The sequence below is a fragment of the Haemorhous mexicanus genome, chromosome 11 (assembly GCF_027477595.1).
Source record: "Haemorhous mexicanus isolate bHaeMex1 chromosome 11, bHaeMex1.pri, whole genome shotgun sequence".
Classification (NCBI taxonomy): Eukaryota; Metazoa; Chordata; class Aves; order Passeriformes; family Fringillidae; genus Haemorhous; species Haemorhous mexicanus.
The window spans coordinates 20542684-20614294 of NC_082351.1; the positions used below are offsets into that span (position 1 = coordinate 20542684).

The window sequence follows — 71611 nt, forward strand, 5'->3', positions numbered from 1 at the left end:
TCTCTGGGAATTACCTGTTCCCCACGACTGCTTTGATGGGTCTGGCTATGCCCAAATCAATAGACACACAGTGTTTCCAGCCCCCCAGCAAGGCAGTGGAGGAAGGAGCTCTGCGTTTCAGTGTCCAGGGTACACTGAAATACAGAGTTGTCCCTGCTTGGCTGGGGGCTGGACACCTGGCAGAGCCAAGCAGCACTGAAGATGAAGGCTTTGCCATGTGGATACAGGGGCAGTCTCTGCTTCTTTTGACTCTCAGTGCTTGACTCTTCCACAGGCACTGCAGTCCCTGCAGGTGGGAATAGCTCCTTGAGCACCCCAGCAAAGGGGTTACAAAATACTCTCTTTCTATTTTTTAATCAAATGCTGTAAGTCTGGCACTAATGTCCAAGCTGAGACTGAGTCTGGATGAGGAACTTGTTTGAAGTTGATGGGTCTGATGCAACAAGACATGAAGCAGCCTGAATTGGTGTTGGCTTGCCTGTATGAAGTCACCCAGGTGGGGCAGGGAGGGCTCTTCTCCTGGCAGGGTGTAACTAAGAGGCAGAGTTATCCTGGTGTGTCTAATGCCAGGTCAGCCCCTTTGGAAGGTGAGGAGTCTGCTCATATAAAGATTATTAACCCCCTGCCTACCCTTTATTTTCTTCATTCCTTCTGGCTGTCCCTTTAGTGTCACATCTCTCAGTCAGCCAAATTCTAGGCTCACACCTCCTGTAGCACTATATAACAGCCTCATCAGGGAAGCAGCCCTGGGAAAATGGATGAAACACCATTCCCTGCCGGCTCTCTTCTCGCTACAGGTGGAAGAAAGATGAGCTAGCAATTTGCTGCTGGCCTGGCAAGATAGCAGTGAATTACGGCAGCTCCTGAGCCAGCTCAGCTGCGCTGGCGAGCGTTCAGGGAGAGGAGAAACCCTTCCCGCAGGAGCGGAGGAGGGAAGCAGGTGTGTTATTCCCTTTTGTTCACTTGATGGCAGAGATCACAGAGCTAACACGGGCCATAAGGGATCCTCGGCTCCTCTGAAAAGCCACATGCCCCCGAGGACAATCGATCCTCGTACTCGTGTTTGGCAAAGAACATTGGTTCCTGGCAGCCTGCCGTGGCAGAGCCTGTTCCTGGGCTGCGCCGGGGCCAGCGACACACGCGGTGTCCCTGCTCTTCCACAAAGACACCGCTCCTGGCAGAGGTGCCAAGGCTGCCGAGGGGACACCGCGAACCCGGCGCTCGAGTCACTGCATGAGTGTGAGAAATGCCTGGAAAATTGCACAAAGCACTGAACAACCCGTGGGCAATTCTCTGTCACAGTAAAACTTCGGTGCAAATGAGAAACCTAACAACTGAAAACAGCTCAGATGCACTGGTAGAAAGCAAAAAGCAGCCTCAATTATCTACCACCTATGTTTTTTTTTCCCCTTTCAGGATTTCTTTGGTCTCCTAACACTGCAATAAATAACGGACATAAACCAGATCCTGGAGCAAATAAGGTCCTGTGTGATACAGATTGCCCTCGACACATCTTCGGGCCAAAGTCTGGCTTTGGTTCACCACTGTTAAAATGCCAGGAGCTCAGCAGAGCTGCTCTGGACATCTGGTGGCATGATCAGGGTCAGAGCCTGGTCCCTGCTACATGCAGGAAGACTTTCTGAAACCAGCCAGAAAGATCTGCTCGAAAGATGCTCCACCAACCTTCGCTTTTGGGGCTGATGCAGATGATTGAATTGCTACAGTTTCTGGAATAACGCTGAATTTACTGATGGCTTTTAATAGAAGGCTCAAAAAGGATTTCAGACGTGTCCTTCACAAGAGGCCATGAAGGAAACTCAGTAATAGTACGATAATTGCATTAGCATCTCCAGTGAGCCCAGGGCCATGCGTTGGTGCGTGCCTTACAAGGCACGCAGAGAGGCCTTGCCCTACATACACAAGGATGGCAAAGTGGGAGAGAGAGGACAGAGATCTGCGTCTCACTGGCCTACATTAAACTGCCCATTATAAACCTGCACCACAACAGCACAGGTGCATCAGCAGATGCTCTGTGCTAGTCGGGTCAAATGTGGTTTATCCAGCTCACAAAACCTGCCCAGCCCTCTGTGGGTCCTGTGTAACGAAGCCTGGGAGTTGGTAAGCCCCTGAACAACACAGAAACATGGAGAGCATCCTTTTTGATCTTCTCAAGAACCCTAGTCAGACCCCAAATGACAGGTTCCACTAGGAACCCAAATGTCAGGCTCCTGAATTGCAGAGGCACCTTTTCCTTGATGTTCACACTGAAACATTTGCCCTGTAAGCTTGCTGCAAGCCTCCTTCCCCTCCAAACCCTCCTGCCAAGCAAGGGATAGCACATCTGGATGCTGCTCTGCAACAGGTGCTGCTGGACTCACCTTGCTTGCAAGCAGGAAGTTCAATGGCCATTTAATATGGCCAAATCCAGCAGAAGCACACTGGTGACTGTGACACGGGTGTACCACTAATGTGTGGCTATACTGAACCAATACACGTGCCATAGGTACCGTATGCATGTATATGGGATTATACACACATACACACCTGTCTTTTGCCCAGATACACTGTCTCCATCAGCTGTGAACCGCATCACGCTCCCCCGAATGGGATGCAGGGTATCCCCGCCACGGCCGCTGGAGCCAGACACCTCACCACACCTCGAGCTACCCCCTCACCTCACCTCGGCTACCCCCGAGCCCCATCCCGGCACTCGCCCCAGGCGGGAGAAGGGCGGGGGCCCGGGGTCCGGCTAGGGGCGGCTCCGCTCCGCCCAGCCGAGCCCAGCCCCGCTCCCATCCCCGCTGCGGCAGCGGGACCTCCGCGGGACCTCCGCGCCGCTCCGCGCCGCTGCGCGCCTGGCTCAGCCCAGCGCTCCGCAGGGGCCGGGCTGCGCGGGGGGCGGAGGCGTGGGCGGAGGGACGGAGGAGCAGCAGCAGCAGGAGGAGGGAAGGGAAAAAGGAGGGAGAGAGGGAGGGGGATTTACCCCATTGTCCTCGGCGGGAGCTGGGCAGAGCCGCCGCCGCCGCTGTGCGCAGGCTCGTCCGGCCCCTCGCTCGGCGCGGAGGAGCATCTGCCGGCGGTAAGGGGAGGCTCCGCTGCGCTCCGCGCCCCCCCCTCCCCCCCAGCGCATCCCCGATGCCCCCGGGGCGGCGGCGGCGGCGGGCGCGGAGCTAGCGCGGGCGCGGGAGCCGCATGGCCCGCGGGGAGCGCGGCGGCAGCGCCCCGCCTCGCCGGGGCGGCCGGGGCGGCGGCGGCAGCGCGGCGGCGGCTGCTGCGGGCATGGGGGCGCCGGGCGGCGCGGCCCTCGGCCCCGGCGCGCTGCCGCGGCGCTGAGCCCCGGGCCCTGAGCCCCCGGCCCTGCCCGCGCGGAGGAGGAGAGGAGGAGGAGGAGGAGGAGGAGGAGGAGGAAGGACCCGATGGCGAACAGCAGCGAGCTGGGGAGCAGCAGCAGCCCGCACCTGCCCAGCGCCGGCGGCCTGCTGAGCGCCTCCGGGCTGAAGCTCGCTACGCTGGGGCTGATCCTCTGCGTCAGCCTGGCCGGTAACGTGCTCTTCGCCTGGCTCATCCTCAAGGACCGGCACCTGCACCGCGCGCCCTACTACCTGCTGCTGGACCTCTGCCTGGCCGACGGGCTCCGCTCGCTCGCCTGCTTCCCCTTCGTCATGCTGTCGGTGCGCAGCGGGGCCGCCTGGCCCCACGGGCCCCTCAGCTGCAAGGTGCTGGCCTTCCTGGCCGTGCTCTTCTGCTTCCACGCCGCCTTCCTGCTCTTCTGCGTGGGGGTCACGCGCTACATGGCCATCGCCCACCACCGCTTCTACGCCAAGCGCATGACGGGCTGGACCTGCCTGGCTGTGGTGTGCATGGTGTGGACCCTCTCCATGGCCATGGCCTTTCCCCCCGTCTTTGACGTGGGCACCTACAAGTTCATCCGGGAGGAGGAACAGTGCATCTTCGAGCACCGCTACGTCAAGGCCAATGACACGCTGGGCTTCATGCTCATGCTGGCGGCCGTCATCGCCGCCACCCACCTGGTCTACATCAAGCTGCTCTTCTTCATCCACGGCCACCGCAAGATGAAGCCGGCCCAGCTGGTGCCGGCCATTAGCCAGAACTGGACTTTCCACGGGCCGGGAGCCACCGGCCAAGCGGCTGCGAACTGGACGGCTGGCTTTGGCAGGGGGCCCACGCCGCCCACCCTCGTGGGCATAAGGCAGGCCACCCACAGCCAGATCAAGAGGCTGCTGGTGCTGGAGGAGTTTAAGATGGAGAAAAGGCTCTGCAAGATGTTCTACATGATCACCTTGCTCTTCCTGCTGCTGTGGTCCCCCTACATTGTGGCCTGCTACCTGCGGGTCTTCATTAAGGCCAGCTCCATCCCCCAGGTGTACCTGACCACCTCCGTCTGGATGACGTTTGCCCAGGCAGGGGTCAACCCAATCCTCTGCTTCATCTTCAACAAGGAGCTCAGGGTCTGTCTCCGAGCCCACTTCCCATGCTGCCAAAGCATCCAGAGCACCCAGGGCACCATCCTTTGCGATCTCAAGAGCTTTGGGATGTAGGGGGACTTTTCTCTTTCTAAAAAAAAGAAAGATGGATATAAATTTCCATGTTTCTGCATATGAGCTCAAGAGAGTGTGACCTGTGGGGGACATACTAAACCACCACCCAGCACCCAAACCTTAGGCTGTAAGAAGCTATTTTATTTATTTTTCTATATTTTGCGTATGCTCTCTTCAGAACATAACAGGTTGCTGTCTATGGGAACAGGTACTTGAGCAGAACACCCCCAAACCTTAGGCAGTAAGAAGCTGTTTTTTTCTTTGTGATTGTGTGGTTTTTAAAAACTAAACAGGGCTCCGAGTTTCTGGTCTTGCTTCTAACGTTTCTAAACATGATTCCAACAGATACGGATTAAGGCCATGACATTTTTTTTTTTTGTTTCCCTATTCCTGTCTGTTTTGATAAAGGCTTAACAATTTTACTCATGTAATATTTGATAAGGGCCAAGACAATTTTATACTAAAGTTATTTTTGATGACCTCAAGAGGTGTTGTTTTATTATTATTTGATTTTAAGTGAAGAACATGAAGAGGACGTTCCTAATGTGGTCAGAAGTCAGTTTTGGTGGGAGCTGTTGGGTTCATTCATTCTCAAATGGTTTGAGTATTTGAAGCTGTTAGTTATAACTTTTGCTTGACATGCAAACAATGTAGAACTAATTTCAAATTTTCTTGTTGCACTATTAATTTGGTAATATTTCAGAACTATTTGTGAAACGTGATTTTAAAATACCAACTTTAAAAATAAGCAACTATAGCAGTTTTTAAAACCTAGATTGAAATTCATATTTTACTGCCTTTATAGGAAGTTATCTACAAACCTGGGTAATACTTGTACATTTTGACTGTTTTCTTTAATAAAATATTGAAAACCTTTACTGTATGTAATTGTTTCAGAATGGCAGCATTCTGCTTTGCTGACAAATAACTTGTGTATGTGGAAGGTTGTATGTCTTGTGTCTGAGTAGATTTCACAGCTAAGGTTATTATGGACAAGCACAATCCTTATTTGCTGTTAGATCTCAATTTAGGTGTTTATACCAATAAAAGTGACTAAAGCTATTTTTAAGAAGACTTAAATTCATGATGGGCAACAGGTTTAAATAGCACAGTTCTTTGTCTCTGCTGAAACCAAATTTCTGTTGTAGCTAATTGCTCCTCTGTTAATGACAGAAAAGAGTGTGTAATTGTGGATGGCTAATTTTAGTTGGCAAAGCAGTTTTTTAACGCTGTGGCTTGGTCAATACCCTACTCATTTATAAACTATATTCTTAATGGGAAGCTTACATTTATTAAGCATGGCATTTTAACCTGCTCTGTTCTACAAAAATGTCTCTGAAAGTATTTCAACCAGTAACCTGATGGCAGGATCCTGGCCCAACTTCTTAGCTCTCTCAGAGGAAGTCCCTGAGGTGCTTCCCCTCTCTGATTGATCATGTAACATTTAACAAACATGTGCTGGAGCTCAAGTCTCACACAAAATAGCAAGGATACAATCTGCATCTGCTGAGTATTTCTGTAGAGAGTAGTTCAAAACTGGTAGACATCAACTGAGAAATAGTTGTCCTTAGTGACTTTGAAGGAAGCACAAAAGAGACGTGGCAGATCAGAAGAGGGCAAAGGTGGCAGCTTCAGATTGAGGCAGGGAATGAAATTAGGTGGGGCTCCTGGTTTGGTTTAAGTCTCGTTTTCCACCCCTAGCTGGGATTTGAACACCAGGAAGGCAGCATTTCCTGCAGTGCATAAGGAGAAGGTTGCAATTTCAGTTTTTTAGTACAGTTGCAGTACCAGTGCTGCCAGAACTGGGCTCAGAAATATGACCGTGGATGGGGTATCTTTAAAACAAAGTGAGACTTAATGATCATTTCTAAAGCATCTTGAAAATGCACCTGGGTACAGAAGGAAAGCTGTCACATACTTCAGATCACAGCAACAGCTGGTTATCTCTGCTAATTATATTTTCAGGCTGGAAAATAAGATGATAGCTTAGTGAGTCTTGAAGAGAAATGGAGTAGAGTTGTTTTACAGAGACTGGGGCAAGGCATGGATGCTGTTGCTGGGAGATGTGTTCCAAGTATACTTTATACCCCTGATTTACTTTTAGGTCTTTTCTGCAGGGTTCCAACTTTTGGACCTTTTCTCATATCTCATATTTCTCTCAGAAGCTGCCTACATAGTAGGGGCCTAGAGCTGTGGTCTGTAACTCGGATCTTGCCATCTTTTTCCTAATCCTGCTCGTAACCAAGCCAATATTTTCTTTCTCTTTACTCTATTAAAAATGTCTGATATTTTGGCATCCTCTCTCTCTTCCAGGCTATAAGTAGTATGGTTATGATTCTATTTAAACCACAGAGATGGGAAAATAGTTATTTTAAAATCTCCTTAAAAGCTGCAAGGACCAGATTTTTCACTTCTAGAAAAAAAATGAACACAAGTTGTAGAGTCAGTAGTATATGTGGGGGATGAACACTCACCTTTGGGTGACCTGATGGTTTTATTTAGGCTTGGCTTATCAAGCAGTGCTGCTGTATTGAATCCCAGCCTCTGTGCAGAGGCATCCCCTGGCTCACTGATGCCCCCACAAGATGGGTGATTGGTTCTTACTGGTGAAGATAAGTGAAGATAACGGGTGCTATGCTATCACCCATCAGTGGCATCCAGACCCAGCCTTGCTACAGCACAAGCATACAGAAAAAAAACATTTATCTGTATACCATGCCTTTTGCTTGCACACAGGGCTGTCTCAGGACTCCTGATATACTCTGAGGGCAAAATTACTGCTGTTTGAAGTTAATGTTTGAAGTTAATTTTATATTTTAGGTACTTGTGATGTCAGTCAGATTATGATCCAGGCTGTGGTAGTACAAAAGAGAAGGAGCTCCAGTTGCTTTAATTCAGGGTTTAGATGAGTGTTCTACAATAGGGCTTAATTCCAAAAGATGTGAAACTAAATATCAAAGACATGGCAGAAAATTAAGGAGTATTCAGTGCCCGCACACCAAAAAACAGTACTTTGCTGGCTGAGAGTGCACCAAGAAAGTGTGGAAAACCAGAAGATGCTGGAGAAGCACCTGAAGACAAATATTCCTTCTGAAATCTGAGAAAATATAAGAAAGTTGCAAAAGGAAAAAAAAAAAAAAAAGCACTTCCAAAGCACAGCATTCAAATAGCAGCCTTTAGTCTGCATATGGGGAAAGTGGGTCACAGAGATTAAATGGTTTGACCAAGATCAGAGAAGGGGTGTCGGGGAGGATAAAAACCTGTTCTGGATTAAAAAAACAAAAAGAGAGAAATAATGTTGGGGAGAGTGGAATGAGCACAGAGAGGGGTTGTTGCTGCTGTATGGACTGTGAGGTGTGGCTGTAAATTCTCCATCCTGCAAAAACCAGAGCACTTTCAGTCTCACTCAGAAGTGCCAAGGACTGAGACTCAGTGAGAGCTGGGCGTTAATAATTACTCCCACATGAGAAGCTATTGCTGCTTGTACAAGTCCTGGGCTCTCTTGCAAAAACTCAGATGGTTTGAACCCCTCTCCCCATCCCCACTGACCAAAACACAAAGTACTTGGGAGGTTTGGTAGCTGCACAGCAGCGGGGCTCTCCCAGCTCTCCCATCAACCTATGCTTCACCAGAATGTACATTCAGTCTTCTCTCCACCCCTCCAGGCAGCTGCATGATAGTTTCCCATATTCTGGCACCACAAGTGCTGAGCACTACAGGAAATACCAATATCATCTCCCCCAGAGGTTCTTCACAGTCTGGCTCAGAGGTCACAGCATGCTGCTTCTGCATATCTGTGGTGAGGGATTGCAGCTGAGAGCTGCTCCAGAAAAATCTTGATTGCTGCTGGCACCTTCACTCACTCCCCAGGTATTTAACACATTCCTTACAAGTGTTTCCAGCCAAAATCTTGAAGTCAGTGGAGGTTTTTAGTATAGACTTAAATGTCAGGCCAGTTTGAAAAATGACACTGGTCTGAAATTCCAGTTAGCAGCTAAGATGATCTCTGATTTACAGCACTCAGTGCCTGCAGTACTCTGGGGTGCTTGTAGCTCTGCTGATAGATTTGGAAAGAAGCTGAAACATTTGGCTTCAGCCAAATTATGTTGCTGGGTAAAGGTCTCGTTCAGTGGTTGTGCTAGAGGTGAAAGATGAGCAGGGGATGTGTAGCCCACAAGCTGTCATCATTTGCTTTTCCAATACCAGCTCTGCACAGAGGAGGCAAAGCTGCCTCCCAAAATGATGTGAAGCCAGTAGCCTCGAGGAAAAGGGCAGGAATTTGGCTCAGTCTGATAGCAACAGTTCTTTCCTGAGGCTCTACCTGGATGTGGTGCAGCTACATCTTCAGAAGGCTGCTCTGCCATATGCTGTGGGACTGCCCTGGGACACACTGTGCAGAGCTCAGAGGAGAGCAAAGCTGGCATTTTCCCTCTTTTCCCAGAAAAGGACGTGGCTGGATCTCTGCCACTTGCCCCACATGGTTAAGCACAGTCACCTTGCTCCTTGGAGGCACCTGTGCTTGCTCAGCATTGCCAACAAACCACCCTGAGGGAAGTGGCTCCAGAGTAACAGACACATATTGGCAGAAAGCAATGCTAAGTGTCACTCCATTAGCTCAGGCTGCAGATTGGATCATTCCATACAGTATCAGAATGCCCCAGAAACCTCATTAGACAGTTATGCTGCTAATCAAAAAATTATTAGAAACATGGCAGGGGGGCTGTTTTCTAATAGAGGTTTCCTAAAGTCATCATTTTTTTCACAGCTTCCTTTGTAGTTGCTCAAAACAGTGCACAGGCTATAATTAACTCTATTGTGATAGGAACCAGGAAGCATTTCACATGCAATGATGTTCTTAGGCTTCAGAATATTAAAAAATATATGACATATTGAAGAAATGCAGCCAGCCGAGAAAGACCATCTGTGAAGATGGTCTCCTAAAAGCTGGTGCCAAGTTGTGCTGGGTTGGGGCTGTGCCTATGGATATCTTACCCCAAACCTTTTTTCATGCTGGTGACCTCTGATGCCATGTCATTCCTGAAGGATTTGTGAGAGGTAAATCCTTATCCATCTGTTGTAGAACTCGTGACTGGGAGCTGATTTTCTAGCTTGACACCTGTGGCACTCTGACTTTCCCTAGAGCTGCTGATGCTGAGCATCTCCAAGCCTATTTGGTACAAGTCATTACCTGCCCCACACCTCAATGCTTTATCCCAAGAATAATTAGTTATTCACCTTTCTAATGCAGAGAACCTCTGATGGCAAGAGCATTATCACGGGTGAACAATCGCTGACTACACAAGCTTTCATCACTTTAAAGTCAAGCTCAGCCTTTCATGCAAGCTGTTGCATTTCTGTATTTCTATTCATATTTAATGACCTCAGCACTTGCACTCTGTCTTTGATCTCGAGTCATGCATGGCTATACTGTGGATCTATTTATTGGAAGGCCACTGCATTCAGTGCCATATTTTTCTCATCTGCTTTGACCAGGTTGATAGCACAAAGCACTTTGTGTAGGAGGCTTTCAAGTTCAAAGCTAGTCTTGCAAGGACACAGGGAAGCTGTGAAGTCACAGCTAATTTTAGTCAGTCATCATGGCATTCATAGAGTAGGCAGAAATCAAGAGATTGCCCGGTGGAGAGAAAGCCCATCCTAAAGTTTCTGAATGTTATCTACTGGTATGTCATTAAAAAAAAATAATCCTGTGTTTGTGTGAGGATGATTAACCATTGGAACAAATCATCCAGAGAAAAAAAAAGGATCTTCCATCTGTGAGACGTGCAGTGTGAGCCTGCGCGCCTGCCCACGGCACACCTGCCCAGAGCCTGCTGCCTGCCCAACCAGGGCTCCTGCACCAGGGTCTGGGGCTCAGCCCCAGCACACAGGCAAGAAAAAGAAATCAGAAACACCAGGAAACAGCACCAGAACCCTCTCTGTCTCAGGGTGATTCACTCCTTCCTTTTGCTAACTGTTTTACAACACCCATTTTATCATAGCATATAAACAGCAGTGCTTGCTTCTCTCAGAAATTTTAGCAGAGGTAGAGCTAAAATGGCTTTGTCATTAAGGAGGGAAACACAGGAAGATTCAGAGGAAGGGCTGAAGTCTGGGTGCCTTCTGACAGTGAGAGAAAGAGGAATGATTTAGTGGAATATTACCTCACTGCATCGAACCACTCAATCTGTCCCCATCTGTCACTGAGCACTTGCAGGAGGGTGCTGGAAAGGAAATGTTGAGTGGCTTGATAGTCGAGTAAATCAACTGGGCTTTTTCCTTTCCTTTTCCTTTCCCTCCCTCATTAGGCTTTGCAGGCTCACAGTACACAGCAGGTCCCTCAGTGTGCTGTGCCAAGGGTGAGGGGACAGCCCCTGGGTGCCTCAGGGCTGCGGTGGCTCTGGGGCACTGACACCAGCTTGGGGTGCCCACAGGGCTGAGCTGCCCCTGGGAGCCAGGTCCAGCAGAGCCCCAGGAGACATCTGGGTGTGGAGGAAGGTGGATGAAGAGGGAATATGTTCAGCCAAGCTGCAGTGACTACAGGGGGAGAACGTGGGCACCTGAGCCAAGGAGCCAGCAGCATCACAGGCAGAAGTAAAGCTGGAGCTGTGATGTGAAAGCAAGGAGGGACATGTTTGGGCTGAGCATCACCAAAGGGTGACCCGGCAGGCTGATGAGGGAGGCTGCAGGAACTGGGCTCTACAGGACCTGCCATGGAGCTGCCAGTGGGGATAGAGAGCTTGGCAATGATTTTCCTCCCCAATAGGTCCTAAATACTCAGCAGGACAGACTTTTTCTAACTGTTTGTGCAATATCTGTCTGAGCCTAAGTGCTGATGTAAACCAAATCCAAATAGTTGAAGGCTCTGTTGCAATGTGTGAAAGGTTTGTTAGCGACTTTGGAGAGTTTAATGAAAGGGTGGGGAAGGGAGCTGGAATTAGGACACCGCCACAGTCAGGAAATTTTGCTGTTGGATTTGAAGGGGTGGGGGACATTTCTGTCAAGGTTTCATCCATGTGAGAAAAGAAATTGGATAGGAAAAAACTAGGAACCCACTAATTCTACAGGATGTGGTGAAATTTTTGGAAAGAGTGAGAATGTTGGCAGCTGCCTCACTGATGCCTTTCCCTCAGCTGACCCTTCTGGTCCCATGAAAGAGGTCAGAGGTGTCCTCTGCAGCCTGGGCTCCCATGTAGCCTGGAAGAGTAAATAAAGGGTGAATCCTGCACCCCCTGGAATTAATATCAGCTTTGCTGGTTTGCAAACTCCTTGCAGCAAGAGCCACATCTGCCCCTTTGCGGTGAAAGAATCCACAAATCTCTGCATGAAATGACATGAGTGCACTCACATGTGCAAGAGAAAAAGTTAATAAAGAAGACCCAGCCCTGCTTGCTGGGCTGGAACCAGGCCATATTTTTAGTCTGCTTCTGCATTGCATTATTGCCTTGGGATTTACAAAGCCACATTATGCTTTAAAAGCAGATTTAATCCTTTCCGTGTGTTACATTGCTGTGGCAGAGGCACAGCACCAGAGTTTGGGAGACCTGGTGGAAATCCCAGCCTAGGAAGAGAGACACTGCCCAAGCAGTGCAGTGCAGAGCTCTGCAGGGTCCATGGCCCATCCTTCCTGTACCATCTGCTGGGATGCAGGGCAGTCATTGCATCCCAGGCTGGCTCAGGCTGCAGCAATGCAGGTACGTGCTAAGTACAGCACAGGCACTTGCTTTATGTGGCCTGGAAGATTTGTGAACTTCTGGGGACAGGGATGTGCCTGTAACACCTGATGTCTGGTGCCTTAATTTGATTACATGCTTATTAGGAAAGAGGAAGCAAGGTGTTTGGGGTGAACCATCCGTCTGGGGTACTCTGAGCACTCCTGGCACACAATTAATATGCACAGAGTTTCCCAGGTTTTGCAGAGGAGAATTTCTGTCCTTTTGGCATTGTGCTTGCTTTCATTTTCTGCCCCACTAAGCTACTCACACTCAGGTTTTTGGGAAACCCCTGCCACAGGGGGGTTTACACCTCTCCTCTGTGGTTATATTGCTCTTTCCTCCTCTCCTGTGCACTCTGCTGTCACCCTGCATTGTACTTCTTGTCACAAAACAAGCTGCCATTCATCCTTCTCCCTTCAGTGCACCAGGATTGCTCAGCTTCAGCCTTTCACATCCAGCCTTTCCCAGCCCTGATGACCAGGCACAGTGACCCAAAGGCTGCCACCATCCTCCAAGGCACACGTGTCACATGGGGGAACCTGCCCTGCCAAATCCTTGGAATGTGTCCTACTGCACTGGGCTAGGTCTGCCTGCACTCAAGACCCTCCTTGAGAAACCATGGGTGATTTGCTGGTGTTCATTAAACTCATCTCCATTCCTGTGCTCAGAATTATTGATCAGTCTAATGACTGTACCCCTGCTGGTTTGCCATTTCATATCTCTGTAACAGAGAAAGGCACATTGATTTTGCTGTTATCAAAGTCTTCTTGCATTTGCACAGTATATTCTCTTCCTGCAATTTTCTAATTCCTTTTGGAAAACACATTACACATTGTCAGGATCAAACTCCTGAGACATCTTGTTTAAATCAAGGGATTCTTAGCACCTTCTGTTTCTTTTGAATATCCATCTGTGCAGAAAGAACAAATCCCAGAGCTGCTGGGGTAGGGGGAGGCACTGGCAGGGACCTTGGCCTGGGGTCACACTTGCTGGTGTCATCCTTTGATTTGGTGATTTGTGCTGATGAGGAAAATTAGCTCAGTCCCTCTTGACAAGAAATGTTACATGATCTTCAAGCACAGTAGAGCTTTGGGGTCACAACAAGACTACTGTTTCCCACACCACTACAAACTAACAGTACCAACAATAATCACTTTTCTTACCTTAAAGTGTTCTCTGTAGAGGTATACATTATTCCCTTTAATCTTCTCAAACACCATGATGACCTTCAGCCAGTTCAGCTCCTTTCAGTTACTGGTTCTGTAAAACCATTTAGGGGCATCACAGAACAAAACCATTTTGTTAGGGTGACCTGTCTCTTCTGTATGCACCCACTCAGATTTGAGTCCCCCTTGCCACACAACCAGAATAATTTACTTTTGTGTCACCTCTGTAACACTGCTTTTTTGAAGTGGCAAAATTTTTCAGGGGTGAATTGTGGGCAGGAGGATGCAGATGAAGCTGAGTTTCAGCTGGGCTTGCTGGTGCTCAACAGCAGAGCCTTCCCTGCAGTCCCCCAGGCTCACAAGTGTGTGCTGGCTCAGCCAGCTGTGCACCCTCAAACCCCAAACACCTTGCTTCCCCTTCCCTAATAAGCACCTAATCTAATTAAGGCAGCAGCTCATTATATATGATCGTGCCCTTTCCTGCAAGGCCTCTCTGCTAACCTAAAATCTGGCAATAAACATGGAAATGCCTCCAGTGTGGTGGGATATTAACAATATTCTATAGCATATCTTTAATATCAATATTCATATAATATTAAAAATTAATGCACACGTTTCCATTAATAATGATATTACTGCAATATTAATAAAGTTAAAACACACGTTGGCACAGATCTAAGTGCAGTGAATAAAGGGAAGTGTTTAAACCAGCCTCTTTCTTCACAAGCTGTGGGTATGGGGAATGAGGCTTTTCCCCTGCACCAAGGAGGTTCCAGGGCTGCACAAGTTCTGTTCTATTTTCTCATCTGATTTCTCCTGCAAGGGCCTGTCCCCTTCCTTCCTTCAAGGCAGGTGAGGAAGCTGTCTCTGGCCTGAGATACTTCCCAGGGTGATTCTGGGGCAAGCACAGGGGACTGCAGAAAACTTTTTGTGGCCGGGTTGGCTTGAGGCTGGCCACCTTTTCTGTAGGGCATCCTGAGTCATTTGCTGTGCTCCTCAAGACAAAAGCTGGCTCCAGGGAAAAGCAGAGGGGACTGCAGGGCCTTTTAACATTTGGAAATACTTGTGATCACTGGTTTGTCTATTATCAGTGTAAAGCAAAGGTAAAGGGTGCCCTCCCAGCCCCTTCCACTGCAGACAGAAATTAAAGGGCCTTTGCAGGTGTGCTTGGGAGAGGAAATCTCCCCTAGGATGGGAGACAAGATAATTGATAGGGCAGAGTTTAGGAAATAATGGGGATACAAAAGCTTAATCTTCCTTCCAGAATGATTCTCTCAAATCAACTAACCTCCACTGTGAGTGTCAGTTAATGGAAATTGAATTACTAAAAGGGGAATCGTAATAATTATTGCCAAGTGAATATAGTGGGGATGTAGGACAGTGAGGTTTTGCCTTTATCTCTCCTACATCAGCAGGGAAGGTGTGGAGAAGCCCCTCAAGGACAAGTATGGGATAATGCATCTCTCAAAGCTGCACCATCCAAATTCCCTGTCCAGGAGTGTTTGCAGGACACAGGAACTTCCACTGCTATAGAGGGTGTGAACTCTGAACTCATGTAATTGGGGCTGTTCTCATTACCCAGATAAATGCTTAACCCCACAAGTTAATTGGCACAAATTACAACAAATTACAAAGTTGCTCTGCTCTTGTCTGATACGCTCTCCTAGGATCTGGCAGGTCTGAGGCAGTCCTTAGGTATAGCTGCCCACTCTTTTACAATGATACAAACCAGGGCTGCTGCCTTCAGTGGAGTCACTGGTGAATTAGGCCAGCAGGAGATGAGGAGCAGGGCTGCTGTTTCCTCCCATGGTTCATTTTTTGTGCTCTGATTTTAAAAAATGGAGCAAGAGATGGAACACAGGCACATTTGGACTGCTCCTATTTTTTGTCTTGATTTTGTGAAATTGATGTCTGTGGTATTGAGCTTATTTTATGGGGACAGACATGGACAGAAAAGCAACCCCCACACTTCCAGTGTGTTCTGCAAACCCAGCCTTTGGGGGTGCACAGGGTGTTTGGGTGTTTCAGTGACAATGGTAGAATCAGGCTTGGGGGTTGGTTTTAAATCCAGGTTATGGGAATTTCTGCAGTGCTGGCATGTCACTTTGAACTCAATAAATGACTTAGCCTTTCACCAGCCCTTTGGGTTAGTGTTGAGCCCTCTGAGACTTCAGATCTAATACAGGCACTTTGTACCTGATCACATTAATGCAAACCAGATGTAAAATTACCCTTCAGTGGCACTTCAGTCCTTTTTTTTTTTTTTCCTGTCACCACTTGCACAGCTGCAGTATCACCACTGCAAAGGGGGAGGCAAAATTCAGAGGCACTGGAGTGGTACCCTGGGGATGAGCTGTTTTCAGCCAGGAAGATACAATCTCTCTCAAGACTGATTTCCCTAACATATGCAGAATCCTTGAGGATCTGGCAATAACTAATCCAGTTATTCTTTTCTGACCCTCGAGGAAGGTTGTGGAGCCCTGTAGAAGGTACCTGGTGACTCCCAGGGATGTTTCTCCTCTCAGTTTTACAGGTCTGGCCTTGACACAGTGTGCTCACTTCTCCAACCCCCCCATCTCCACCAGCAGCAAAGCACTGATTGTTGAAAGATGAATGACTTCACTTTTCCAGTTCCAGCATATGTTTGCATGTCTGAGAGCAAGAAACATGTGAATCTCACACAAACTGTTGGAATTCCAGCTCTGGGGACTGACAAGTAAATATAAAGTCACACAGTATCTCATAGAAAACCCACAAATCTTATGTTTGCTGGGCTAAAGTTGATCCTTTGAGGCACCAGCCAAGAAAAAGCTCTCGTATTATTTACACCAAGATTCTTCCAAATTCTGAAACTGCAGCTTGATTGAGGAATTCATGCCTTGTAAACTACAAGTTTCCCAAAAAGCAGCCAGAGGCACATAATCTTTAGCTAAGCTATCCATAAGGAGCTCTGCTAGCTTAGGTGGTGAATCAAGTGTGGGATAACAGATTACACTGAATAAAAATGAAAAACCACAATGACAAAATAATGTTATAATATTAACATAAATCAAATCATACACTGCCATTATTCTGATACAGAATTTTTGCACAGCAAATTTGATACATATACAAGAAGTCAGGCAGCCTATTAAAATAAACTTCAGGGTTCCTTTTTTCTTTAATATAAACTACATCTTAATACATAGTTTGAGATGATCAGGTATTTTTTCAGCAATTCAAGTTACAACAACTTCTCATCTTAGAACACTAAAATAAGTAAATCTTTTAATGCTCTGAATACTGAAATGTCTTGTTTCCACCTGCTACTTTTTAAAAGCATAAAAATTGCATCTATTGGTTAAACCTTTACCCTAGAGGTGTGCCTAACTTACAAATAAAATTATATTAATAAAGATATGAAATGCAATGCAAATACAGTTCTTTTGGCAATTGTCATATGCTTCACGCTATGCAGTTATCCAACTCTCAGTTCAATTCAGGTCTTCCAAAGTGTAAAGATGTGGCCAAATTTTTCCAAAACTGGCAATAAACTTGGATTTTTTTCATTCTGGGGTTTAGCTAGAACCATGAAGCCCACAAAATGATTCAGGAATGGTCAAGGCCCTGCCCTCAGAAGGAGTTTTGCTCTAGCAGATGTTGTTTGGCTACCCCAAAATGAAATCATCCATTCTCCACTGCGAGTCCCTCCTGAAAACCTTGGCCACAACAGCAGCATCTCATCTCCAGCTGATGTTGGTGAGGCAGGAAAGTGGTGCAGGGTTTCCCCTGGCCAGTAACCCTTTCTTTTTGTCACAACAACGAGAGAACGAAAATACTGAGTGGCTCTTTCTAGTGCGGAACAGTTCCTGCTAAAAAAAGACATCTTCTTTTCTGAAGTCTGGCAAGCACCTGAATCTGTTGGGAGCAGTCCTGAGGCAGGCCAGGCCGGGCAGGCACGGGCAGGTGTGGTGCATCCGCCGCCCGGAGAAGGGCACCTGGGGACAGAACAAGGACGTCAGCTGTGTTGGTGTGGGTGTTTTTAGCTTTTCACAAAGGGGATGGGACTGCTGGGGTACATTCCTTGAGCTTTATTTGCAGCATCATTCTCATTACATGGCTGAGACAATAGGAAGGTGGCAAAAGCTCACGTACAGCCAGCAGCAGCTGAAGATTCCTCTGTTACAGAGCATCTTAACAACTTTTTAGCTAATAGCATATTTACTATTTCCCACAATCAGTGACAGGGAGAGCCACGGCACTGGTGGGTGGGGGGATGAAATGGGAGCAATACTGGGGATATGGGGAATGCTGCCCAGTTCCCTCCCTTCACAGCCAGAGTTCCCCATGAGCTGCAGGACAGAGCAGATGGCAAAGGCAGCCCCACTGTACACCCAGTCCAGCCACAGCTAAGAGCAGGATGTTAACAGTCATGTTGCTGTGTAAATCTACATCTGTGACACATGTTCTCCATTTACTCCCATTTCATAAAGGAATTTGTTGTGAAACTACACTGGCCTTTAACATCACGTTTTGTGGTGCCACTGTGCAGGGCTTTCTGCGTGTCCCAAATCCTGCCTTGTCACATGGCCCAGAGCATGACCTGGGAACCTTGGGATCCTGTGGTAATCAGGCTGGAGGTCACCTTGCCTGACCTCCCTGTGAGCAGGATCCTTTCCACCACAGGGCAGAGGTTTCTCATTTCATCCCACGCTCCTCCAGGCACATTGTGCTGCAGGGAGCACATATGGAGTACATTAGACAAATTTAATTGTGCCGTGACATGCACACGCACTGACAATCTTCAACAACTTGGTCACAAGCTCTGTCTCTTACAGGAGCCAAAAAGGACAGCCCAGTGGGAAGTGTCTGGGACCTGTGGTGCTGCCAGCTGGCAGCACATACTGAGCATTCCCTGGATGCAGCAAAGGAGGCACAGAGGTACAAAGCCTCTGTTACCAGCCAGGCAGGCAGCCCTAATTCCCTCACATTTCTGTGTGGTTGAAGCCTAAAATTTTAATATTCCAAGATTTTCTTGTGCCAGTGCACAAACTATGTCTTTAGCAAAGTCCCACACAGTTCTCCATGCATGGTGCCAAGCACCACCCTGACTCCAGTGACACCCTGTGGGGGCAGGAGGTGGGCAGAGGGCTCAGTCCCCTGCAGTGCCCTGGGCCAGCACCAGCCTCCTGCCCAGCACCATCTGAAGAGCAGCCCCAGGGCAAGGGATGTTGTGGGTTTCCCTGTGCCACCCACCACAGCCCCTCTGCTTCAGTGTGAGCAGAGAGGCAACAACCTCCCACACCTGCTGGGGACTCCCCATGGGCATCATCTCTTTGGGTGCCCACACCCAGCACTGCAGCCAAACCCAAAACCTGAGCTCTCAGCCTTCTGACAGCTCAGGTTATTTATTCTAAACATTCCACTTGCTGCAAGGAAATGTTCCTTTCGTTCCACATGCTGCCAAACCTCACCTGCCTGCAAACCCTGCCTGGCCCTGCCTCAGACCTGGCCTCGAAATTCCAGCTGGGACTGCTAATGGCATCTGTCCATCACCATCTAGTTGTTGAGAAGGAAACTAGAAGGTGGAACCTCAGCTGCCAGTTATCTCCTGGCTCCTCTGGATGTCCCCAAGGTGCCATGGCCATGGTGGTGTCTGATTTTGACCTATCCTGCAGGTAAATGAGAAGTTTTGGTGATCAGGGCACCCAGCTGCTCTCTATACAAGTATTTACCAGAAAGGAACCACTGAGAAAACTCTCCATCCTTAAAATAACCTCATTTCACGTTCTCCAGTAAACCAATTTGGTTTGTGTTTCTCAGGAAGATCAGTGGAGAAATTAAAATTAACCTCATAAAGTTTATAAGCATCAGTGACTTAGTGTCTGGGGTGGACAGGCATCTACTCTGATTGTAATTATGCAGGCAGTCAGCTTGAAATATATCAGTTTAAATTATTGCCCAATAACAATAAGCTCATAAAACCTTCTAGAAGACAATTTCTCTTATCCTAATTCCTGGTAATGGAAAGAGCCCTTACAAGAAGAACCTGCTACATCACATAGTAAAAATGACCATCTGGTCCCCAGTATCACAGCAGAAGTTTTAAAAATTTAACTGCAATAAAATAGAGCTTTAAACTTCCTAAAACTGAGAAAATAAACTGTAGATACTGAGCTGAGAAGCCAGGCCTTGGAGGAAAGTGAGAGAAGCAGCTAGCTAGCTGCACATTTATGATCTGAATTTATTGCCTTATATCTTCCACTTGTGATGACTCTTGGGCTCTTCCCTGAGGATGGCTCTGAAGACCATCAGGTTCTCAAGCTCCCTGAAACATCCCATTCAGTCTTTTGTGTTTTAAACAAGCAGCTTTTTTGATACTGCATAAGAAATACATAATTGCATCGCCTGAAATAAATGCACTTGTTAAAATCATTGTATTAATACAGTGTGTGTGCATATATGTATATATACATAGATATTTAAAATTAATATGTAGAACAGAAACAAGGAGAGCCTGTGGGCGCTCTTCTCAAGTCCAAATATGTGTCAACACTTTCTCAATGCACCAGCTGTCCCAACACCAACTGGTGACGTTTTTATGCTTGTGACAGGATCTTATCCACTACCACTGGGGTCGGTGGCACTTGCTGTGCTCCTGCTCACAGCAGGAGGGATTGGCAGGGCTGGGCTTGGGAACTGCCAGGGCTGTTTTGGATCAAGCAACAAAACAAAGCAGCAACAACAAACTAATAAGAAAACAATCTGGGAAGCATGTAGTGCTTTCATCCTCTGATTCCCTTCAGCATAATTCTGACACTAATGCACTTCCTTACGTAGGTACCTTCATCTCTGTTCCCATACAGAGGCAGGTGGCTGGATATTGTTAGGAATGGGAAGTTTCCCTGCCTTACCACCACGTCTAGGCTTTATGCCATGTGATGTACAGCTCAGGACATTCCCCCAGCCCCCCCAGGGAGGTACTCACTCTGTGACTCAAGGGGTGGCACTCGTCTCCCAGGTTTCCCATGGGGGTGCACATCCTCAGGCTGCGGATCCAGAGGCTGACGGCGCAGCACATCCCGCCCCCGCACTGCTGGTCTCGGTCACAGGCCTGCAGTTCAACACAGCATTAAGCAAATTACATGAATTATAAATGTAGTCCAGAAATAGGACAGATCAGGTGCTCAGGAGCTGCTTCTGGCACCCCTAAGTTATCATGGCTCATTAAGGCTGAATAATAAGATTAAAGGCTGATTTGCAATACTTGTGTCTCCCATGGATTGGAACGTGCAGGCTCCTGGCACATTTTGGAGTTGGGACCAGGTTGTTTAAAGCCAGGACCACACACAGAGCTGCTCTGGGCCAAACCCAAGTCTGTCAGTGATTTACAGTCCAAACTTCTGAGCACTGATAGACCATGGCATGTGCCACTCACTTTCCCAGCTCCCAGATCGGTGCCTGAGTGAGCTCAGGAAGGAGCAAGGACCAACCACTCTAAACTTGTCACCAAAAGAGTCACCAAACCAGTCTTATGGAGAAGCTAAGATAGGAAAGCATCCATTGATTTAATGACTTTTAGGAAACTATTCCTTCTAACTTCATATGATAATACCATGGTGAGAGCCCTTGCAACACTGCATGAGAGTTTTGTTAGAGAAGTCCAAGTGGAAGTAGCTAAAACAAAAGTTTAAATGTGGATTTGTTGTTATCTAGAATTACACATAGCTAAAAGAGGTCTTAAGAAAAGCTTTCCATAAGTGTCCACATCCAAAAAAAATGCTGCTGTGGTAGCATTCCCCTTCACGGGAGGCAAAAAAATATTTTAGCCACTTACCCAATACAGCTTAGATAAGCAAAAACCAAAATGCAAACTAGTGGGTATGTTTTAAAACCCACAAACCATAAAGAGCAATTGACACATTAGGGTTTGAAAACAAGCTACTGTACATCTTTCAGTTACTTTTTAAACAAAAGCTTATATAGATTTAATGCAAAAACCAGTCTCCTTTCTCCAGTGAGAAATGCCATCAGTTAAAGGTTCTGCTTGCATCCTGAATGTAAGCTTGATTAACTCACTGCTCTGGGTGTCTGGCAGCAGCAGTGAGAGATGGAAGGCACTGGTCAGCACTACGTAAATGGGAAATTCATAAAAACATACGTAAATGTTGATAACAGCTCTGGGGAAGGCACATTCCCAGAGTAAACATGCTCTTGAGGGAAAAACTCACTGATCTTACCTTGGGATTTACATGATAAATGGCTTTAGACTGTACTCACTGGGTAAATATTGCACTGACCAGCAGAAGCCAGATCAAAATACAAGTTTAAAGCTCATTCAGTAGTTTAGGAAGAACCTGTTGCATTAGGATCATTATTAAATAGTGTGTGTGACCCAAACAGCTCCTAAACACAGAGCTCTGTGCTGCAGGTAAGCCCAAACACAGAGCATTTGCTTGTAAGACTAATATGGCCATAAAACTACCACTCCAGTCTGCCAGTCTACCTCTCTCTTTAAAAAAATAAAATAATAATAATTTGAAAAGCACTCTAATTATATTGCTTTGCCATAGTCACAAATAAAAATGCAGGTCCAGTGATTTTGGCTGCCTCCAGCACACCGGTGTCCACTGCTCAGCTGGAGTCACAGGCTCTGCTACTTCTTGCCTGGCAGCTCCTGACTCCCTTTTGTTCTCAGTTATCTATCTCAAAGTACATTCCTCTCTGTAGGACTGGTCCTGAGGTGAAATATCACTCAGTTGAAAAACCCACCTGGGTGTGTTCTACCAAACAAGAGTCTTGAATGTCCGGGCTGAACAATTTCTTTCCTGACCTCACACACACATATTTACATCTGGCAGAACTTTTAAGGCTCCCTTTCCAAAAATGTATGACAAGTTTTGAAAATATTCAACCCAAGTGTTCCTGCCCACACCTTATCTGCAATGTGTAATTCCTGCTGCTACTCCTAAACTTCCCCAAACACCACATGATCACCTCATTTAAACACAGTATTCCGGAAAATCAGCCCAAGAATATGTCCCAGGTGAAATGCCAGCTGCAAAGGCAATAGGTTTCAGCACAAGAACCACCACTGAATTGAGGAAATCTTGAAAAAAGTCCTTAAATTGCAACGGAAAAACACCTTTCAGGCTCGGGGGGTGGGGAACACCTACATCAGCTCTCGTCTGAGATTTGCCTGTTCATCAAAAGCCAAAAATGCATCAAAGTGGTTTAAGCAGAAATGCTATGCAATAGTTAATAAAGTAACATTTTCTAGTTCTAGTCTATTTTTACTTTTTGAATCTGCCTTGTCCTTGATTTATTATTCAGTGCCTCACAATTACTTTATTTAATGGATTAATTATGCTTTAAAGGTGTAGCCACAACTCTAAAAACAGATAAACTGCTCCTCTGTTGTTGGGAATGTTTCTACTTAAAAGAAACTTGAAATCCTCAATTATTAAAAAATTTCTTCACATTCTCTGCTCTAAAAACAAAAAAAAAAAAAATTAGTCCTGGGAACTGATCTGACTTCCAGAGAAATGCCCACGAGCTGTTTTATGGACTTCAGGGGTCCAGACAGGGAGCCTGGACAGCCACAAAGAAATCCACTGCTGTGAGTGCAACTTCTGATGGTTACAAAAGACATGTGAGCTCTCAAAGGAATGCAAATGCTGAGTTATTAATCCAAAGCAAACACTTAAAAAATCATTTAACTAAAAAGTGATGCAACACTTTGGGTTAAATAACGTCTTTATGAAAAAAAGTATTTTCATAACCAGAGTAAATCTTGAGCATAAAAACAACAACAGAGACTTGTTTGCAAGGGGTGGCTATTGAGGGGAAAAAGCAGCACAGTCATAGACAAAGAAAAAAAAGAAGGAAAACAGAGTTTTCCAAGGGTTGTAATCCTGCCCTGTACATAGAGGGGTTGGAGGAACTTGGGGTGCACAGTGGGCAGTGCAATGCCCTGAGCCAGACCCTCTCAGAGCAGGTTTGGGGACAGCTGGGGCTGCATGCAGGGAGATAGGAGACAGCTCCAGCCCTGGAAACGAAGCAGGATTCTCTGCACGCTCTCAGACCAGCCTGGAGACAGCCCTCCTGAAGACATCTCTCCCCGCAAAGGAACAGACCCCACGTTGTGGCATCCCCTCACCTCAGAGACCCTCGAGTGCTGGCATTGCCCACTGCAGAGACTGACATATCCTGGCATCACTCACCGCAGAGACACCCCCAGGCTCTGGGGGGATACCACTGAATCCAGACCAACCTGCAGCTCCGGGCATCCCTCATCCCTAGAGATGCCACGTCCGGTACCATTTATCCCAGACGGACCCCAAGCCCTGACACCTCTCATCACCTGGCACTGCCTTCCCTCCCACGTCCTCGTTATCACTTATCCCAGCTCTGGCCATCCGTCACCGCGCTCGGCACCGCTCCGTCCTGGCGTGGCTGAGTGCGGACAGACCCCGAGTCTCGGCAGTGCTCACCCAGGGAGCAGTCCCGGGCATCCCGCACGGCAGAGCGCTCCCCTCCACGGGTATCCCGCACGGCAGAACGCTCCCCTCTTTCCGGGTATCCCGCACGGCAGAGCGCTCCCCTCTCCCCGAGCATCCCGCACGGCAGAGCGCTCCCCTCTCTCCGGGCATCCCACACGGCAGAGCGCTCCTCTCTCCCTGGGCATCCCACAGGGCAGAGCGCTCTCCTCTCTCCGGGCATCCCACAGGGCAGAGCGCTCCCCTCTCTTCGGGCATCCCACACGGCAGGGGGCTCCCCTCCACGGGTATCCCGCACGGCAGAGCGCTCCCCTCTCCCCGAGCATCCCGCACGGCAGAGCGCTCCCCTCTCTCCGGGCATCCCACACGGCAGAGCGCTCCTCTCTCCCTGGGCATCCCACAGGGCAGAGCGCTCTCCTCTCTCCGGGCATCCCACAGGGCAGAGCGCTCCCCTCTCTTCGGGCATCCCACACGGCAGGGGGCTCCCCTCCACGGGTATCCCGCACGGCAGAGCGCTCTCCTCTCCCCGGGCATCCCGCACGGCAGAGCACTCCCCTCTCTCCGGGCATCCCACACGGCAGAGCGCTCTCCTCTCTCCGGGCATCCCGCACGGCAGAGCGCTCTCCTCTCTCCGGGCATCCCACAGGGCAGAGCGCTCTCCTCTCCCCGGGCATCCCACACGGCAAAGCGCTCCCCTCTCCCCGGGCATCCCGCACGGCAGAGCGCTCTCCTCTCTCCGGGCATCCCACACGGCACAGCGCTCCCCTGTCCCCGGGCACCCCTTATCCCGGGCGGTTGCCCCAGTCCCGCTATCACTCCCCGCGAACAAACCCCGACTCCCTTCCCCGTCCCAGCGGCGGAGCCCTCCGTCCCTCCGTCCCTCCGTCCCTGCCGGTGTCGGCTCCCGTCGGTGCCGTCGGTGCCGAGCGGCGGCGCTCACCCCGGTGATGACAGCGCCGTGCCCCGCTGCCAGCAGCAGCACCAGCAGCACCAGCAGCATCAGCGGCATCGGCAGCGCCGGCGGGGCTCCGCGCAGGCTCCTCATGGTGCGGTGCGTGGCCCCGGCTCTCCCCGCGGGCGCGGCGCAGCGGAGCCGGCCTCGGAGCCGGGCTCGGAGCCGCCCCGCCGTTATAAAGCCGGGGCTGAGTCACCCCCGCCCGGCAGCGCCGCGGCCGCGGGCGCCGCGCACACACCGCGCCCAGGTGCGCGGCTGCGGGCAAAGGGGCGGGGGGGCCGCGCCGGGATGGGGCAGCCCGGGGGAACATCCCACAACAGGCTGGGGACATCCCGCATCAGCGCTGGGGAACCTGGGCTTAGGGGGTAACATCGCACAGCTGGTCCCACAGCTTGGGGGAAAATCCCACAGTGTGGCTGAAGGATTTCTCACAGCAGGCGTGGTGGCGTCCCAGGGCTGGCTGGGGTTCACCCTGTAGCAGGTATGAGGATGTCCCATAAGAGGTCTAGGGGTTCATCCCAAGGCTGGCTGTGGACATCCCACAGCAGATTAGGGAGCAGGGAGGTATCCAACAGCAGATTAGGGGAGAAACATCCCACAACATATTGGGGACATCATGCAACAAGATGGGGGCAGGACACAGCAGGTATTGAGGAGATCCTGGAGCAGGATGGGGGCATTCCACAGCAGGTCAGAGCACATCCCACACTGGGGCAGTGGTAGCCCACGCCACTGGAGCCAGCATGGACCCATGCCCATGTTCTCTCTGCTCCCTGACCAGCAGCAGACCCAGACCAGATGTCGCCCCTGCTCCCTCTGTGAACAGAAACCACCTGTAGCCCCCAACCCAGCCTCTGCTGACACCTGGCAGAGCTGTGGGCATGGTCATGAGGGACATGCAGGCTGTGCTCACCTTGTCTGGGACAAAGCAGCATCAAAAGTGCCCCGCAGTCTGAGTAAGAATTGAACCAACCCCAACTCCTGCTGGAAGCCCAGAACCAATTTGAATTCCTGTTCTCCTGTGGTTCTCCCTTTCTTGCCACGGGCAATCTCTGCCTCTGCTGAAGCCCTCCTGGCTCCCATGGCAACCAGGGGCACAAGAGGAAAACAACTCCCTCTTCAGCAGGGCTGGCTCCCACCAAAAATCCTTGGGAAGACAGTGAGAAGAAGGAGCACTGGGAGCAGAGAGCCCCATTTCAGAAGCCGTGCCCCTCTGGCTCCTTCCAGCACAAATGCCAGGCCATGCTCTCGTTGTCTCAGTGAACACCTGTTTCTACAGGCACACAACTGAAATTCACACAAACCAAGGCTTGATCTCTAATGGTGGTACCTTTGGGCACCTTCATCCTCTGTGAGAGGAGGACATCACTAAAACACAGGCAGCATTTCCTTCCCTTCTTCTCTCACTCCTTTCTTCTCTCTTTTCCTTACTTTTCCAGCTCTTCTTTTTGCCTTTCTTCTCCCTCCTAACTCCCTTTTTATCCCTTTTCCTGCAGCTCTGTTCCTACTTCCATCTCTCTCTTTATTCTACTCCTCTCCTCCAGCATGTCCCATTCTCAGTAGGTCCCGTTTTCCCCAGATTTTTCAATTTATATTTTTGTTCCAACAGGGAAGGCTGAGCCTTTGCAGAGCCCACATTTCCCTGAGCCCTCAGCCAGCCTCATTCCTTGCTGAGGTGAGTCTGAGCGTGGCTGAAGGGGAGCAGGAGCACCGAGCCCCTCGCGCGCTCCTGCTCGGTTCAGTCCCGGTCAGGAGCTGTCGAATCCATCCCTTGGTGGCTTCCCCTCAGGAGATCACTCTGTCTGGAGGTGTTTTCATTACAAACGTGGCCTTTTTGGGTGCTTAGGGTTATTTAATCCAAGTGCACTCAAGACAAATATGGGCTGGGTAAATGGGGTTTACTCTGAGGATGCTTTAAAAGCAAATTGGGATAAGCCAATTTTGACGTGAAAGGATTAAAAATAACTGGGATGTATCCTTAGTTGTAAACTCATGTTGCTACATGAAGCACTTGCAGTTTAAACCAGGTGAAAGGATTAGCTTATTTTAAATTCTGTTTGCATCCTAGAAACTAAAAATGAATGTAAGCCAGGAATGATTATTTTCACAATCTCCAGGTGTCCAGAACTTTCAGAAACAAATAATCACTTTCAGCTCTAAACCTCCTGATCCTCTAAAAACACTATAGAATTGAAGAGAAATAATAAGGGGGAAGGGAAGAATTTTTTGCAGGTTTGTGTAGACTCAGTAATTCCTTGTAAAAGACATTTGACATAAAAAGTATCATTTCTGAAAGGCTGTCAATCCTGAGCCTGGAAGGGCAGCATTATGCATTACAATGGGGATGCTACAGACTTACTAGAATCCACCCCAATGTGAACATTCTTACTACCAACTTGAGCTAAAACTGGTTTGCTATCAGAAGAGACTATTCACATCTATATGGCCTTTATGTGACTACAAAATTGTGATGAGATATTAATTAATTCCTATTAAATCCCTCCTGTTCTTAAAGAAAAGGTGAAAGTTGAGGAGATGACTTTCTGAATTTCAGTGTCATTACAATTGTTTTATTGCAAAAGTAATAAAAATCCACAACGTGTCTTAAATGTAAATCCTCACAGTGCCCATCTCATAAATGCAGTTGGTGGGTCTCACTGGTTCTTCTCAAAGCTTCAGTTTTACTGAAGACTATCTATGAGTAGGCATTCAAGTAATTATTTGGTCTATTCAAGTGATAATGCACTACAGAATTTACAGAATTTTGAAGACTGACAATGTGAATACATCAGCTATCTAAAAAGATAATTTTCTCTTAAAAGAATTGAGAAGAAGCATGTAATGCGAGACAGGAGAATTATCTTTTGCCCTAAAAACTTTCTTAATAATGACAGTATCTAATTTGTCTAATCTTTGACACTGTATATCCAAAAATGGTCTTGATTCAGCAAAATGTTGAAAGCTTGCTGACTCTTGTAGAGGAAGAATGCATTTATTTATATCATATATATAAAAATGTATAGTCTCTGTGTAAAGTTCACCCAAGGTATGAAAGACCTCAAATCAGTTGCCTGTAGTGCCTGAAATAACCCAAACACACAAGTCATTCAAGAATAAATTTCTAAGCTGTACCCTGAGTTGGGATGTAGTCCAACATTTCTGCTTTAGGTCAATAATTAATGTTAATTAATTAAAGTAGAGGTTGACAGACAAACAGCCCAAGACTCTTCTCAATCATTTGTCTTCTCCCTTGGGGTCTGTACATGAGGCAGAATAGACCATTTCTGCTGACATTTATTTGGGTCCCCAGCATTTACACAACCACCATTTATGTTTTAGTTGCAAATATTTTTGTAAATGACTTCTAAGTTTCCTGCCTCTCTCTCTCTGATGTGGCTGGAGTTGGCCAGTGCCTTCTCAAGTTACCAGCAGCAGTCTGGCAGAGAAATGGAGGCTTCACACCTGCAGGTCTCCCTGAGACTGTAAAAGCCAGCTGGGATCCGAGGTGCGAGTGGCTTAGCAAGCCTGGGCACCCCCTGTGTGAGGCCGGATCACACAGACAGCAGTTTGCATCATTGTGGAGAAAATGAGAGGCAGTTCAGGCTGTGAGACGCAATTCTCACACGTGGGATTGCCTTTGGGGACATCCATGGGGCTGCTGCTTGCAGGAACTTGCAGCATTGGCTGAGAGCTCTGCACGTTTCTGCCCTGGGATGAGAGGCAGGTGAGGAGAGCAGCAGCATCCACGCACCTCGTGCTCATGCCTGGCCTCTTCTGACGTCAAATAAACGAATTTCTAAAAAGCCTAAACACAAATGCTGATGTTGGGATTAGAAGAGGCACCGTTGTCTGAATTCCTAGCAAATCAATCCATAAATTTCATTAGTGAATCCAAAATGTAGAGATAAATTGTGTTTTAAACTAGCACTTAAGAGATATCAAGCACTGGCTTACAACAATGAAGACAATTTCAGCAAACTTCTCCAACTCTTAAAACGTCAATTCCTGTTTGAATTTCACTGATCTGGACCAGCATATGATATTAAGCCCTCTAATATAAGGAATTTTCACCTTCCATGTGTAATAAACTGGCAACAAATTCCACAGTACATGTTTCACTGCACAGCAACATTTTTCTCACCAGCAAATGATTGTGGTAGTTCATCTCCATAACCTTTCCAACAGATCAACACACTGCAAAGTCTCTGCCATGATTTCAGGAATACTGTCATCCCCTGGGAATAGCCACCCTGTTCTATTCTTACTTATATAATCTTGCAGACCAAGTCAACAATCACTGTATATACAGAAATATAGTGAATATACTAATAAAAAGGAAACAGATTGACAAAGAACTTCAGCATTAAAAAAGCATCCACTAGTGATTTTATTTCTGGGGTCAGACAAGAAATAGTTGTAATGAGCTGCTCTTGTATGATCTGTTCCCAGTGCTCCTGGTGTCTCATTATGCTGCTTTTCAGCACTGCTGTTGTCATAGTAGTCCCTGAAGAACCTTATGTAAGGAGTAAGATGATGGTTCTGCAGTATGTTAAAAAAGAGCATTTAACAGATAAGTGCTAATGTTCTAGATTAGGGATTCTCACTCCCTTACTCTGCACTGGCTCATGTAATTGCATGAATCACTTTGATTGCAAAGTACATGCTCTCCTGTCAGCTTAGAGGGATTGAAGTGGAATATTACAGTCTGCTCAGGAAACAGTGCTAGAATAAGAAAAAACTGCAAACATACCACAAAAACTAACAATTCCTAGTTACTCATGAAATTTGCTTCTTTGATTCGCACACAGACTTTATTTAGACTTCTGTGCAGACATGACTGAGTTGGCAAAGTCCAGGGAAGCACAATTCTGAGTGATTCAGCAAGAACTGCGGATTTATGTGATGGGCAGGGACTCCATGCCTTTCTGTAATTTTCAGATATGTCTTTTAAAAAATGTAGAGTTCCTGCCAAGAAGATACAGAATTGGTTTGGGGAGTTTGCTGGACTTTGGGGAAACATTCTTTGAGCCTTTTTTCTTCGTGCTGATTACTTTTGGTGGGAAACAACTTTTCCCTACACACGAAAATGGGCCATGAGCTGTGAGCTGTGGGCAGAGGAACCTCTGGTGGAGCCAGGGTCTCTCCCTGCACACCTAACCTAGAGAGTGAGGATATTTTTCACTGAAATGGGACTACTGGGCCATGGGGGAAGGAGGTGGGGATGTTTTCATGGCCACTGAGATCTACCAAACACAAGAACTGGAGAGGAGTTATTCAGGAGGGCATCATTGTTGATCTGCCCCACCACAAACAGGCAGTTTATCCTGTGCCTCAATGGGATCTGGTGAGACCAAAGCCAAGCAGGTTTTGTAGGCTCATATTCAATAAATAAACCAGCCCAACTTTCCTCCCTGCCAGGCCCCTCATGGTCCCTTCCAGTTCTGCCTCCCCACCTCTCCAGACACCACACAAGTCTCCTCTGTGTCCCTCATCATGGAAACGTGTGGGAGCACTATGAATGCTGCTAATCCCTGGTTTGCCACTGTCTCCAGAAGGACCAAGAAGAAGTCACTTGTTCAGTTTTTATTTACTGAACTGGTGCCATATGGCTGCCTTATATTGCCTGCAGGGAGCAGTTTTGTTTTTTTCTTTCCTTAACACACAGTTTAGTTTCTGTTTTGGTTTTGTTTCTTTGCTTTTCCACTGCTTGGCTGGAATGTGGTGGTGGCCAGTGAGAGGATACGGGGCAGGTTGTGCTCCTGCCCCTATTAGCATATTGGGTCTGGAAAGAATTAACCAACGAGGCAATGCCCAGAGAAACAAGTCAGTTGTTCTGCAAATTGCCGGAATTTCACCACTGAAATCCCTTCTTCTGCACCCCTGTTCTGTCCCACTGTCTTCCCAAGACCAGTGGCAGCTGTTCTCCTGCTCATTTGGGGCCTGTATGGCAGCTGGGAGCACATCTCTGTCCACCCCACAGGATGGGGCATTCCCACTGCTGATGTGGGACTGGCAGTTCCATGGCTCTCCAGCCTTCCCTGATGCTCTGAGCCTTGGTCATCCAAGGCAGAAACAGGGAGGGCACATACACAGAGGATCTCACCCACTTACCCATCTGCCTTGGCTTTCAGACCCCCAGGAGATTTTTTAAATTTTAATTTCTCTCCCATTTTTCTCATTTCTGACTTTTTCCTTTCATCCTTGTAGTTTGCATTGCTTCATCTGTCACTGCCATGGGAAGGCAGGTATTCCCAGCAGAGCCCATCTGAGGGGCCTCCAGGGCCTGGAGTACCACTGAGTTCCTTTTTCTCCTTTTCATCCATATGCAAGATTGCTCAGAAGGGTGAAAATTCCAGTGAAATGGCATGTTAGCAAAAAGCATGCATTAACAACCCTGTGGGGATGGCTGCAAAATGCTTTCCCTCACCAGAGCCACCTCCAACACAGAAACTTCACTTACTTTTCCCTTAAGGATGAACTTAGAAAATTGCAATGTCTCTCCAGTGAGTTATATTCCTAAGAATCCCAAAGCACTTAGTAAATTACATTCTCCTGACTTCCTTCAGCTGTGACTGGGGTATAACCAGAACTGGGGTGACAACTGGCCATGATTTAACTTCACATGCCCTCATTAAAAATGAACTTTGACTGCACAAGAGAAAGAACCCCAACCCGGCTCAGTAATGGTGCAGCTTGTGGTTTTGTCTTTGGATGCAGAAAATAAAGTGCTAATGTGGAGCTTAGATCTCAGGAAATACCATGGAGTTTTCAGCACCAGAAGAAATCAGCACCTTGGGTTTATCTTTTCGCTGACAAACAGCCGTGACGAGGGTGAGTCCTGCACACGCAAGTGAGGGCACTGCCCGGGGCTGCAGCCCTGAGATCCTTTAGCCTTGGCTTGGCTGGGTCTGAGCAGAGGTGCACAAGTGAGGGCACTGCCCGGGGCTGCAGCCCTGAGATCCTTCAGCCTTGGCTTGGCTGGGTCTGAGCAGAGGTGCACAAGTGAGGGCACTGCCTGGGGCTGCAGCCCTGAGATCCTTCAGCCTTGTCTTGGCTGGGTCTGACCTGAGGTGCACCAGCCCCAGGTCAGGTCAGGGAAGTCCCAGCTTTGCTTTCGAGGGAAGAGCGTGACCTACAGCGTCATCTCCTGAAAACTACCTGCTACAAAGGACAAATTATCCACCTCATCCTCCCACTTCCCACTCTGTTCTCCTGCCAGCTCGCTTTTCAAGAGCCACTAGAGCAAAGGGCAGCTAATTATTCCAGGAATTCAAATTGATTCCTTTTATGGCAAAGATCAAACAAAAGCAAACCCCCAGCAATGCGGGCTGGTGTTGGCTGCCTGCCTCAGCTGCCAGCCCAGTGCTGGGAAGATGAGTCTCATCCTCCCAAGAGCTCATTATCCAGGCAGAAGTTGCCAGAAAACAGATGGGGAGGAATGGAGGCACAGGAGGATGAGGATGGCACAAGGCTGAGAGAAAGGAAGCAACAAAAGGAGTTTGGTTTGATAGGTGAAAGGTGTGACAGAGGTTGTCCATGCTAGACCACACAGCCCAGCAGCAGTTCTGTCGTCTCAAAACCACTTTATTGGGTGCTGATATTATCTTAACTCCAATTCCAGGGTGATTTTGTGGCATGGCAGGGGTTTTTGGGCCATGAACACCCAGGTGGGCTCATCTCTCCCCACCACAGACCTGCTCCATCAGCCAATGTCCCCATACTGAGGATGTGGAACTACATCACCTCTTTTGCTGCCCAGGTTCCCAAAGGGAATTTTCCCATTCTACCAAGTACAACCAAACAGCATGGCCAGCTCAGGCACTCGTGACAGTGACATTTTCCATTCCTCAGTGACAGTGACATTTTCCATTCCCCCAGAGCCAATATCTCCGGTTGCTCCCTCCTATGACCAGGGTGCCACCAAAACAGCTGTGCCTGAGAACAGCACAGTTTTGGAGAATGGCTGAATAAGGTCATAACAGTGTTTCTTGTTGCCTTGACAATACCCTGAAGCTCAAGAAATCCATTTTAACCCTGTGCTGTGGTATTACCAGCTGATGAAGTCTTGCTGGAAACAAGGCAAGAGACTAGACACGCAAAACCAAGTTTTCACACATGTGTAGGATCATCAGGATAAGTGGGGTTTTGTCTCCAGAGAAGGCCTGGCTCTTTGCCTGGGAAGAGTCTCCAGTCTCTCCCTCTAAAGGCTGAATTTTCAAGTTCTATCTAGCAAATCCCTTCCCAGTACTCCACTGTTTTTTTAAAATACAAAAGTAATCCCAAATGTCCAAAACACTCATGTTCTTTAGCTAGAGCCTCCCTGCAAAATCTGCTGAGTCTGGAGATGACCTGCAGCCAACCTCCATGGTCTTAGGGGGCTTTAACCAACAGGCTGCTGCTCACAGAGGAATAGAATTCCTATTTGCCAGAGCACGGTTTCTTTTACATTGCTATTAATTCCAATCATGGCACATCTAATTCAGGAATTCCTCGGTGACCAATACACTTCAGTGCCATGACAGAAGCATGCAGCAGTGAGAAAACAGTTAAATGTGGCTGCCTAAGCTCAGTCCATTACTTGGTCTCTGGGGAACAGCACCATTTCCTAAAGCAGCTCCTCCCTTCGTCACTCCGTCACTCCGTGTAGGAGCTCCATGAATAAATAAGAAACTGGCTTTCTTATGAGGGTCATTGCCCAGCCAGGATTATCCTGCAGGGCTAGAGGTTCAGGAGTCCCTGTTCTGAGAAGCCCTGAGCCATCTGCTCAAAAGGACAAAAAGGTCTCACAAAGTGTGGTTGCATGAACTATTGGCTCTATTCAGACGTGTTGGAAGCATCAAGAGCGGAACAGGCAGGTACTGCTCCAGCTCTTTCTAAATCCAGCTCTTTCTAAACCCAGTTTCTCAACTTCCTGCAGCAAGACAGAGAAATTACACTCCAGATGATGAAATATTTCCTTCAGTTTACCCTAAATTCCAGCGAGTGATGTAACCAGCCATCCTTTGGTTTTGCATCACCTAACACAGTAAAGTGTGAACAAATCAATTCTCAGTGGATTGCTTTGGTATTTAAATCCCCCAATAAAACCTTTTCTGTTTTACTTATTCAGATCCCTTTCACATCTGCCATCAGGGTGTCCTTACAAGCCTCATCCTGCCAAGGTTAATAGTCAGAGCTGGGATGGTTCCAGCTCATTTCGTCTTGTCTGAGATGGCATTTCAAGCAGCAAGTGCTTTGTGTCTGACTGGCGTAAAGTCAAGTGCCTTACCTCTCATAGCCAGTGCTGACAGTGCTCAGTTAGAAGTCTGCTAAATGGCTGGTTTCTGTAATTACACTAATTGCCTAGGAGAAAAGAGAGAGGAGTGTATCCTTCATTGAAAAAAACACGTGTTAGTCTACGCTGACCTTTTCCTGCTGTTTCCTTCTCTATGAATGAACACTGTCAGCTGAAACTTTCCCGTGTTTGCTCCTTGTTCTGCACTTCCTGGTTACAGCTTGGGGGGGACACAGCCAGAAATATGCATGGATTTTTTTAAAAGAGCAGGTACAACATTCATGGACATGGATTTTACTTTTTCTGAACAGTATAAACAGAATACTGTGTTGAAAATAAGGTGAAATGGAGCAATATTCAACTATGCATGTAATTTTCTTCAGCTGAGTAGTCCTACTTGCTACCATTAAGCATTAACTGAGGAAAAAATAAAGGAAAGTGTGAGGTTTCAATAAATCAGGAACTTAAAGAAATCCCTCTGTACATTATTATCTTTAGCTGCATCTTAACTTCCTCTACCAGAAAAGCTGCCCAGAATGTGGACAGAAGAGAGAACTTTGCCACAGACAAATCCTATCTCAAGTTTAACCAGCAGCTCTCAGGAATTAACTCCTCATGTCCTGGGATCTGTGACTTTCCTTTGCCCTGGGAATGGCTGTGGTTGTTTATGCTTCTGCCTCTAATCCAGCATAAGCTGGAGAAGCTCTGGAGGTTTCTATTTGCAAGGACAAATTCATCCTGACTGTCTCAGTGGCAGGATATAGCGATCCGCCTGCAGAGAAACACAGCTCCCTTGGCCTTGGCATCCCCACTGCAGCTCCCAGCACACTGGGACTTCCTGACCCTGGCTGGTATCTACCACCCCACTCTCTACTGCACCCTGACAGCTCTCCTTTGAGCAGCTGGAGCCCCACAGATTTCCCTCAGATCCACAGGCCATCAAGAGACCCTTAAATAGGCAGCAGCAGGAGAAAGCCCTGGGTGCAGTGTGGGCCAGCCTTTGAAGCTGACATCACTTGGGTTGGAGGTGTTTTGAACTGCAGAGAGGAAGCTTTAAGAAAAGAAAAGGCTTTTATTTTGACAGTCAAGCTTAAGCCTGCCATGACTGCATGTAAAGTACAAACTCAGAACTTAAAGAAGGGAAAATAAAAGGGCTGGATTCAGCGGACAGTTGGGTTTGACTCCAGCTCAGCTGTCAGAGGAATAAAACCTTTGAAAAAGAACAAACCAAATCCTCAGTTCTTTTCCCCAGCATCAGCCCTGACTGTTGCAGCTTCAAAGGCTGGGCTATGCCAAGGAGGTCCCACGGGGAGAGCGGGGCTGCCCCTGCAGCTGCTCCAGCCCTTTGCATGCCAGGCCAGGCCACACCACAGCTCCTTGCCCCACACCCTGGGTCCCCCAAGCTGCCCTGGTCAGGCTGCTGCCCACCCACAGCTCCAAAGGAAGGGAGGCTCATTCCCTGGCTCTGGGGTTTCTTCCCTTTGGGGCTGCTCTCATGGCAGCACCGAGTTTGGGTTAGTGCCACCTCCCAGACGTTCACTTAGGAAATGAGTGAGCAATTATATCTGCTTTGTACCCCCAGCATCTGCTCCTACACCTCCACATACACGCTGGGGTTCCAGCATGGGGGTGACCTCAGTGGCAGAGCTCCCTGGCCATCCAAAGGCAAAGGTCTGCTCACAAAATATGCACGTAGAGTCAGCAAACCTAAATGGCAGAGCTGGATGTCAAGGCAGAAACTAAAGCAGCTCATAATCACTGGGGTTGTATTTGCCTTTCCAAAGGGCATAACATTTCATGTGATTCATTAAGATTAGAGCCCTGAGTGTATTCATCAGGGCCTTGTTGGTATGGAAATTAATCATTTTAGGGTGCTGAGCTTTGATGGTGGCTCCCATGAGGCTGGGCAGGCTGGCCTTTGGGTGACATGAAGGTGCTCGTGCCCAGCCCAGCCTGGCCAGCTCCAGCCTGCTGCAGGGCTTGCTCCAGGGCTGATGAGGTAGCCAAGGGCTCTGGAATCCTGACCACAAGCTCAGCTTGCTGGGGCAGGAGGAGGGACAGCAGCCATCTCAGGCCTACACAGCCCTCCATGGCACAGCACCAGGAAGGAGCAATCCCCAGGCATTTTTGTGCTCCCACCTCAGCCTTTGTGGTGTTTTAATAGTGGCCAAAGCAGTTAAATTAAAGGGAGTCCATTGAACCACTGCTACTGCCGCCACAGTCTTCCACTCTGATATTTGTGGTCTCCATCCCCATGGCTAGTGCCCCTCCACTGAGGGTGGTCTGGCAGGATGAGTGGCAGAGATCCTGGTGCTGATCCTTCTGCAGGGGGGACAGCAGCAGGAATAGCTGCTCCTTTGGGACTGGGTCACACACAGGCAGGAGCAGGGGCTGGGCTGTGGGATGCTGCACGCTGGGTGTGGTACATGCACACCTCTGCACCTCAAAGCCCATACTGCCCCTTCCTGATATGGTATTTAGTCATAACTGAGAGAAATTAATCCACATTTTCAGTCCTCTGGATATAAAAAAAAATTGAAAATAAAAGTCTGAAATGGGTAATTTTAAGACTGCTCTATGATAAATTCATAGATTTATTACTCTTATAGTCCTGCATAGCTGCAAAATCTCTGAGTTATTACAGCTTTACAGCATCCTGACCCTTCAAGTGTTTGTATTTCCCATTGCATCCTTACCAGGGATAAGAGATAACTGCACTTGTCTGCAAAACGCCCTGGGTAAGACCAGATCATCAGGAAAATGGCAAAAAGTAAGATGCATGTTCTGTGTTGCACTGACTTCCCTGTCACTTCTGCTCAGTTTATTAGCAGAAAACATACTTTTACTGCACTCCTGCCTTCAGATTCAATCTACGGCAGGAGGTGCACAGACACAGAGGGGTTTTTTCCCTTTTCTCTTGGTGATGTTATACTGATCACTGAAAAACCTCTCCTCTTTGTCGGCTCGTTGGCAGCCTGTGACGCAGGGACAGAGAATTACTGCGTGTTGCCAACGTCTCCAGCCTGACCTAATCCATGAGCTGACCGAACATCCATGGGAGGACGTTTCTTTTGGCATGAAGAAAATCTCTGGCAAGTTCCCTCAGTGAGACCTCGCAGACTTTCCACAAACATTCCTGACGTAGCAGGGGGCAGGAGACAAGGCCAAAGATCTTCACAAAGGTGGCAATAGCTTTGTTCTTCCACACTGAAATTGAGCTTTCCTGCAAATTTCAATACTTTTTCTTTTGATCAAAACCATCCCACCTTAGTTTTTCTGGCACAACCATCACCCTCCAACACTAAATCTCATTATGAGTTGAAAAGAATGATGGAAACCACGAGGCTGTAAAAGGAGGAAGTGCTAAGGTTGTTGCTTCTGTTTCCAAAGCATGAAATAAGGTATTGAATAATGAGTTTTTCCTTTCAGTGCTTGAGCTCTGTGGGGATATTGCTACAGCTAATTCCTAGCCACGTATTTAACAAACTTACAAGCAAGGTCACTTGGTCACATATCAGGTATGGGAACCCCCTGAGCCCTATGGGTAAGGAGAATTAAAAGCAAAAAAAGCACGAAACGTCTGAATTCATCAGAAACCCAGACAGAAAAAGCCTGTGGAATAAATGCTGTAATCCCTCATCCCTCAGGGATGGAGTGGCTGTCTGACCCAGGGCACTGCTGGTCTAATAGCATTACCTTGGGGACATTTTGGGCTAGTTTGCCCAGAGATTGCCTGTGGTCTGCCAAAGAAACTGTTTCTCTCAAAGCTCAGAGGGTCATCCACAAGATCCCCATAGGAGGAAATAATAACCACAAACTTTCTCAGCTTGTCACCACAGGGCTGTCCACATTACGAATGAACATTTCCCATTCATACTTGGATTTCACCACATGAAGAAGAAAGAGAAGAAACACTGCAAAGAGAGGGAGGCTGGAAAGAAAGAGCAGAGCAAAGTAACAGTCATTATAAGCAATGATTCAGGGGATCCTTCCCAAAAGTAACACAAGCAGCTCACTTAACATCCTATGTCAGAAATGATGATTCCATGTCTGGTATTCAGGAATAAGGATCATTAAGTATTGATGGCATTTGCAAATATTAAACAAAGCATTTCTCTGCTGTTTCATGGGTAAGTGAACTAACAGGCTGACATTACACTTCTTAGAATCACAGAAAGGCTGGGGCTGGAAGGGACCTTAAAGACCATCTAGTTCCAACCCTCATCTTAACTCTAATTATTATGAAGCATTTTGAAAGCACTATATCAAAATCATTCTGTGACACAAACCCTCCTTCAGGAAACTGTGATAGTACTAAAGAAAAATCTGGCAAAATCAGGAAAACTGTTAAAGCTCCTTGGCCCTGGAAGGGTCTCATAAGAGGTCCCCATTCCAACTCCAGCTGGGTGGCTGGCACTGGCTCCTGTACCCCAGCATGATAAGATTTGATGAATAATGAAGAACAATTAATGTTGCCATTCCCCAGTTCCCTCCTTTCAGCCCTGAGCAGGATGGGTGCTGTCAGGGATGAGCAGCAGGGTGGATGTGAACCTCCCTTGCTTTGCACCTACTCGCCTGCCAGGAGCAGGATGGGGACCAGAGCTTGGAAAGAGATAGGAATTCTGGATGTTTTTATTTTGCTGTTTAAATGTCTTTTCCTTCCTTTAACATTACAGCCTTGAGTCCATTACTCACTCCATGTCTGAAATTGAAATTATGAGGGGGAAAAAAACCCTCCATGCTTTTACTTGGATTCATTCTCTGTCAAGTGGTATAGAAGGAATAAATTGGGAAGGAAATTTTAAAACCATTCTTTTGACGTGAGTCACAGGAGTAAGCCATCAGAAGCCATGTCAATGGCACTGCAGTTGGCAAGAAACATATAGCATCTTTATGATTCTTCCTTTCATAAAATCCAAACCATAAACAACAGAAACAAGAGAAGGCAGGGAATGTAATTTCATTAGAGCAAACGTGACATAAATTTAATAATAAATATTAGCTGTTATCTAGGAAAATATGAAAAGCCATTTTCAAAATCATTAGCTCTAATCACAAATGAATTTTGCAGCTTCTTTTCCATTTTGTACCTCTGTAATGAACTCTGATAAATTCAAGGGACTACATGTTAAATAAAGAGATAGAAGGGTCTAATTTGCTGCTTCATTAAACCGGCTTATTTCTGGAACGTCTTGCATGTTGCTCTGAATTTCCCATCTCTGAAAGGTGGAGACAATGAGCTATCTGTTTCTAATGTAGTGTGGCACACAATTAGGGATTCAAAAGGATGTGAATCTCTTTCCATCAGAGATACACGCAGCGATTATTATTTTATTACCAAATACTGTCAGCGTTACGGATTTCCAACAGCTACCCTGACACCTGATGTGCATCTTAAATCTGCACAAAGCATTGCAAGAAAAAGTCAGATGGAGCATATTTATGCCACATTATTCTTTCCAACCTAAGTCTCTGGAATGGTTAAGTATTCCTCCAGTGAAGATTTGCAGCTGGACAGGGTATTTGGAGGATGACATGCTTGTTTGGGTGTATTTTAACATGGTGATACAGCACAAGCTCAAGTTTTCAAACTCTGCTCACAAATCTAAAGAGCATTTAGGAACTTATCTGAATGTATCTCTGCTCAGTGAACTTACACATGGTGATCTGAGACACTGGCCTGCTTGGGGATGAACTCCACTAAAGTTCTCTCAGCTTCAGCTGAAATTTCTTTTCAAAACACATAAAACCACAAACTTCTTTAGCTTCCACTTGACTTTAGCCAAGTGGATTTGCAGGAGGAAGATATTTGAAGCAGTCCTGGAAACATAAAAATACTCAAAAAGGCTTTGACCTCACAGAGAAACACAGATGTCTCTTTAGATGCAGTATCAGCTCAGGATTTATCTCCAAAACCAGGATATATGTAGCTATCCACAGGAGAAACTCTCCTGGTAATCTGAACAACGCCAGAAGGAAATGATTTAGGCATTTAGGGTTGTGTTTGCCTTCACATGTATATGGTCAGGATTACCACTTTTATACCACTTGTTTGCAAAATTTCCAACCACTGAACAGCCCTGGATTTCCTCCTCCTCTCATTGCCTCTCTCAGCACAAGATGATGGGGCTTGGGGCAACCTGGTCTGGTGGAAGGTGTCCCTGCCCATTGTAGGGGGGTTGGAATAGAGGAGCTCTAAGCCCCTTCCAACCCAAACCATTCTATGTTTCTGTGATTCTCATGAAAAAACAAAGTTCTCAGCAACTTGCAGGATCCAGATTGCCATGCCAGAGCAAAGCAAAGCAAGAGCTGTAATACACTTTATAACTATAGGGAAGAAAAAGGAAAGAAAGAAACTGCCCAAAACACTGGACTTGAAAATTCAAACTCTCAAGTCAGAACATTCAAAATCACAGTCCCCAAAGCACCCATAACTCACCTCCTTGCACATATGTCACACATGCTACTGGGTATGAGGTTATATTTATGTCTTGTTCTTTCTCTGCCAGGAACAGAGTTATGGCTACTGGGGGAACTGTAAGTTTGATTTTCCTGACTTATGTGTATTGAATCTTCAAGAAAGGGAAAAAAACCCAACCTGCTTGTTTGGATGGTAGCAAATAGGTCTCTCTCTCTGACTTTATTTCCACTTCCTTTTCTGTTCCCTTGCCTCTTCACAGCCAGCTAAAGCTGTGGACTTTACCCACATGAAGAGGAATTAGTTGTTCAAAAGAAGCAACTTGTGTGTTCTTCAGGAAAAATTGTTGGCTGAAAGTCATTGGAACAGGTTGCCCAGGGCAGTGGTGGAGTCACCACCCCTGGAGGGACGTAGAAGATGTGTAGATTTGACACTGAGGGACATAGTTTACTGATGAACATAGCACTGCTGGGGTAACAGGTGGACTCTATCATCTTTGAGGTCTTTTCCAACCTGATGGATTCTATGATTCTTTGGAAGAGGCAATATCTTCCTATGCAGTTCCAGTCCTCACAGGACTGGGTTGGAGAGGCTGCATTAAAACCACTGAAGCCTTCTAAGTTCTCATTACTAAACTACTGCTTGCTGCAACCTTTTAAAATAAACTCGACCACTTTCTTGTGGGTGACTTGCAACAATGCCTAAGCTATCCCTGTCTGGAACTGCTTACAACATCTGTTCAAAGTTTATCAAAATGCAACTGGAGCAACTCAGAACCCCTATTTCAGAGGCATTTACCAGCACTTATTGCACAGTGGCAATTGAGAGGTGAGGAACTATTCTTTTTCTTCTGTCTGCAGTGACAATAGCTGTTGAGTGGCCTTTTTGCTGGAAATAGTATTTGGGAGATTGGCACATACTTTCAAAGAAAATTTCAAACAAAATTTCTCCTGTTTCTCGGCTGAAAGTTATGAAGTAACTCCTGTTGCAGTGGCTCAGAGGTGGTTACAGGGCAAGGGTCTTTGCAAAGGCTGTGGGGTGGTTCCCAATACCTTTGATAACCCCTGGATTAAGTTCTAAATCCCTTTGCCTGTTTGACTTCCCCACTCCCTCTTTGGCATTCCCAGTTTCCTGCTGACACCCACCATGGGCACTGGCACAGGTACAGCAGTCTGTGTGTCCAGGCACTGGGCACAGCTAACAGAGACAGAGAGAGAAATAAGCAGCACTAACAAAATGAGTACTCAGCATTTTGATGTTCAGCAGAGCACTGCTGCCATGGCTCACTCTGCAAAGCCAATGATGCTCCTCATTCCCTTTGGTCATTTATTTATAGGAGGAAAAAGAAAGAAAAGAGAGTTAACCTGGATCCTGCTGCTGAGTCTCTATGCTGTGATACTTGTGGAAGCCCCACTGATTAAAAAATGCTTTTGATTTGATTTCCTGTAACATTCTGTTGTTTTCAACTCCAGTATGGGTTTATTTCAGACATATTTCCAAGGCTTTCAACAAACGAGGATGCAAAGAAATATATTGCATTTGGGAAAACCATACAAATGGTAAATGTCTTTTCAAATAAGTTATAATGATATTTCAAGGGCAGTTTAGACCTATTCAAATTGCATATTCTCATTACCATTCTTAGCAACAGACCTAAGTCCTTCAATCTCCATGTAGTTTTGTTACTCTCTCTCCACAATATTCAATTTCCTTACAACCATTCAACTGATTTATTATTTCCCTCCTGTATTTCAAATGCATTGTAACCCCATACATTTGTTTCACTCTCTCAGCTTCAATACTCAAGGTCGTTAAAACCCCCAAAATATCCTTTGCTTATACCACAACTTTAAATGTGCTCTTTCTTGTCCAGTGGCTTGTTACGTAATTACGAGGGGCGATACCATCCTGTTTTTATATTTTTATGATTAAAGAGATAAAAATGAACTCAGCTGAATAAAATTTAGGAAGCTACTTGCAATATCTGTGGCAATTCTGCTGCTGCCCCAGTTGCAGAGGTGACAGAGAGATGCAGAATTAATCTTTCTCGGTGTGTTGGTTGAAAGTTAACTGAGAAGAAATAAATTATATAGTATTAACATCTGACCCTTCTGATTAAGTGCTGCTTAAATATGCAACAAATTTTAAATCAATTGCATTGTAGAGAGAGGCAAAGTACATGCCAGCCCAGGCAGTCTAAATGTGCCTTAAAAATGAAGATGTCCTGCCAACCATGTCCCAGGATCACACCTTAATGTCTCTGTGGGTAACACTCGGTTGGACACCATCCCTATGGTCCTGTGCCTGGCTGGGAATTGCTCACCCTCCATACAGCCCCATAGGCTCCCAACATGCAAGGACACAACCCTGGCCACTTTTGTTTGAAAATGCAAATCTACAGTTCAGCCAAACCTCCAAACCTGAGAGTGGAAGCAAGAAGCTGGTGCGAGCACATCGCAGCTCCCTGGGAATACACCATGTGTGGGAATTCAGCTTCCCAGCTGTGCTGAGGGAGGTCAGGAGGGCTGAGGGAGGTCGAGGGAAGGTCTGTGTGAGCAGAGCTGAGTGCAGGGGGTGGCAGGATGCTGCTGCAGGGAGCTCAGGCTCAGGGACCCACCAGGTGCTGCAAGGGCTGCGCTGACGGAGCGCGGGGTGACGGCCGTGCCCGCTGCCATATGGGACTGTCAGCACTGCTCACAGAGCAGCAGCATGGAGCTGCAGGGCACCTGCAGAGCCCAGGCAGCCAGTGCCCTGCCCCAGAGCAGGATCAGGCCTGGCAGACCCTCCCTGACAGCTGATTTCTAACAGATTGCTCCTGCCTCCTCCCCAGATCTAGATCGCCCATTCAACGTGCCCTGCCTCCACCACCACAGGACTCCCTGACTGCTCATCCACATCCTCCCTGCCAGCCCTTTGCCAGCTCCTCGCCAAGCCTGAGGAGCACCAGCTCCTCTGCAGAGAATTTCTGATGTAGGCACACAGGGAAACAATGATGCAGAACACTGCAGTTGTGGTTTTTATCTCTGTGTTCCTTAGTAACCCATTTTGTGTGCTGGAAAAAACAGCACAATGTCTGAGCCCCTAAACTGCTGAAGAGAGCAGTGCAAAGACTATGGACAAAGGGGCATTAGAGCCAACCAAGTTCATGACCAGATTGCCTCAAGGGCTCTTGGAGCTCCTCACTTCAGACGTATCTCTTCTGCTCCTAGCCCCCTTGCTCCAGGTGTAAATCTAGTGATGGAAAAAGAGGGGACAGTGCCCTTCCGGAGCTGTCCTCAGCGAGGCTGAGATCACTGCCATTTGTTCCACTGCTGGCTCCAAGAGGTGTCAGTGTGGGACGTGCCAGCCTCCTGCAGCGTGTTTACTGCGTGGATGAGCCCAGGAGCTCAGACAGGACAGGAAAGGATCCGCTTTCATTCCCGCCAGCCCGGGCCCTCCCCTTGAACCACAGCCTTGGCTTGAAAACAGGAGGTTTATGTAAACATATAGCTTGCTTTCAATCTGAAGCTGCAATTCCTTCTTCTCTACTCAAAGGTTATGGGTTTTTTTCCATGTGACTGCAAAACTTCGAACCTGCCTGGTGCAGGCACGGCCAGTGCTTGGAGCTGGGATGGGGACAATGAAGTAAAACCCATCGCTGGTAGAAATCCCCCATCCTGAGCTCCCCTGGTCTCGGATCCCGTGGCTCTGGTGTTTCTCCGGGCAGGCACAGCCCTGCACACCCAGAGGAGGTTCCTGATGCTGCCCTAAGAGACAGCCCCGGGAGCCGTGGCTGGACGGGAGCTGGGGGATGAGGCAGAGCTTCTTCAAAGCTTGTCGTCAACTTATGAAAACAAACGAAAGGAAGAGAAAACCTCTGCCATTACTCACTCCCGGGGCCGCCGCGCTCCCAGGAGCACAGGGAGAGCAGCCGGAGCATCCCGACAGACGGCTCTGAGTCACACCTGACACACACACAGGCTGCTGTGACACCGGGGCTCCCGGCCACCCCCAGCCACCGGCCGTGGCTGCCCCGGCCGTCTGCATCACCGGCAGGTCCCTAAACCGTGCTGGCTCCCAGCCCATCCAGGCAGGAAACACACAGTGAGCCTTTGGCGAGCCCGACACTTTCCTCAGCATTCCCAGCAGGTTCTCCCAGCACGTTCTCAGCTTTCCCCCCACCTGCTTTACCACTGCTGTGCTGCTGCTCTACCTCCAGCAGCACAATGCCACCTCCCGCTGCTCCTCACTGTTCAGGCTCTTCTTACACATTTTATCTGCACAAAATAGACTTGGCTTCGCTTTTGCTGGGAGCTGCAGTAAAATACGAACTTGATTTGCTTGTTCAGCTGGGGCTGGTGGGAAAAGGTGCCCACAGCTGACCCTGGACCAAGTACCTCCAATCCTTCACTCTTCCATGGCTGGTTTTCCTGGGAGAGACTACAGCAACCTCCTTGGCAGCTTCACTGCTGAGAGAGCAATGATGGCAGCAGAGCCCCCGCTTCCCTGCCTGACACCCCTCACTCTCCCCACATGGAGTGCTTTTAAAAGCAGAGTTTAAGTGAAGTAGACAGTCAGAAAACAAAAGAAAACAACCCCAAACCTAGCACACAAAAACCGGACCTCCCTCACATCACCCTTCTACAAAAGCAAGCAAATTTTGCACTGAGTCATTCATTCCCATCAGAGAAAAAGAAGCCACTGGTGCATCTGCTCTCCAGGCACGACCCCTTCAAGCTGGCGCTGCCATCCTCAGAGATCTGCTAATTTCACATTCCCTAACGAGGGCTGCAGACCCACACTGCTGACTTGCTCTGTGTTATCACAACCATTAAAACACTCATTAGAGAAGTGCTCCGCTTGCTCTTTGGCCTTTGGAGCTCATTTGGGTCACTGAGTAGCTGGTCAGGTTCTTGGAAGAGTATTCTTAAGAAAATAACATCTGATGATAAATTTACAGCTCCAGCAACTGCATATTAAATGCATTTTAGTCCAGCTAGTCCCGTGTCACAAGTTGTCAGGACAGACTAGTGGGGAATGAATATGAAATATTCATGAAGTTATCAATGGGACCAAGATACCTGGTTAATGATGCTGCTGAGCAGTTCCTCTGCTCTCAATGCCTGGTGCTGACTGGCTCATTAGGGTGGCTGTGATTCTCTGGTGCCTTTGTGGCACTGTTTGCTCCACACCACTGACACACCACCATCTCCTGGACCAACTCCATCTTAATTAGCTCTGCTGCCACTGGAATTAGGCAACGTGTTGGAGGAGTCTCTTAAATTAACTTCTGACTCTTCCTCAGACAGATGGGCCCTCGGTAGCCGTGCCTGCCTATTACATTTCTTTAATCATTCCTTAAAGGACTGTCACAACACTCTGTACTGGCTGGGTGCGTCAGAGACGTGACCTTGGCTCCAGCCCTGGGTTCTGAAAATGAATGCTTTTCTTAGAAGGTATCTGAGCTTTGCCAGGCAAGCTGATTAGCAATTTGGAGCACAGTGCAGAGGTTTCCAGGTAGTGAGGTCCCGCTGGCTTGTGCAGCTGGTGTCCCAAAATGGGACCTGCTTTGGAATTTGCATCACACCCCACCCCCAGTGCCCACTGCTGACCCTGGTGATGGGGTTGGGGTCCATGGTGGTCTGTGCTGGTTGGGTCCCCCCATGGCACAGGCTGGACACTCTCTAGTCCATACACAGGGCCCTGCTGATGGGTTTTGCATGAACGAGCACAACGAGTACCAACAGGAACCCCTCGTGCACCCCTGGCTGTGCTGAGCTTGCCTGGGAGACCACCAGCCTGTGGCTGACCTCTGACACTCCAAAGACAGAGGGTCAGTGCCCTCTGTGCCCATTCCAGCCCAGGGCTGTCACAGAGGGAGAGGCTGGAGAGCTGCAGTGTGCTTGTACCACAGCTGTGTGTGAGAGGGGCTACTGCACTGCCCTCCTAAAGCTGGCTGCAGTGTCTGCAGACTGCAGGATGGCCGGAGGAAGCCCAAATGCTGCAGGATGGGACATTCTGGAATATTTCAGCCAAAACTCTTTGGAAAACTTTAAGACATTTCTACAAACATTAACAATGACAAAAGGGGCTGGGATGAGGCTCTTTAGTGCCTGGAGGTCACTGTGCTGCAGACCTGGCCCTGTCACACCTTCAGTACCACCAGCCAGGGCTTTTGCCTGCTGCAGGAATGTTCCTCTACCCACCACAGGAGCAGCACCTGCTGAGGATCCTCTCACCCAGCTCTTGCTTTAGTCTGAGTCCAGAACCACTAAGAGATGGCACAGCTCCAGTCCTACCCCTGTATTTGGGTGCAGGAATAGATCTGAAAACCTGAACTGATGCTCAGTCAAGAGACTTTTCAGAGCCCATCTACTCGACTTTATGTGAAGGAGTGAGCAGAAAGTGCTCTTAGTTTCCAGGGTTTATGAAAAAAAAAGGTTCACATTGCTTCTTCCCTGGAGGTTTGCTTTCAAGTTTCAGCTTCAAACAAGCCCAGATTTCAAAGTTCCAGCACACACATTGCTCTGCATGCAGACCACGCAGGTTAAGGATTTCCCTGCAGCTTCCCACGGTGCACAGCCCTGCTGCTCCCTGCCTAATGTACTGCACAGCTTAATTGTGACAGAAATAAACCCACACCACTTGCAGGACCTGAGCTGTGCATTGGTCTGGGATGTTTTCCTCATTTCTCTCAAGATTTTCCATAAGATACCAGCAATGCTGTTGCTCTTTTCTGGAGTGATAGCATCTTTCTGATAGGACCATACTGCAGCTTTTCTGAAACTCAGAGCAAGGAGCAACAAAAAATGCTTCCACCATGCCTCATCCCACTGCAGGTTTACTTTAGTGCCAGCACTGGTGCTGATTTAATTCAATAACTCTAACTTTTAAAGGCAGGCTTAATCTGCCATACTGTGGCCTCTCTGTTGCAAGTCATCTTCCCTTATTCCAAGCAATTTAGTCCCTGATTCAGTGAGGCACTTAAGTCTGTGCTTAAGTGTCATCTAATTCAGTGCACAGGCCTTAGCTCTTGCAGAGTCAGAGCTACAGCACTGTAAAATCCTCTGCTGCTGTGGGCATGGGGCTCTGTGTGAGTGGTGTCCCCTCCGTGGGGTTACAGGATGTCTCTGGGTCATGGCCCTGCTGACCTGGAGCTGCCCTGCTGAGTGCTCTGGTTTTGTGAGGAATTAGGGGCAGGGATGTCTGCTAGCTGTGACTGCTCTGCAATGAGTTTATCAAACCAGAGTGGGTTTGGAGGCCACGCTCCCAGCCCTTGCTCGGTGTTCTTTACAATGAACATTATTCACATGGAAATAGCCATGGCTTGGCATTCATTCCCTAACCCATGCTAAGATCTCCTGTTGTTTCTGTGCTGATCCCTGAGAGCTGTCCCTCTCTGTGAAGCAAGATCAGCTTTCCATGGCTCCAGGAACACCGTTGGCATCCCTGTGCAAACTGCCTGCTCTGCAAAGGGAAGGAGCAGCCATCCCCTGCACAATAGTGCACAAATAAGGACATGATTAAACCATACTGGATGCTGAGAGGCAAACTACTGCACTATGATGTTCAAAAAGCCAGAATAATGTGATGGTTATAAAGACAGACAGCTCAGGCAAAGCTTGCCTAGAGCACAGAATGATTGTCAGGATGGGCAAAAATGTAGAAAATCATGTGAGTGTGTAAGCTGCCAAAGCCAATTAATCCAAAGAACATTTTGCAACCATTAGGCTTCTATTACTGTGCATGCATTGTAATTACTATGGGTCTGCACAGATATGATTGCAGATCTTTAATGATACTGAGGTTCTATTTGAACTTTAATTATTTTCATTTAATTTGTTTGTGCTTAATTGTTGCAGCACCTAAAGTTGGAAAAAATGACTTATTTTTTAATTTGTCATTTGAGTGCTGCTGTACCCAGATTGTCCTAGCAACCAAGGAGAGGAGCCTGGAAGGGCTGCTCAGAAGGAAGAGATGCTGTGGTGTTTCCCTGCCTTGTGCTGCTTTACAGGCAACTCATGCTGTTAATATCAGAGCCTGGAAAATAGCAGGAACATGGTGATCAAGGAAACTTCTGCTGATAAAAAAGTACAGAGAGCACTTTTCTAGGCAGCTTTGACTGAATCATTGTCCTCTATGTCAGGGTTGAAGCAGCCAGAGGAATAAAGGTGAACCCAAACCTTACAGTCAGGACTGGACCCACATTCTGCTCTTGGCTTAAATCAGTGCTGCAACATCCTGGACTCTAACTGTGAGAAATATATAAGATAAAACTGAGATTTCAGCTTGGGTGTTTGGGCTTATCTTCTGCCAAAGACAAACAATATGAATTTATGTCTCTTTCCTCTCTTGATTGGTAGCCCCTCCTCCCTGTTAAAGAGCACAAAATCTATTTTATCAAAGTAAGGACATGAGAACATGATATTTCTAATCTTGGTGTATGGCTGACCTGAGGAAGGTGCAAGAACTGTTTGTCACTTTTTGGGAAATGAAATGAGGGATGAGTTATTAAATAAATCAATTCAATCCAGTGAATATCCTTTCATATCTTGTATCCATGTGGTTAAAAATACTGTGAAATGCTGCTAGTAGGAAAAACATGAGACAGGGAAAAGTAGCTAAATGTCTAGCAAAAGAGTTTAAGACACAAACCCCACTGCTTTGCCACCAGTTGAAGCATCTCAAACTGCTGAAATTGAGTCTCAAGTCTGTAAGTTGCCCAGCAGATCTAACAAGTTGGGGCAGCACTTGTTTTTTTTGGTTTTTTTTTAATATGTCTGCTTTACTTAGGAATGATAGAGAGATTTGTGGCTGACAAAACTTATAACACCATCTCCCACCTCCATTGCAGACCAGCCCTGACCTAAAATCCTGTAAAACAAAGTAAAGCCTGAGTTTCTCCCTCCCTCTAGCCCCTGACAGTGTGGGCTTTATTTCCATTTCCTTTTCCCAGTGCCATATAAAACATGCACAAGCATTACAGGCAGCCCTGTAAGCACAAAACCTCTACCCTGCACAGCCCATGCCCACCATGCTATGGGTATTTACAGCCCAACCCACTCCCCAGCCATACAACTCAGACTGAAGCTCCATCCCTGAGCAATACATCCTCATGACTGTAGTATTGTCCACAAGGGTCCCAGGATGAGGGAAGAGACGAGAAAGTTGACTCCATGTATCAGCAAGCTAGGTTTATTATTTTATGATAGAAAATATATTAAAACTATACTAAAAGAACAGAGAGAAAAGATTTCATCAGAAGGCTAAGCTAAGAATAGGAAAGGAATGAAATAACAAAGGCTTGTCTCCCACCGAGACAGTCTGGACAGGTGAACTGTGATTGGGCGTTAATTCCAAACAACCAGATGAGACCAATCACAGATTCCCCCTGTTGCATTCCACAGCAGCAGATAAGAATTGTTTACAGTTTGTTCCTGAGGCCTCTCAGCTTCTCAGGAGGGAAAAATCCTAAGGAAAGGATTTTTCCTAAAACATGTCGGTGACACATGACTAATAGAAACCATCACTTTAGATGAAGACTCACAGGTATTTAAACAAGTTAAAAGTGTTCCAGCAGCCTGATTAAAACAAGTGGGCCAAAATCCAAAGACAATTTTCTCCCTGGCCAGCCTTAGCAGTGGCTGTAAATCAAGAGTGGTTGTAATGTTATTAATTACTATTTCAACTCCTGTAGCAGCATTATGGAGACAGAGCACAAAGATCTCGTTACAAGTCAGATGGACAGCTCTGAAGTGATCAGAAAGCCAATGAGTGCTCATGGGAGCACCCTTTTAAGCTATTAGTTATTTAAGCAATTCATAAGAAGAGGGAATTGAGTTGTGCTGGGAAGGAGAGAGTGTCTCCCAGCCCCTCACCACGGAGAGAGCTTTCCTGGTTTGTCTACATCAAAGGCTCATAGCTGCACCTCCTACTCATTTGATCTTAATTCAGCTCAAAAAATCTCTGCTTCATGCATTTCTAGGTATGACTTAGACATGAAACATGGTGTGATGGGCCTTTGATGAATAAGGGAACATGTGCTGGGAGTCATCTGTGCCAGGAAGATTTGATCTGATTTTGGGGAAGAGGTGAACACGTAGCCACACACGCACATACGTGCAGCTATAAATAAAGCTGGAGCTGTTTGCAGAGGAAACAGGAGCCCAGAGCCACTCCCTTGATTCAATTCATTGTCCCAGCTTATCTCTGTAATTTTATCAGCCTAAAAATATCCACACAGCCAGTGTTCTCCATGCAAATCATCATAATTTGAAGTGAAGCACAGGGCAGCAGCAGGAGCCATGGCAAGAGCACAGGGTGAGGCCAGACTCTCCTCTGGGTCCTGAGCAGTGGCTGGTGGTGGCACCACAGGGAGCAGCCCAGGCTTCCAAAGCCTCCTGCCCTGTCCCCCACCCACTTCCCAGAGTCCCTCAGCAGCCACAGCTTCCCAAGGAGAGCCTGCAGAAACCTGCCAATGGGTCCTGTGAGACACATTGAATACTTTAATTGTCTTGGGAGACTTCTCAGTCACTAACATGTGCTGGAATGAAATAAAGGCTTTTTCTGGTGGTGTCTGAAAGGCAGATGGGCTGGCAGCAAGCAGGCACTGTGGTGGGGGACAGGTCACTGAGGACACCCCCAATTTTGGGGTGCAGTGCTACCCCAGCCCTCCTTCAGGCCCTGGGACTGTCCTGTTCCCACCCTGCTTGCAGGGAAGCACCCTGATTTCTCCCTCCTAATTTTCTTCTGAGATGGGTAATTAGTATTTCAGTATGAACAGTTAATTACTTGAGGATGTTTTTCAGCTCCTTCACTGACCATGTGTCCAGGGTCAATGTTTGCTCATGGGTCTCTGATATGTAGCTCTCCAAACAGGGATAACAAATGACTATGAAGTCTTGGTGACTCATATTCCAGGGAAGAAACCCAAAGGAGGAACACCACCAGTGCTTTCTCTCTAAAAAGCAACAAAATTTTCTTCTGTGTGTCTTTTGGAGCAGGATGGCCAAGGCAGGGAGTGCCCAAAGCACAGAACAGAGAAATGAAGGTGAGAGAAGAGATTTGGAAAGCATCAAACCTTAAAGGATGTAGACACAAGAGATTTCCAGGGGCTCAGATAGCTGAGCAGAGAAAAAAGCTATGCTTTTGTGGCAGACACATGATGCCTGACAGATGGGCCAGCTCAAGAGGTCTGTGCACCAGAGGAGGGAGATTATAATTCAGAGGAGAAAATGCACCAGGGACAGGAGATCCAACCACTGAGGAGGACCAAAGGCCTCTGGTTGGCACCATTTGTTTGGTGTTTGTTCAAAAGACATCCCAGCAATGTTTACAAAGCTTCATAAACCACCATGGAGCAAAGCTCAGCCCAACTGGACTCAAAAACACCTTTCTCAAAGGGCTACTAAGTGGTAATTAGTAAGTGGCTTCCTCAGTGGTAATTGAAGATTTTTTGTAAATGACAAGAGTTTGGGCAAACCAAGGCAGATATTTTTCCGTTGAGTGCCGTGTGTTGAAGCAGGGCACTGTGGATGTGCTGTTCTCAGCACATATCCCCATCTGTTACACCCTAGCACAGGGTGGGCACCTCCCCAAACATTGCTGCTAACAGAATGGCAAGAGCTGGTTACATATCCCAGAAATCTGTTTGGGTTTTTTGTAATAAACAGGTTCTGAATGACATCAGTGGGTTAAAAAGGCACCATCATCACACTGACTGCCTGACCCAAACCCTGCTGACATCCACACGCCTTTTGGTGACTTCAACAGTCAGGCCTGACAAGAGCACCCCACACTGAGCCATCCAAAATCAAGACAAACTCAATCACCTTTGTGAAATAACAAGATTTACCTCACTGCAGCCTCCACAACCCCTGTTAATGCCAGGGTTCAGGCTTTGAGGAACCAAATATTAAAGGCTTCTTCGACATGAAAGTCAGCAAGTACTAATTTTGGGTAAACCTCCACCAGGACACAGGGATTAGCTGGGGGGGAAACAGCTGGGCAGCTATTGCTCCTGAAAGTCAAGTCATTCTTTTCCTTGTTTCAGCCTTTAATAAGCTTCACTGGAGGCAGCTTTTAAAGTAAAACCCAAAGCTTGAGCATAAGCCCTTCATCCCTCTCTGTCCTGGGCAGCACTCAGTCCCTGCCTGATGTCTGTGCATGTCCACCCCTGAGCAGAGGCCACGGGGTTGTACCAAACCCGTTCTGCAGGATCAGCTCCTTCCAGAGTGTTACTCACTGGGCTGCAGAAGATACAGTGCCAGGCCCTGTAATACAAATAGCTTCTGAAAGAAAAATTAATGTATAGTGTCAACAGCCCAGAGCTCCAGATAGGCCAGAGGAAAACAAGCTGTGGGGCATTTTGTGAAGGTGAGGAAATGAAAAGGCTGTTTGCCTGCATTTCACCTTGCACAGATGGGAAAGTAGTGCACAGGTACATTGACACTCATCACCTTTATGAGGTGTCCCAGGGCTAAATCCTCACTCACCGTGATGAAATGTAGGGGCAAGCCTGCAACTTGTATGCTTCAATAATAGAAGAAGCTATTTTTACAGATATGTGAAATATTTAGACTCAGAGTGTTTCATTTCACTAAATTTAATACCACTTTACACTTGTGGAACTTCTATAAATGAAATCACTAGAGATTCAGATCCCTACTGTGTCCAAATGTATCTGGAAAAGAAATGTGTCCATTTTCAGTGCAACAAATGCTCAATTGCAGATTTTCAGCACAATAAAATCCCCAGACTAGCAATTTAATTATTCAGCTGACTGGTGGAAGAATAAGAAGTTAGAGAAATCTAAAGCCATGTGATGAAAACTCTGGAGCAAGTTATAACAAATGTTTGCTTTAAGACACTAACAGAGATACCCAGAAGCTTGCACTTATGGGATAATGATAATTTAATAATTATGCAGGAAAATACCATCTTTGTTCTCATAATCTCTCCTCATATGGTCAAAACTATTTTCTTTCTTAGAGCTCCATCAAATAGCAGTATTCTTCATGCCAGAATTTCTGACCAAGATTTTAATCCTGTAACAGGAGGCATATGGCCAGACACATTCATTTCCATGGGTACCCATGCAAACATAAATTTCCTGCCCTGAAATCAGTGTGCTGAAAAATACCTAAGTCACACTATTAGGTCTCCTCTCAAATTATTGGGCTCTGTGCTCCTTCCTCTTCTCCTCCAAGCACCTCCAGGAAGGTCATCACACTTTGCTACTGTCTTGATATTGGTGGTGGAGACCAGCCAGTTCCTGCCATCTCAGCACTGAACCACACAGAAATGGGAACTTTCAGGGATGTCAAGGCTTGAAAACCCAAGCAGAGATTCAGAGCCAGTAATAGTCCCTGTTTGCACACAGCCTGTGATCTAAAGAAGGAGACAGGAGAAAGGAGGATGGTTGTGTTCCACACAGCTGGGATTTCAAGGAATAAACAAGGAGAGTGTTGTCAGCACATGCTGCTGGAGCACTGCAGGAGTTCCACCCGCAGCCATTCACCCAGCCTCCTTCCAGGGAAGGATCCACCAGGATTTGGTCTTTGTAACTTGCTGATGAGCTGTGGGAGCAGCCAGCACAGGATGCAGGCTCAGAGCTGGGATCCAAATGTATTCTCATGGCACAGGCTGTTATTAGCCACAATACACTTCTGGCATTAGACAATTTATAATTGCGTTACTAATTACATCACCAATTAAGTACAATCTGCCATTTCTGGAATTCTCTCCCTAGTCAAACGCTGTCCTCGAGGCATTAAAAACACACTGACATCCAGCAGCAGGAGCAGCAAACCACAGTGTCCTCCTTATCACAGGATCCCTCTTGAACTGCTGCCCATCAGATAAGCCTGCAGGAGCCTCAGCATCCTCCAGCCAGCTCAGGCTGTGCCTTCACTCACCCTGCAGCTGATGCAGCCCAAATCACAGAGCAGCACTTGGGAAAAAAGCATCTCCCATCACACCAGGGCAAGCCCCTGCCTGCTGGGGTCGGAGGTGGTGCGAGGTCCTGGCTGCCCAGGCAGATCCAAAAAAGACTGAAAATTCTCCTCTCCTTCCTGCTCTGGGATTTGACTGTCTGCTTCAGGCCATGCTTTCCACAGACTCATCTCTGCCATGGAATAATTTTTTCCTATTCTGGCAGCCTCAAGACCCAGCAGCCCTGATGAGCTCTGTGCACAATCGGGCACCAATTTGGGACACAAAGCATTGGTTATGGGGACTTTCTGGGAACCGTGGGAAGGAGATGGCAGCAATCAGGTGCCAGGTGAGCCCTCCCTGCTAAGGAGGCAGCTCACAGCCCTCGCAGGGAGAAAGGCAGCTCTCAGCTGGGCGGGGTGCTGGCATATTTGCCATACCCCCAGTGCCCCTCAGCAGCAGTGAACATGCACAGTGTGGCTTTGGGAACAGCCTCACTGTTTCTCCTCCACCACAGCTTAACCCCACATGGTGACAGCCTGGGCTGGGTGATGTTCCCCTGTACCACCTGTGTGGGTCTGGAGATTTTACCCATCCTTCCAACACCCTCCTGAGAAAAAAAATTTGAGGAGACCCAGCTAGTTTTGCAGACAGTTTCACCCTTGGGGGACACAGCTTGATGAACTGCACCTCCTCTTCTCCCACCCCACTTTGCCACCACTTGGTGCTCTCCACCATCACACACTTCACATCCAAATCACTCTCAGATAAGCTCTCACTTGCTGCCCTGCATTTTGTGCCATCAAGCTTGGTCCCTCCTGGCTTGTTATGACAAAGCCAGCCAATCACTCACTCCTAGCTGGTTTATTTTAGGTGCTTCTTTATCCATCACAGCTCTTACTGGAAGGGGAAAAGCAGGAAACTTGCACTGCAGGGATAAAGAGCAAATGCCCCAGTAAATCCTGCACATGATGCTGCAAGGCTGATGCTTATAGTTGTGGCTTCATGTTTGTGGAAGAGTCAGCAAATGATCTACAGAAGGAAAGGAAGGTGATGGCCCAGGAACTGTGCATCAGTGGGGCACAAATGGTGACAAACTCAGGCTGTGACCCAAGGAGAGTGCCAGAGTCTCTCTCTCTGCCCTCACCACAACGGGACCAGCTTCCCTACACAGACCTCCTGGTCCCAAAAGTGCCAGAAGAAAGGTGTAATTGGGTCACCTGTAACACAACAGTGACACCAAAAGCTTTGTAACACATTTGATATCCACTGGGGAAAATTGCAGCACAGAATTAAATATTTAACTAGGCTAACCATCTTAACTCAGCCTTTTCAAATTTAGGTCCCTTCAATAAAATTTTTCTCCGGCACAAGCAAAGGCCAAGTGAAGAGTCATCAGATTTGTACAGTGCTTCTCCTTCCTGTGCATTGATTTTCCAGACCTGACATAAATCCACTCCCAGCATCAACTGCCTGCCCAGGACTCTCCTTCACTGGAGCTGCACTATTGTCTGGTTTTGCTCCAATACAACTTGTTGGAGGCATCACTGAGGCAAGTCAAAAATGCCTTGGGGCTACAGAGTCCCAGTGTGGATAATGCCACTGGAAGAAGAAACCTGCACTAAAATCTGGGAAACAGCACCCCAAAGCACCTCACAGGATCACCACTGATTGTGCTGAGACCACCTATGTCCTGCTGTCCAAGGGGGATGCTATCTCCTCCCAGCACTGTGCCCTTGCCATCCCTGGTGGTGGCACAACCCGTCTTGGGGAAAATTTTGCCCTCTTGGATGCAAAAGCTGAGTCCGGGCTTTGGATGCTTTACAGACTGATTTAATCTTTCTTGACAACTTGTCTTCTATTGTGTGGATTTGTTTAAAAGGAAGAGAGCAGTTGTTAATGTCTACAGGAAGGGAAAGAAAACAGAGTCCCCGCTCCACTGGTCCAACAACCCTGCTGCCACTGCTGCCTTGTCAGGGGAAATTAGGCTGCAGGGGTGCAAGTCCCACAAAGAAGTTGTGTTTTCCTACTAAATGCTCTTTAAGAGACCTCAGCTGGCCTCTTCCTAACAGTGATACTTAACTCCAAAAGTTTCCACTGGCTCCAATTTCTCTGAGGCTGAGATCTTCAAACTAGTGGGGAAGAGATGCTTCCGTGGGAGTGAGTTCCTCAGGAGCCCTGAGCATCCTGGAAGCTGAACTCTACATGAAAGGCACATTGAGGACAGGCAGGGAAGGAAATACAAATCATTTGCCTAATGAGCAGACAAACTTTTCCTAGCTGTTTTCACTGCATTTCCAGAGGAATAATTCTGATTTCTCCTGCCAGGTTTCTGCTATTGGTTTGACTGTTGTCGTCATTCCAGCTAGCCCTTGTCCACTCAGGAAATTCATGGTCTGTATATTTTTGTGCATGGTGCTCTTGAGATGTCTGAAAAATGTTCCTGTGAACCAGGCACTGATTTATCATTCTCGGGAGTCGATAAATTTCTGTCTGCTTCCTGCAACTCTGTGTTAAGACACAACGTGAATACAAATTTGTTTGGAAAGGTTGCATTAAAACAATAATATGCCTTTCTCTTCTTGTATTTTATGTAATGCAGCTATTCCCATTTCACATTGGAAATGCAAGATATCAGTATTTGAACAGATATTTGGCTGTGTTAGCTGAAGATGTCTCATCGTTGGCTAACATTAACTTTGCCCTTAGGATTATCTGTCTAATTTTAATAAATAAAATGGGAGAAAATACTTGGTATTTAGGGGTTACAGCTGCTCTGAGCATTCGATTGCTCTGCAGAATTCCTGCCCCCAGCCCACTCCCCAAATTTTGGCACTGCTCTGGACCTACCCTGCAGTGGAACTTCAGCTCTGGCTCTCTCTGAGGGCAGGGATAAAAACTCCAAGCACCTCCAGGATTTCCCAGTCCTCACAAGGACAGGACACTGCTGATTTCTGTCCCCTGCAAGGGGGCTGCCTGCAGTGGGCACAGGCTGGTGCAGAGAGCAGCTCCCAGGGAGAGGTGGTGGCTGTGGCCAGGACCCCCAGCTCCCTCCCTGCAGCCCCAATCTAAACCTCACACCCATTACAGCTAATGGAAAATGCTACTCCCTGGGGCTCTGGGGCCAGCCAAAAATGATGAATGAAAATTGAAATTCAGCCAGAGGTCTGATCCTGCCCGAGTTCACAGCTGCACAAATCCCAAGATGAACCCTACTGAGCTGTAGCTTCAGTTGTGTCCCTTTGTGGGCTGGCACTGGGGCAGAAGGACTGGGTGTCACCCCAGGTCTGTGTGGGCAGCAGACAGGTCCCTGCCTCCCCAGGGAAGGGAAAAGCCAAAGCAAAGTCCTTCCAAAAGGAGGGACAGAAGGGTCTCAGGTCCTGTGCCATCTATCCAGACCATCTTAGCTCCTTTGGCAATTAGCTGCATTATTGGTGATTTTCAAGGTCTTATGCCCACTAAAACAAGTAGAGATGCAGCTCCTGATAAATTCAGACTGATAGACAATGCTGATCTCTGATGCAGATCTGGCTAAGGAATGGAAAGAGCCCAGCAGCCACAACCTCTGCAGCAAACATCTCTCCATCACATCCTGCTAACCCCACCATCCTCCTCTGGGATGAACTGGGCAACCTCAGCACAGCTAAAACCACAAAAAACACAACAGGATTTTTCCAAATCCCCCCCTTTTTTTTTTTTTTTTAATTTTTTTTTACAGATCTTGGATGTCAAAGATTGGCAATACTGCCCGAGGGAATCTGGAGGAAACAGAAAAACACATCTAGCCTTTTGCCTGGGCTGGGAACTAGCAGCACTTTGTGGGCTGAACTCAAATACTCTCAACAGCAGTTCATCTTACTCAGACAATTTTCAATAAATGTGTACATTTTTAACAGCCTACATATACATCAGGTTCCTTTTGCAGATAATGACAAGAAAAACAAGGAGTTCCCTTAGTGATGTGCCCACGTAATGGAGACAGCTCTCAGGAGCTGGGAAGGCAGGAAAAATGCTGAAGAGGAAGATATTTTTTACATGGTAAAAACTGTGCAATTTGGCTCATGATATGTCCTTGGACAAATCTCTCATTCTGACCACATTTAGGCAAAATTACCCTGTAATAGCAGCAGATGAGACTTTTATTTGATCAACAGTGTGAGAAGAGGGAAGCATTTGGGCTTAGCAAATGCTTGCTTCTGCCTCCACATTCTCACTCTGCAGCATTTTGTTACTGAGGATAGTGCATGGCACAGCATGAACCCCCTCCATTCTCTCACCTTCTAGGCTGAAATACTGGGACTGAATTTACAATTAAAAAGAGACAACAGCAGCTAAGTGAGCAGCAAAATATTTGCATTGTTGTAAACTGCCAGGTTGCATGAACTGTGAAGTCCCAGGGCTATTTTGGGATAATTCAGCACCTTTCAACTGTCACATAAAATTTCATGGGGGATGATGCTTGGTATTGTTTATATGACATTAGCTTCACCTTTTCATCCTACTGGGGACCATCAAATGCAAAACTGGATTAAATTTGGCAGATCACATTATATATGGGGAAGTGAGAAATATTGCTGTATCACAAATGATTTTCCCAAAGGCACCAGCCAACCTCTGGTATTTTGATGCTGAGGCGATAAATAATTTTCCACTAGTAATTTCCATATTCAGTAAGCTGAGAAGTATTTCTCAGTATGCAAATGAGATTTATTTAAAGCACCATTTTCTGTTGCTTACAATTAGATTGATTTGGATGGCTGCAGGAGGATGTTTGTCTTGGGTGTTGCTGAGTGGGCAGGAGCACAGGGAAGTCCTTCATGCAACACAGACTTGCCTTTGAACTAAACTTGCTGGGCTTGTCCTGGCTGGACAAAAAATCTGCCAAATCAGGAGCATGTGGGTGATCTGATTAGGTGGAGAAAACTTCCCAAGTACCCATTCTGGAGAGACTGCATTTGGGTTGTTTCTGCAATATTACAATTTCTTATTTATTTTGACACCACCAACACAGTCAGGTCCACTAATCTTGTAGTCAAACATAACAAGAGGATAAAAGCAATGCCCAGAAAGTGAATAATGACCTTAATCACAGACATAAAAAGAAAGATCTTGACCCAGATATACTAAAAATAGAACCAGCACCATTTTTGGCAGGACCTATATTTCTTTCAAGACACCAGTGATAACCAAATAGACAAAGTATAAAATGGTTGCTCCCCTGCATGCTAAATCCAGCTGAGTTTCTGCATTGGTTTCTCCTAAGCTCCAGGAGAAAGCTCTGGCCAGCTCAGCACATCCCATCCCCCTGTGTCATTCAGTGACAACACTCTGAGAAGTTTGACATGTGTTTAAAGTTTCTGATGGGCTGGATGGGAGCAGGGCAAGCAGGAGGGGAGAAGCTGGGCTGGAAGGGCTGTGAACAGCCCAAAATGAGCTGAAGCATGTCCTGGGTGCTGTGCCCTGCTCTCCCACCAACATTTCCCACCCCCAGACCTAGCAGAGGACTCAGACAGGGGCTCTTGGATGCACTGCACAAGCCTCAGTGAAGTCATTAGCAAAGAATAAAGTCTTTCCTCCAAACAGCTCCTCCTCATCTCGCTCACAGGATAAATCAGCCTCGGGTAGCACAGCAGTGGGAATGTCCATGAGACCCCCTTCCCCTGGCACCAGCCTGCCACTGCTCCCAGCCTGGCTGTGGGGTGCAGAGCCCCCTCTGGTCCCCCTGCTGTTCCCCCTCGCTGGCTGGCTCACCCAGGATGACACAAGGTTGTTGTTCTGAGTCATCCTCGAGCTGCTGCTCCTCTGCAGGCCCTGCTGTGAGCATCACCAACGTGCCTGTTTCCAGTCTGCACACCTCGTGAAAGCAGTTTAAAGGAAACTCAGTCCCATGGAGAGAGCCAGCACTAGGTTGATGTGTCTCACAAACTCTAAATTAATGAGTGATACACACAGAGCTGAACTCAGCTTTCAGAATTTACTTTTGTCACTGTTGGAAGCCCTGTGATGGCTCAATGGCAAAGCCTGTCCTTCCCTTCCCAGCCTGATCTGGCACTTTCAGTGGGCACTGGAGAACAGCCCATGGATTAATCACACTTGCTGGACCTTTCCAATGATCCTACACTCTGTCATGCTCTTGCATGATTTTAAATTTGCTTCCTAAGGCTTCACTCCCAAGCTAGACATGATCTTCTTTATTTAACTGGCATTGCTTGCTTCTTTCTGCCTCTCCCCAGCAGGCAGGAGTGCACCTCAGTGCCTGGTTGAGGATCTCTGCTGACACAAATGGGTGCATTGCTACAGTTTTGATGCTGCTGCTCTCACTTAAACGTCGAGAAAGTTTGATCCCCTAAAGTTAAGAAAACTCACTCAAAAAAGTTGGAAATCTCTGCACTGGGAGACTTGTTTTGTTTTTTTATGGTAGTACATGAAATGCTGCCTGTTAACAAGGTGTTCCTGGCAGTGGTGTTTGAATCAGTGATGTGTGAGTCTGAATGCACAGATGTAAAACCCACACTGGTTTGTACTTGAGCTGCTGTGTGACCCAGCAAGAGCTGGAGGGAGCAAAAAGCTGCCCTGAATCTGCTTTATGGGCTGCTGGGGTCCAAAAGAGCAACCAAGAACCAGCTTATTCAGACCAACAGCCCTCCAAAACATGTCAAATGATGGTTAAGGTGTCCTTTAGCAAAGAGTGGTTCCTGGTGCCTGAACGTTTAGAGCCCATCTTGAACACTCTTCTAGGAAATTACATTTCTGAAGCAACTCCCTTCCAAACAGCAGACCCCTTCTCCACATCCCAAGTCTGATTTAAAGTTTGCCATCTACTTGTCCTCAAAGAAAACCTGGGAGTGACAGAGCAGCCCATGAAATGAAGCCTGTCCTCCTCCCAGGGAGTTCAGCCTCCCTCAGAACCCCAGCAACAACCCAGCATGAAGGAAAAGAGAGCAGAGCCTGAGCCACTTGCAAGTTTCTCTTCCTTGAGGCTGTTATAAATATGATAAACCATTTTTTGTTGTTTTAAAGTGCTGCCTAGAGTTTAATAAACGCTCATATGTATTATTAATCTGAAATATTAAACCTAAATCTCATAATAAAATGACTCAAGCATTCCAAGCCATCTCAGATGCTTGCAAAATCCTTGCAAGATACTAATTAAGCTACATTGGAACAATTGTTCAGTAAATTTTGCAGTCAGGTTTCATCTTCTCTTTAGAAGAGCAGACTACAAATTTATGCCACATGAAATGGAAGCTAATGAGCTTGGAGGATATTCAGTATGGAGCATGCATCTAGGAAGTGGGAATAAAAACATTAACAGTGCTTTGAGATAATAGACTATTTAAATTCATATTTGTGGAAGCCATAGACTAATCTGCAGTGATGTACAGTTTAGATGCTGTCTCCTGGAGGGCACAATCCTGAATACTCAAGGATTCAGATCCTCCAGTGGAAGAAATCTCACACTGAAAATGGTCTGGGAGGAAATGAGGTGCAGTGCAAAGGACAAAAACGTGCCAAAACGAACCTCAGAGATGCTGCAAAAGCAGGGGAAAAAATCAAGGAGGAAGACAGAACATTGAGGGGAAGATATGAGAGACATGGCATGGGTATTTAAAAAAAAAATCTTTGCCAAAGTGAAAGCCATCAAAAGGCATGGGGTGCCATGAAGTGCAGGGACATGGACTGAAGCTTGCCAAAACTGATCCCCATTGAAATCTTGGAGGCAGAAAAGAAGGACTTACAAACACTCTGGAATGGAGATACAATCAAAGGAAATGCAATTGAAGAAAGAAAAAACAAAAAAAACCTGGGAAATTTAGTGACTACAGCAAAATGGACCAGGATTACATGAGGTGCAGTGCAAAGGACCAAAACATCTCAGGCAGTGACAGCCAGCACAGACTGGAGACCACACCATGCTGGGGATCCCCACTGTGGGAGCATCACATGGATCTGTAGGTTGGCCTCGTGCTAAAGGAGGAATCCACAACTTGTTCTCCTTAGAGCTGAGGGGTGCCCCTGGTCTGGTTAACCAGCCAGGAACAGATGCTCCTGCCCAGGGAGAAACACTCCTCTGGGTTAAGAGCCAGTGTGAGGGCCACTCTGCTTAGTGGTTGGCATGACAAATATTAAAAAGTAAATAATGGAACCTGTTAACAACACTTCAGTCACCTCAGAGCTTTGTACAAGGATTTTTTGCAGGTTGGAGAACCCAGAGCTCTCATCAACACTTGCAGCAGTCCTGGGCTGGATGAGGGAAATCCAGACCCACTCATTTCCACAGCTATAAGATGGGTTTTGTAAGGATAAGCCCTACATCCAGCAGGACTCGGGTTCTGGTATCCAGCCAATTCATAAAGCCTTATAAAGCCTCCTCTTTTACTCCATATGTGGCTGAACCAGTGCTGGCATGTGATGAAAACAGTGAATCCCCTCCCTAAGGCAGCCAACACAAATCATTTAATTCCTGGTCTGCCAATGGCTGAATTTTAGCATTGTCTCACCAGACCTGGAGCTGAAGGAAATTTGGACATCCATTGCTATAGCTGTGCATCATCACATCCTGGCTTTTGATCTCCAGCACTGGCATAAATCAGGTCCTCAGGGACCAGAAGTCCCTTGGGGAGCTGTGCCTGTGGCCCACATCAAACACTGCTGGGAAGCACAGACCCAGCCTTTAGTATTTACATCATGTTTCCAGCTGTCTGCAGAGCTACAATGCCAATGATTTATTCATTTATTTATTTCACCCTTTGCACAGAGTTTGCAATGCAGAGAGCAAGCGAGATGCAGTCATGCTCCAGCTGTGTGCCCTGGGGGTTTTTGGGAGCACCCCCATGTGCTCAGCACAGCCAGGAAGGGGCTCCCAGCCTTCAAGGGCACCCAGGCAAGCACTGGCACCACTCCTCAGGTCCACAAGACACACCAAAAGCTGCCACAAGGCAAAACGAGGAAGGGGCTCCCTCCAAGAGCTCCTCAGGGCTGGGCAGAAATGGGAAGGGAGATTTAGACAAGAGAAAAGGGAAAGCACCACAATTATCTCTGGTGAAATCCAGGACTTCCCTGGGACTTTCCCATTGGATTGGTGGGAATTGTTAAGGCATGAAGGATGTCTTGCAAATGCTTTTGTCCTTTGGACTGCATTGACTGTTCTTTGTTAATCTAATTCTGCAAGAAGGGATTAGCCCAACACCTGCATCATACTTCACCCTTTTTACACCAAAAGGACACTAAACTTTTTTTTTTTTTTTTGACCACAGCAGAACCAGACCCTAATGAACACCATTTTTGTTCAGAAAATGTCCCTAAACAGCCTGGGCCAAGGATGTTTGGAGTGTGATGTGAACTTGTGTCCTCTCTCCAAACCCAGCCTCCTCCTGGGATCACAGGCTCCAGTCCAGCCTCAGGACCCCAGGATGCTCCACACCCCCATGGTGCCTGGACAGAGGATGCACTTGGCCCTGAGTGATGTGCTGCCCTGCAGGAAGCTGCTGGAGCTGAGAGCACGTCCAGGAGCTGTCACAAGGACAGGTTTTAGTCAGGGCTGGGGCTCCCTTTGGGTTCCACTCTCAATTCACAACAGCTGCCCACCCCTCTGGCAGCAGAGGAGGGTATGAAACATCTGCTGGAGGCTTCTGGGACTCTCAGAGCTCTGAGGGGCACGTGGTGGGTGTGGGGCCAAGGCTCAGATCCAGGGGTGCAGCACGAGCTGCTCTGCAGCACCTGAGCCACAGGAGAGCTGCACAACACATCAGTGCCTGGTTCACTGACAGATATGCCTCATGCTCACATAACCTCTAATTTTTTGCAGATGATGGAAAGCTCCTCTCTATATCCAGAAGGATCAAGCAGTGTCAGACAGCTTAGCAAAGCTCCCCAGCCTGCCAGAGGAGACTTATGCAGCTCCAGCCTCACGCTCCCCCTCTGGAAGGATGCCAGGCAGAGTCTTGTGCTCCCAGTAATCCTCACACTGGCTGCTTACACAAACACAGAGCAAAACAACCCAGCATTTCCCAAAGTTACAGTTTTCAATTAAATTCAATTAAATTCCTGAGTCATCTCAGCCCTCTTTTGTCTTGTATAAATTTTAGCTCTGTTCTATGATTTTCATAACTCAGGGTTACAGGGTTATTTTTTCTCCTCTGTTTCCAGCAGGTCCCCTGCTTTGCTCTGGCATCTTTGCCTGTGTTTAGCAGTGACTAAACTTTCTCTGTGCTGTCCCCAGAGTTCTCTGGCTGCTGGAGGCAATGGACCTTCCTGGGCAAAATGGGAAAGAGGGTGGACTGTGGATTGGATCTGGATCAGGCACAGTGTCCAGCCTCAAAATGGAGCAAAGGTTACTGTTATGGCAAGTCAGAATAAAAAATGGGCTACACTTAATTCTAACAATTTTCATGATAATACTGAGGATGGAGTTATAAACCTTGGCCAAGTCAAGGGGGTGTTTGCCTGAGGCAGGAACTCTGTTAAACCACAGAGCCTTCATGCACTTAGGAATCCACCAAAGCAACTTCCAGAAACATCCCCTAGACTTTGCTATGCTGATGATCAATTAGCTTTGTTATTTTCATGGTGCAATAATCTTCCTCATTAATTTTCTTTTTAAAATTCAGATGGGAAGATGAGGTGGATTAGATAAGGCACGTACTCAGGCAAGGAACAAATGTGTTTCTTGTACACAGAGCGTGTATCAGGAAGTACAAGTGACTGAGCAGATGTGCTAATGGACACAGACCCTGCACTGGAACCAATTACTTCATCATTAATAAGAAAATAAGCAGTTACACATCCCAGTGATGTAAAAGGGAGGACAAGAATTTCATTAAAGGTAAGCTCAAATGGGAGCAGCAGAACTTTTACCTACTTTTCACCTATTTTTCTGGATGCCCAGCACAGCACAGCACACTCTTTCTACACTGAACCTCACAAATCCTCACTGAGCCCTCCCTGGAAACATCACCCTCTGAAGCTTTCAAGGATTCCTTTCATCTGGTGACTGGAGGGTGGGAAAAGTCTGATGCTTTTCCTCCTCCTTTCTGGAAGTCTGCAAAAGGGCAGTAATAAGCTCAGAAAAGGGTCTCTCCACCTCCAGGGTGTTTAGCACACTGTGCAGCAGCCATCAATGGAAAGGCCAGAACAGTTCCTGGGGTTTGTCCCAAATTTGGAGGATGCTGGGCAGCATCTTCCCATAACCTGTCCTGCACTGCACATGCCCTCAGTGCCAGCAACAAGGAACCATATCTAATGCAGTGACCACCTCTGCTAGAAATTGAGATTGTTTATAGCAAACAAAACCAGTTGTTAAGAATAAACAGGCTTCAAATTTTGACTGAACACCACCGGTGCTGGACCGGGTTCATTTCACTGCTGAAATCTCTGGGCAAAACCCTGGTACTGACAACAGCCTGATGAATGAAGATCCTGAAGCTTGTCCTGACTCCCAGGAAAGCAATAAATCAATGACATAGGAAAACCCCAAGCCCTTGAGTGCTTGAGAAGTGAATAGTGAAATTTAAAATCGATGGGAAGCGTGGCAGGAAGGCAGCGCGGGGCGGTGGCAGGAGGGATGTGCAGCTGCTGTTCAGCTGGGGTGAGCTGCCAGCATGCTGGATCCTATAAGCCAATTTTACTTCATAATCCCACTAATATGGAGTGACACTGGTTGTAATCCTTCAGTGATTACAGTGTGGACCAATGCCTCAGCATCTCTGTGAGGATTTCAGGGGCAGTGCAGCAACAGAAGGCTGCAGCCAGACTTTGCCTCTCAACTGGAGGGGAAGAGAATATCAAGGCACAGAAAAGCAGGAGCTGCTGCACGCTCATCCACAGTTCTGGAGAGAAAAAAGAGCAAAGCTGGAGCTTCCTCACTGTGGTGTTTTCCAAGTGCCTCTGCAAAGCAGAGCCCAAACCCAGAGAAGAAAAAGGTGAGCAAGCACAGCAAGGCACTGCAGCAGGAACGTGGCACAGTGTGGGGAGAAGTACTTTAATGAAACCACTGCAGGAAATCAGGGGCCAACCCTCGGTTTGAGGAATAGCAAAGAGAACAAAAACATTTACAGCTGGGGGGATTTTGATCTCTGCTTGCATCAAGTGGGACCAAGAGAGTAGACACTGGGGAGCAAAAGAAAGGCTGTGAAACATTGCCAGGAACCCTTAATCTATCCAGGGACACAGGTTCATGGAATGTTTTGGGTTGGAAGGTATCTTAAAGATCATCTCATTCCACCCCCTGCCATGGACACTATCCCAGGTTGCTCCAAGCCCTGTCCAACTTGGCCCTGGACACTTCCAGAGATCCAGGGGCAGCCACAGCTGCTCTGGGAAACTGCCAGGGCCTCACCACCATCTTTGTAAAAAATTTTTCCTAGGATCTAGGCTGGACCTACCCTCTTTTCATTTAAATCATCATCCCTTGTCCTATCACAACAGCCCCTGTCAGTCCCCATCTTTCTCATAACTGTCCTTTAATTATTGAAAAGCCACAAAAAGATCTCCCCAGAGCCTTTCTTTCTCCAGGATAAAAAACATCAAAGACATCTTAGGTATCATTTCATGGTCTCTTGTCCACTCTGTGGAATTTCCTTCACCACAAGATGTCTGAGCTTTTGCTGAAAACAGCCTTAATTCTGTGTGTGGGTTTGGATAGATCCACATCCTGATCTGCCAGGAGATACCAGGCAAAACCCACCAGATCTGTGAACTACTACCAGGAGTTTAAATGACTGCTGATTTATTGTAAGGGCCACTTGTACAATATTTTCAATGTCTATCACCAGCCTGGGAAGTGAGGAACTGGAGCACAGAGAGGAGGTTTCACAGGCTAGTGGATCACCATGGGGGGTGCTGTGAAATTATCAGCTGGATATTGAGAACTGCTGGAACAACTCCAAGAGCTGAGGACAGATGCAAAATTGTAGGAAGGATTGATTCAACATCATCACCAGCAGCAGTGTATGAGCCATGTGGGCCAGGAGGCCTGAAGAACAGCTGGCCAAAGTGGACTTGCTGAATTATTGAAACAAAATTAGATAAAAACCACAGAGGAAATGACTGCAGCCCTTTACATTAAGGCAAGAGGCTTTCCGTGGTGGAACAGCTGGAGGTCTTGGAGAGACCATGCTCTCCCAATAGTAATCACTAAATTGGTCAAATTCAGCCAGTGAAGATGTTTTATTATCAACAGATGGAAATTTGAGGCTTAACTCATGCTTTGCATGAGAGTATTCAGAGCAGCTGGTAATCACACTGACCCAGGGAAAGGATGTCAGCAGGACAGAATCACAGACTGGGGGGAGCTGGCTGCACCCAGGGGCTGCCCAGAACTCAGGGCAGCCACAGGAACCCAGCAGAGACAAAACTGAGGCACATGCTTGGCATCACCACCAATAAAATACCCACATTGCTTCTCCCAGATGAAATGCCCCTCACAGCATTTCCTCCTCCCACTCCAACTGGCCATTCCCACAGGTGACACAAGTCCCAGCTGGCTGACACCACCTGCCCAGGCCACTGGCAAGCCAAGGTGGTCCCCTGGAGGTGGAACACCAGGAAGGGATGTCTTCAGGACTTTCATCTCTCTTGAGATTCCAGAGGGGGGAAATACCTTCAAACTGCAAGTTCAAACAAGAGGCAAAGGACAGCACAGAGCCATCTTTGCTGGTTGTGGGATCACAAAGCTGCACCCCTGGAAATGCCAAAATGATCAAGCTGATTGTTCTCCATGTCCTGTATCTTATCCCCAAAGCAGCAAATCAGCAGCCTTCTAGAGAAAAGCTATAGCAAAATGGGGAAATCAGAGAAAAATCTTCTTCTGCCTCAGTTAGAGGGTATTGCACAGCTCGAATCACAAGGGTTTGCATTTACATCACAATCTGGTTGTAAAGAGATTTTAACTGATTTATTTTGAAAATTACCATGTTCTTGGCATAAGGTGCCTCTCAAGCAGAATCATTATTTTCCAGACATGGTTGTGTGATGCCTCTGAAGGCACTGGAGACTGCAGAGGGAGTAGTGTGCTCTGGAGTGGTACCTGATGGGCTGCTAAGATGCTGCTCTGAGCCTAAAACAAACTCAGAGATTCCTGTCTGCTGGCAAATGAATATTTCCCCTTATGAAAATCACTTTAAATTTCTACTCTTTCAGTAAATGAACATGTGCTTGGCAATGCTGAAGCATTTCATCTCAAATGACCTCATTCTCCATGTTGTTCAAGTTGTGAGCTGTCCCTTGTCATTCGAGGTTTGTCCTAATATAGAGACTCTCTCCCCCCATCATCCTAGTGTGCTGGGATGAATCACAAATCATATTTGTAATTGTGAACCCACATGCCAACCTACATCTGGAGAGATGACTCCTTTCAGTAGCCTTAAATCTGCAGCTCCCTTTGTCAGGGTGAAGTTTTACAGGTTGTTTTCCCTATCTCTGAACAAAGAAGCTTTGAAAAACCTGCAGTGCTCAGAAATGCCTCCTTGTTTCGTTCCTCCAGTGTAGGCAGTTTCCATGAACTTTGCTTATCCTTGCATTATATTAACAGGGAGACTGAGAGTGACTGAGCAATAACAGCTTTATGAGCTTCTTGCAACAGAATTGGAATTAACTCAGAAAATCATCTGAAAAGGAAACTTCTGTAGGGAGGAGAAAGGAAACTAAAATATTGCAACCACAGATTGAATCTTTTTTCCCGTCTAACCAGAACCACACATGATGAGGACTTCTGGAAATGTGTTTGTACTGTGGTAGACCTGTGGCTTCACCTGATGGAAACCCTGGTTTCAGCCCAACTGAAGCATTTTCCTAGCTTGGACCACACCAGGAAAAAGGGCAGCTCAGACACCCCCTAAGTATTCAGTAAAATCTCAAATGAACTCAAACAACACTTGGTGGAGGCAATGAACAGCTCAGGTGTGAGGTGCCAAGGTGCAATGACCACGTTTTCACTGCTGTCTGCATTTCAGTTACCCAAACTGCAATCATCCAGAGATAAAAGTCATCCTGAGGACCATGTCTATGAGCTATAAAGGCTGTGGCATTCCCAGCAGGCTGCACAGAGAGTGAAACACACAGCAACTAACAGACCACTGATTTTAAACCTCCCTAAAACCACTGGTTAATGTCTGCAAAGGGGAAGCAGCAGCACTGCTGTGACTCACAGAGAGCTGGTCCTGCTCTTGCTCAAGTGATTATAAAAGTGATGGTGCCTCTCACTGCTTACTTATTTCCCTTTTCCCTGATTGACTGAGAAGGGGAAATGATTTGCACTGAGAGATCTGTCTTCTGCTCTTCCAGGGACTAACCTTAGATCAGTTTCAGCATCCTCTGCCAAATCAGTTTGTATAAATGTATATGTAACAATACAAACACTGCTGCAGAAACAAGCACAGCAAGCAGCAATGCAGAACCTGCCCTGAAAAAAGCAGAAAATTCTGGCAAATCTTTTACTATGTGCTTCTGCAGGGACAACAGGTTCCTGTTAGCCTGGAGGAGCTGCCACTTTTCAGACCTGTAGCAAACAAATCATTATTTTTTTACTGAAACCACTTAGGAGCTCTCCACAGAAAGCCCTGGGAGAGGAGAAATAAACATTGGAAGCTGTTCCCTGAAAAGCAAAATTGCTTGTGCACCATAGGAGCAGCCCCTGCCCCAACCCTCCAGGGTGTCACCCACCTACACAGACACCTGTCAAGGATTTCTGGGGAAAGATGTGCTCATGGGGACTGCAAAGTGCACCTAAAACTGAGGAGAAGCTCCAAGGTGACTGCTGCACCTCTGGGGAGCCTGGATGCTGGGCAACACCTGAAGGCAAAAGGGAAAATAAGAGCATCATTTAGGCAGTGCTGCACAGCCACAGCCCACCCCAGCAATCCTGGCCCTGCATCCACAGGAACTTGAAGTACAAACCTAGATTTAGCATGATTTTACACTCCAAGAAAGCACTAAAATAAGTCAAAGCTTGATCCCCTGACCTGTTTCTCTGGCCACATCAGCTGCTTCAGATGAGGGGGCTGCAGACATGCAAACATGCAAATTTCTTGGCAGGATTTTTAATTCAGCCCCACAGATATTTTGTCCTGACATAGTCTATACTCCATACCTTTTTTTTTTTTTTGCCTTTTGAGCATTCCCCTAGAATGCTTCTAAACAATGAATTTTGCACCTTCCCTCCCCAAAGATGATGTGCTTTTATACCTGAAAACATTTAAGTGGGATTTTTGACTTGGTGCCTTTGTTCGCATTGTTAAGCCAATCAAGCTCCAGTACTTTGGAGAAAAAGAGAAGAGAAACAATGTTGTTTTGTCTGCTAACATGATTGATAGACAACTTTCAATTATTGTATCTTTATTGACTGGGAAACACTTAAAAAGAGACAGGCTGCTGAAAGATGGGTTATTTCCCAGCTCGGTGCTGTTTTTTCCACAGAAAAAATATACAAGGATGCTCTCTGGTGGTAGCTGTAGGGCAGGGCTCTGCTCTGGCCACCACACTTAAGAGTTCATTTTATGGCCTAAGTGATAGTCTGAAACCTTGTTATCAAAACAGTAAATATATATTTATTTTAAAATCATTAATTGGCCCAATTATTTCTCTTCGAGTATTCCCAGTGCATGGGCAGATTGGAGGGTTTGTTTTTACAATTTATAAAGAACAATGATGCAATGATGCAGAGATGCTCTCTAGGGCCGTGCTGGGATGGGGATGCTCCTGGCAGAGCGTCCATTTCCCATTTGCCTCTGGTCCCACCTGCCCCTTCTCCCTGGTCCTCATCTCCCCTTGCCAGCAGCACCAGCCACGCTGGGTTTGGCCCTGAACAACTCCCAGCTGTGTGGATGCCCCATCTTCCATCTCCCAAATTCAGCTGCTTCTCCAGGCATTCTCCTTCTACCCTGGAATTTCCATCCGTAAAATAACTCCATACCCACAGCCCCATGCTGCAAAGTCCTCCTCAGCCAAGGTTCCTGCCCTGGGCCAAGATTTGGATCTTGCTCTTGCCAAATTCTGTAATATCTGACTAAATATCAAACCTGAGCCAGTCAGTGTCACCCTTTGAAGCACTAATAGTTTTTCTATTAAATCACATCTCAGTAAATTGTGCCAGTGCAAAGACTTCTTTGGCTTGACTTACTATGGATTTTGAACTGGTGGCC

The 71611-nt window shown here is 47.1% G+C and overlaps 2 protein-coding genes across 2 annotated transcripts; one reads left to right on the top strand and one right to left on the bottom strand.

Annotated features, from left to right (window-relative positions):
* The first annotated feature begins 3391 nt into the window (after positions 1–3391).
* On the top strand, positions 3392–5621 carry GPR27 (G protein-coupled receptor 27). Its single transcript, XM_059856820.1, has one exon. It carries the CDS (start codon positions 3417–3419, stop codon positions 4557–4559), a length of 1143 nt encoding a protein of 380 aa, XP_059712803.1. The 5' UTR covers positions 3392–3416; the 3' UTR covers positions 4560–5621.
* A 10834-nt stretch (positions 5622–16455) lies between these two features.
* Positions 16456–24988, bottom strand: PROK2 (prokineticin 2). Its single transcript, XM_059856957.1, has 3 exons — positions 24856–24988; positions 20405–20530; positions 16456–17414 (listed from the first exon to the last, which is right to left on the bottom strand). The coding sequence occupies exons 1-3, from the start codon at positions 24958–24960 to the stop codon at positions 17289–17291; spliced, it is 357 nt and encodes a 118-aa protein (XP_059712940.1). The 5' UTR covers positions 24961–24988; the 3' UTR covers positions 16456–17288.
* Positions 24989–71611: the final 46623 nt, after the last annotated feature.

Coding starts and splice junctions, on each gene's coding strand:
- GPR27 (XM_059856820.1), top strand. CDS start 3,417: ATGGCGAACAGCAGCGAGCTGGGGAGCAGCAGCAGCCCGCACCTGCCC.
- PROK2 (XM_059856957.1), bottom strand. CDS start 24,960: ATGAGGAGCCTGCGCGGAGCCCCGCCGGCGCTGCCGATGCCGCTGATG. Junction 20,531..24,855: donor ACGGCGCTGTCATCACCGGG/GTGAGCGCCGCC, acceptor GTTGAACTGCAG/GCCTGTGACCGAGACCAGCA. Junction 17,415..20,404: donor GCCACCCCTTGAGTCACAGA/GTGAGTACCTCC, acceptor TTCTGTCCCCAG/GTGCCCTTCTCCGGGCGGCG.